The sequence below is a fragment of the Lactuca saligna genome, chromosome 6 (assembly GCF_052625555.1).
Source record: "Lactuca saligna cultivar CGN05327 chromosome 6, ASM5262555v1, whole genome shotgun sequence".
Classification (NCBI taxonomy): domain Eukaryota; kingdom Viridiplantae; phylum Streptophyta; class Magnoliopsida; order Asterales; family Asteraceae; genus Lactuca; species Lactuca saligna.
The window spans coordinates 40,724,909-40,796,997 of NC_136422.1; the positions used below are offsets into that span (position 1 = coordinate 40,724,909).

The 72,089-nt window shown below is 36.6% G+C and overlaps 5 protein-coding genes across 7 annotated transcripts in view; 2 read left to right on the forward strand and 3 right to left on the reverse strand.

The window, feature by feature from the left end:
- Positions 1-15,770: 15,770 nt before the first annotated feature.
- LOC145000187 (tubulin alpha-5 chain-like) lies at positions 15,771-31,506 on the forward strand. The gene is made up of 5 exons (XM_078959378.1): positions 15,771-16,052; positions 29,866-30,095; positions 30,188-30,387; positions 30,452-30,960; positions 31,044-31,506. Exons 1-5 carry the CDS (start codon positions 15,940-15,942, stop codon positions 31,351-31,353), a joined length of 1,362 nt encoding a protein of 453 aa, XP_078815504.1. The 5' UTR covers positions 15,771-15,939; the 3' UTR covers positions 31,354-31,506.
- Positions 31,507-33,564: 2,058 nt separating this feature from the next.
- On the reverse strand, positions 33,565-35,004 carry LOC145003273 (small ribosomal subunit protein uS7-like). Its single transcript, XM_078962406.1, has 5 exons — positions 34,891-35,004; positions 34,701-34,788; positions 34,130-34,401; positions 33,847-34,050; positions 33,565-33,762 (listed from the first exon to the last, which is right to left on the reverse strand). Exons 2-5 carry the CDS (start codon positions 34,785-34,787, stop codon positions 33,708-33,710), a joined length of 618 nt encoding a protein of 205 aa, XP_078818532.1. The 5' UTR covers position 34,788; positions 34,891-35,004; the 3' UTR covers positions 33,565-33,707.
- Positions 35,005-47,470: 12,466 nt separating this feature from the next.
- LOC144999840 (homogentisate prenyltransferase) lies at positions 47,471-50,049 on the forward strand. Its single transcript, XM_078959001.1, has 10 exons — positions 47,471-47,719; positions 48,114-48,235; positions 48,331-48,477; positions 48,560-48,785; positions 48,879-48,952; positions 49,098-49,190; positions 49,275-49,392; positions 49,596-49,658; positions 49,743-49,775; positions 49,898-50,049. Exons 1-10 carry the CDS (start codon positions 47,516-47,518, stop codon positions 49,970-49,972), a joined length of 1,155 nt encoding a protein of 384 aa, XP_078815127.1. The 5' UTR covers positions 47,471-47,515; the 3' UTR covers positions 49,973-50,049.
- A 136-nt stretch (positions 50,050-50,185) lies between these two features.
- Positions 50,186-52,903, reverse strand: LOC144999838 (IQ domain-containing protein IQM6-like). The gene is made up of 8 exons (XM_078959000.1): positions 52,576-52,903; positions 52,370-52,484; positions 52,208-52,273; positions 52,028-52,116; positions 51,829-51,916; positions 51,516-51,752; positions 51,277-51,378; positions 50,186-51,043 (listed from the first exon to the last, which is right to left on the reverse strand). Exons 1-8 carry the CDS (start codon positions 52,809-52,811, stop codon positions 50,345-50,347), a joined length of 1,632 nt encoding a protein of 543 aa, XP_078815126.1. The 5' UTR covers positions 52,812-52,903; the 3' UTR covers positions 50,186-50,344.
- A 16,056-nt stretch (positions 52,904-68,959) lies between these two features.
- The window catches only part of LOC145003278 (uncharacterized), a 3,243-nt gene continuing 113 nt past the window's right edge, over positions 68,960-72,089 (reverse strand). Inside the window, exons 1-5 of one of the 3 annotated variants that reach the window (XM_078962413.1) lie at positions 71,949-72,089; positions 71,581-71,655; positions 69,914-71,187; positions 69,710-69,833; positions 68,960-69,495 (exon numbers count right to left, since the gene is read on the reverse strand). The exon at positions 71,949-72,089 is cut by the window's right edge and continues 113 nt beyond it. In XM_078962413.1, coding sequence (XP_078818539.1) covers positions 70,096-71,175 — 1,080 coding nt within the window. In that variant the 5' untranslated portion in view covers positions 71,176-71,187; positions 71,581-71,655; positions 71,949-72,089 and the 3' untranslated portion in view covers positions 68,960-69,495; positions 69,710-69,833; positions 69,914-70,095. Of the gene's footprint in view, positions 69,499-69,709; positions 69,834-69,913; positions 71,188-71,580; positions 71,656-71,948 lie in introns of all 3 variants that reach the window. The other 2 variants (XM_078962412.1, XM_078962414.1) reach the window with 2 other exon arrangements.

Below are 72,089 nucleotides of genomic sequence, written 5' to 3' on the forward strand. Positions count from 1 at the left end.
AATGGAATCTTTGGCCTTGAATTTTGGGATGTTACATGTTGGTATCAGAGCCTTGGTTTGAGGGAATCGGGCACACTCTTTGATATGTATGGACTCAAACTAAGGACTTGGTATGAAAATTTTCAAAAGCAAAATCATTTTATAAAAAGAAGTTTGAAAAGAGAAAAGGACTTTGAAAAGAACAAGGTGTGTGATGTGTGCAATCAACCGAGCTCAAGTATGTGGTTCCCAAAATACCAATACATGTTTGTTATGTGATATGATATGATTATGTGATTTGCATGCTAGAACTGATTAGCCAGTAGTAGGATGGTCTGTTTAGGTTAATCCTGATTGTATGAGCCTTTGAATTGCATGCTAGTACAAATTCCTGATAAGACGATATAATGGCTTGTTTGGTTAGATTTTCCATTGTCTGAATGTTGCTTGCTTTGTGCTTTGTGGGACTCTTAGTGATATGAGTTAGCTACTAAGTGAATATGCTAAGTTACACGGTACACATGCCGGATAATCTCAGAGTGATGGACTTGACCCTATTACGCATCTCTTGTCTGAGTCCAACCTTTCTAGGGATGAGTCTTTTACTCGAAGGATTATTTGATCTCTGTTGCATGTGGCTATGTTCATGAGGTAGCTAGTTAACATTACTGGGAATCTTTCATCAATTGAGGATGGGGTGGGTTCGGGAACCTAGGAAAGCCTAGGACATGATTCAAAAGTTTATTAGTATGGTCCAGTGATTACTGGCATAATGGTTTAAGAAAGTGACTTGGAGGACTCAGGATGATTAGTGAGGAAAATATGGATAAGTGTGGAAGGTAGTATTGGAACCGTACTACTGAAAGCACAGGATCCATACTCGAATCGGTGAGAAGTCTTGGAGAATCTAAGAAGCTTATGAGGAAAGGACCCTTGGTTATGTTTGATAGTTGGAATGTTGTATTTTAGATTGGAGATGAGCTCTCAAGGAGATTGTACAGGTTCGGGTTCTGGCTCAGGTGCAGATGCTGAGCCGATTAGCGAGCGGTTGCGAGAGTTTATTTCATTAGAGGTTTCTCGATATGTATCAAAGATAGTGGATGAGCGCTTGGACGTGTTTCATACAGAGGTTATGGCTATCATTGGAGCTCTCACACTGACTTTCCGGGAGTTCTGTGCTTGTAGATCTCCTGCGTTCCATGGGGAGAGGGACCCCATTGTCAGTTGGAGGTGGTTATGCTTCCTGCCTGTTGAAGGATCAGGCATGTGATTGGTGGGAAGAGACTAGTAGTGAGCTGGATGATGATGCATTCGATGTCATGTCATGGGATAACTTCTCGACCAGATTTCGAGCTGATTTTGCACCAACGATTGAGGTATAATAGTCGGAACGAGAGTTTCTGGATCTCCACCAAACCACGGAGATTGTGATAGAGATCACTGCCAAATTTCAGAAGAGGGCTTTATTAGTACCGCAATATGTGGCAGATGAGGAGATAAAGAAAGTGAGGTATCACGACATGCTGCAGGATGACATTAGGAAGTTTTTAAGTATTTCAGGGTGCGAGACCCTGAACGATGTGATCTCTAGAGCTCGAGAGCATGAGATTGATTTGGAGCACATTGAGAAGAGGAGGTTAGGTCAAGTGTATACTTTGGAGGGTCCCAGGAAGAGGACCAATACTACAGATCAATGATTGGTAGGCTGGTAGGGCCGAAATTAGTAAAGCACATGTGGAAAACTGCATGGGGGAGTTTGTCATTCCAGGGGTTCAGGCTGCTACATGTGTGGCAGGGATGGTCACGTTAGCAGGGATTGACCACAGGCATCAAGCCAATTATGTTTTCACTGTGATCAGGTGGGCCACAAGAAGGCCGAATGTCCGACGATAAGGGGAGGGATAGCAAGTACGCTTGCTCCGAACACATTGAGGATTACTGATGGACGAGAGGGAAAGACAGGAGCCCTAGCAGATAGGAGTTGGACTTTGCAGTGACATGCAGGAGGGATCCGGATTACAACAGGCAATGTTACAGGTATGTATCAATTGCTCTTTTTGATTCTATCTGTATTATGGTTGTTCTTACCTCGGTCTTAGGTAAGAGTATGTATGAGTTATCTCTTTGCTTGTATTCATATTGTATTTGCAAAAAATGTCATATGCCAATTGCATATCGGGAATTATTAGTAGCTAGTGTAAGGTCATTTCCCTTTTCTGGTTCGATGTGTTCAGTGTTATCTTGGTTATGGTCGAGATTAGTTTAGGAGCATCATGTGAAAGTCTTCGGTCAGGGTCCGTAGGGTTAGTATTCGGTGGTTTCAGTCTTGGTGTTTGGGATGGATTTTGGAAGAATCAGGGGAAGTGGTCTATCACTGAAAGGGTTCCTCAGAGCATTGATTAATTGGACCTTAAGATTTGAATGGGATGTCAGATCGAGCATATGGGATCATCGCTAGAAAGATTCAGAAGGCGTTCATGCAGTTTTCAATAATTGTGCGAACTTTGGAAATGGGCTAGTAATCGATCACTAGCCAGGATAAGTATTGGTAACCTGGGCGTCTAGCCCGTAAGAGAGAAGGAATGGGAATCCTTCAGTTATCGAGTACTATGAAGACTTAGTAGAATCCAAGTGGGGGAGAATCATCTAGGGATTCAGAAGCAGAAGCGGTTGTGAAACTAGGATTAGTTTTACATCCTTGTCAGGGGGGAGAATGGATCAAGGAGTTGTATGGATTGGGTGTAGTGTGAACTGGAAGTTGGAAAACTTGTTAATGATCTGTTCACGTCCTCGGAATGTTTGATGAATAGTTTCATGATATCCGGTTGAGAATCTCAGTCAGGACAGGAGTTCAGCTGGATTATTAGGTCGTGTGTGCTTCCCGACTTTAGGAAGGTGCTGTAAGACTGCAGGTCAGCCATATCATTCACTAGCAGCCAGTCAGTGTGGAAAGTGTTGTAAGAATGTGGGTCAACCATAGCATTCACTAGCAGCCAGTCGATGTGGAAAGTGTTGTCAGATTACGGGATAATCGTAGCATTCACCAATGGTTAGATAGTATGAGAAATGTGGTAAGACTGTGGGGTTGCCCGTAGCATTAGTTGGCAGGTAGTATAAAAGTGTTGTAAGACTATGGGGTGGCCCGTAGCCTTCACGAGTTGCCAGGAAGGGTATAGTAAGACTGCGGGGTGGCCCGTAGCTTTTGATAATTAGCAATTAGTAAGACTGTGGGGTGGCTCATAGCATTTGTTGGTTAGCTATTGGCATATGGGTATAGTAAGACTGCGGGGTGGTCCATCGCATTTTTTGGTCAGCCATTGGTATATGGGTATAGTAAGACTGTGGGGTGGCTCGTAGCATTCATTAGCTGTCAATTAGTATGAGAGCATAAGACTGCGGGGTGGCCTGTAGCATTCGTTGGCCCCTATTCGGCGGTGAGAATGCAACAGATGTATGATTCTCTCCTAGAATTCTTCAGATGGATTAAGATAGGGGCAGCCGTACGGATGTGAGTAGTCCACAGTATGTTTGGTTTTGGAAATTGGTAGGTCGTTGGAGACCAGGTATGATGTAAGACTACAACAGTTCGGGTAGCCTTCACCTTTTGTAGTATATTATGCTGACAAGGAGTGGTCAGACAGTGTGATCACGAGGATCAGTAAGAATGTTGAAGCCATGAGTGGCAATGAGGATAGAATAGTTTCGATAGCTAAAGCTCTCTTCAGAATTCGTTGGAAGCGACTGAGAGATTGTGCTTGGGTTCAGTAACCGATGGGAGTCGGGTAACCCAGATTAATATAGATTAGTGGGGACTAGGATGGTCTCTGTTTATCCGGAAAGCAGATAAGAGATAATGGGATCTTCAATTAGGAGTAGTGAAAAGAGATTATTGCGTGTAGCAACCAGTTGATCGGGAGGTGCCAAGTCACTCACAACAGGATTGAATAATCTTAGGGGGAATGATTTGACTTTGTTGCGCAGCTCTCATATGAGTCTAACCGTTACAGGAATGAATCTTTTACTCGAAGGATTATCTGATCCATTCGATGAGAGGGGTGTTTGGCACCGTGATATAGTAGGAGGAAGCATTCAGTTGGTAACAGTGAAGTGACCGGCACTAGGAGTGGCTAGAGATACTGTAACATCCTGGAATAGCAAGAATAGAATTGAAGGGCTAAAAGTGTAAGTTTTGGAGGGCAACTCGGCGAGTCCATGGATGGACTCGGCGAGTAGGGTCGCGACTTTGGTCGCGTATCAAGTGGCCTACTCGGCGAGTCCAAAGATGGACTCGACATTCTTTGAAGGTAATATCTCGTTCTTGAGCTGCTATTGTCTAGATTCTTCATTTTTGGGGGTGTTGAGATCACATCTATTGGTGTTTTGGAGTCTAGAGGTTAGATCTGAGGTTGCTACCTTAGATCTGGAATAGAAAAGGGTTGGAATGCCTGAAAGTCCCTGTGATTGAGCATGTAGTGAAGCTATCTTGTCCCAAACCTTAGCCCTAGTGTGTATAATGCCTAGATCTTCATGGATTCACGTAAAGTTTGCCACTTTACGTGATGGATGGGTTGTAGGAGGCTAGATCTATGTTTTAGATCAATTGCATGGCCTGGGATGCTTCTGTATGGATTCAGACCGGTGGTACTCGGCGAGTCACAAGGGTGGACTCGACGAGTTGCTTGAAGATGAGCTGGAACTCGGCGAGTTGGATGAACAACTCGGCGAGTAGGTTGAAGATAGCCTTAGACTCGGCGAGTCTGTTCTTGGACTCGGCGAGTCTTGTCGAAGAGTCCCAATATTTTCTGGTTGAGTCGAGAATCGGTGAGTCAAGGGATGACTCGGTGAGTTGGGTGCGAGTAGACTCAGAGTGGTTGGACTCGGCGAGTCTCGGGGTGACTCGGTGAGTCAGGTCGCAAATTGAGGGAAGTTCTGAACTTGGGGACTCGGCGAGTCATCGGGTTGACTCGGCGAGTAGAGTCAGTCAGGGGTTGACTTTAACCTTATCCAAGGGTTGACCAGTTGTCTTCCTGGGGTATTTTGGTAAATAAGGGTATATATTGAGTTGAGTGTGTTTGGTGTTCAGTGGAGGAGTTCGTGTCGGAGTTCGGAGCAGCGGGATCTTATCCTTTCAGCCGGCAGTTTCGAGGTGAGTTATCCTCACTATATCAACAGGGTCTAAGGCACCAAGGTCGGCCCTTTATTGGATAGAGATTCGGATATGGTTATTATGTTATTGTTTGATATGCCTGCATCCTGGTAGCTAGGATGGTATATGCTGGAGACCTAGTTAAGGTCAGTTTCCCGATATGAAGAGTGATTCTATGCTAGTGACCGGTTAGGTCGGTAACCTGGTTAGGGTAATGATATGCTATGTGATCTGCTTGCTCGGTTTGTTGACTATGATTGTTATATGATTGTATGTTATGTGCACATGGTTGTTTGGACTGGAGATGGGTTGAGGCGGGTCCTGCTTTGTGCTGTAGGCCAAGATACCCAGGGCGGACCGGTTATTCCGAAGGCCCAGCGAGCGGTCCGGATAGGCTGTAGGCCCCACGAGGGCAGACCAGATGTGCCGAGGCTCGGAGAGTGGACCAGGCCGACTGAAGGCCCGATGCGGCGGACCAGTCACACTGTAGACGCAGAGAGTGGACCAGGTGGGTTGAAGTCCCGGTGCGGGCAGACCAACCACACTGTAGACTCGAAGGACATGAATAGACTCGGAGGGTGGATCCGGTGGACTGAAGGCCCAATACGGCGAACCAGTCACACAGTAGACCCGATATGCATGGCTGTACTATGTTCTGTTATGTTATGTATGCTTTTTATGCTATGGGCCGGAAGGCAATATGTTATGGGCCGGAAGGCAATATGTTTTGGACCGGAAGGTCGTAGCCTGGAAGGGCGTATATGTGGTTGGTATTTTGGGGGTATCTCACTAAGCTCTCGGGCTTACAGTTGTGGTTTAATGTTTTTCAGGTTCTTCGGGAGACTATGGCAAGGCAAAGGCGTGATCGTACCGTCCCTCGCGTTTATGTTTTATGAAATCGACCTGGGAATATTCTGATAAATAATGTATTGAAAACCTTTTTGTAATAATTTAATGAAATCTTATTGTTTTTGAAAAATTTAAATTAGTTGGACTTTTCGGTCGTTACAAGTTGGTATCAAAGCCTTGGTTTGAGTGAATTGGAGAAACACTTGTGTGACTCCAGTCTCAAATCGAGGAGGGTTTTCAAAAGAGAATTTAAAATGGTTTTCAAACTAAGTAAAGGAGGACACGGAGGCACGATCAGCCGGAGCCAGTAAGTAACCCCAAATTACCATTCATGACATTTGTTTATTTGAGCTTTAATAGAACAGCATGCTAGTGATAGGCTAGGGATCTTCAGGATTTCATGATAATGTTGCCTGTTATGTGACGCTTGTTAGCATAGGGTTCCTCTATTGAGGGTTCCAGTGTTCCTCTAGGAGTGAGGATCGGGCGCTTGCTATGTATATTTGTCACTAGGGTGTTGTGGTAGTACTTCATACAAATATGGGTAGGTGTGGAAGGTAGTATGGGCCCGTACTACTGAAAGCACAGGACCCATACGCGTATAAGGGAAACCATGACCTCTAGGGTTGGGTTGAGAGTTGGTTCCCGGGTTAGTGGGAGGTGTCTGAGATTTTGGTGTTTTATTTTTAGTATGGAGATTTCAGGGCGTGCTGGGAGTGGATCCGGGTCAGGAGAGGGAGTTCCGGGTGGGTCCGTACCGCCCGAGGTTGTCGGTCAGATGAGTACGCGCGAGTTGGGTGTGAGGATTCGTGAGATCCTGCATGATGAGGTTGCTGCATTGTTCCGGGCTGAGCTGCCGGAACTGTTTGGGTCGATCAAGACCGCCATGGTGGAGTATTTTGATGAGCGCTATGCGGCTCTCACGGAGACGACTGCCGCAGCGGCTACAGCGGCTGTAGCAGCGGCAGGGGGAGGAGCTAGTAGAGGTTTTCAGTATCGGGACTTCGATAATACGAAGCCTCCCACCTTCGATGGAGTTTAGGATCCGATCGTTGCTATGAGATGGTTATCAGACGTGGAGGGGTGTTTCTTCATGTGTTCATGCCCTGCTGATCAGAGGGTGAGGTATGCTCTGAACCTGTTAAGGCTCGGGGCAAAGGATTGGTGGAGATTGACCATGGCGTCATACTCGGATGCGCAGAGGACTGCGATTTCATGGGATCAGTTCAGAGAGATGTTCAGCACTCGCTATGTTCCGCAGGTCGAGAGGGAGAGGTTGGCTCAGGAGTTCCTTGAGCTGAAGCAGGATACGGAGTCGGTGATGGAAATCACCAGGATGTTTACTGAGAGGGTGATGTTCTGCCCTGAGTTCGCTTCGGAGCAGGCTCAGATGTCCCGATATCTGAGTATGCTAAAGAGGGACATCAGGAAGTTTGTGTCCGCGCAGAGGTGCGAGACCTTGTTGGAGTTGCAGGAGGCCACCAGACAGCGTGAGTTAGAGATTGAGTTACAGATGCGTGAGCTGAGGCAAGCTCCGGTTCAGTCGCAGCCGGCGACGAAACGGTCTAAGACCGTTGATTCCAGGAAGGGAGATCAGGGCAGCCACGTTTGTGGAATGTGTGGGAGGGTTCACGCCAGAGTTTGTCGGTCCGGTGGAACATGCCGCAAGTACGGAAAGGAGGGACACTATGCGAGGGATTGTTGGTAGTCAGTGCCGCTTCGGGATTTGAGGATATGTTATCATTGTCATCAGGTTGGACACTTGAGGGTCAACTATCCACAGCTTGCTGCAGGACCGGTGCAGGCTCCAGCACCGGCCACGTTGAGGATCACAGGTGGAGGTCAGAGTGGAGCGGAGCCCCCAAGGGCTTAGGGTCGTGCTTTTCAGCTTGCTACTGCGGGTATGTTTCTTTCCTGTTGTTTTGATTATTTATGATTATTGTGGAGTATCGTTATCTGCTAGTCTCGTTGGATGGTTATGGAATTGCGTTTTGGGTTTTCGTGTGGTATCAGTTGTTCCTTGAGGGTTTGGCGAGTTGTGTTCGGGATTTTGTTTTGGTATCCTTTGTTCCCTGAAGGATCGATATGGTTATGGATTAGTGCTTCGAGCTATCGTTGATTATCTTTGTGAGGATTAGTGGCAGATGCGGCGTTGGTTTGAATGTCGGGTAGCGTCTGCAGTCTGAAGAATGGATATTTGAAGATTGGGTTCCTTTCGAGCGGGTTGTTCAGTGTGGAAATATGATTTTTATGAAAGTTGTTAGCGCTGGTGAGAAACGATTTGCGTATAAGTGTTGGTTTTTCTGCAAGGTTGTTTTGGGAGATCGGTGATGGCGACCGGTGGTTAATTGTTAGTGTCTTAAGTGGGGGAGAATTGGAAATTCTCCGGATGGTCGTTAGGCTCGAGAGGTTGTTTAGCTGCTTGGGGAATTCAGCGGTATTTCTATCAGCCGAGAGCAGGCTCGTATGGGTGAGTAACAGGCGTGCTGGGCGGAATACAGACCTAGGGCATTTGATTGTGGAAGGCCTGGGAGCAGGCCGAGATCGAGTATGTATGATAGAGATAGAGTTCGGAACCCCTAGAGGGCTAGAACGGTATGCACAGGAGGATTTCCCGAAGAGATAGCTCGGAATGATGAATGCTAGTTGAGCGGTCCGGATAGACTGAAGGCCGGTAGGCGTACCAGTCAGGCCGAAGGCCCGAAGGACGGTCCAGCCAGACTGAAGGCATTGAGAGTGGTCCAGATTGGCTGAAGGTTCTGAGAGTGGTCCAGATTGGCTGAAGGCCTGGTGAGGCGGTCCAGTCATGCTGAAGACTCTGCGAGTATTGTTGGATCGGTTCGAAGTTATGTATTGCGTATGTTGCAATGTGATTGCATTGGAAGGTCTGGCCCCGGGTAGTGATCTTGATCAATGAAGATAGTGCATGGGCTTGAGGGTCCCTGCGATGAGAGTCAGAGTAGTTGTGTTGAATGGATATCGGGTGCGCTTTAAAGAGGTGGTGTAGCGTGGGGTGAGCACTATAGTACTTGTCGTGGTGACAAGGCGGTCGGGTGGTTTCCTTGGTAAGGAAAGAGGGAGGAATGAAATTCCGAAAGGGAGTGCAAATTCACAGAAGTGAAAGCGGCAGTGTAGAGTTATGATCGGAGTGGTCCGACGGTGGTCATTGAGCAGTGTGTGCGTCGGCGGTTTGGGATGACATCATGAGGGGATGCCTGCCGGGGTTGCAGAAGGGATTTTCGAGGCTGTAAAGTCAAGAGGCTCGTAAGGGATGTAGATATTGAGTTTTGGGTTCCCAGTTTGATTTCGGTAAAGGATTTGTGTATCAGTGGTTCATCCTGAGGGATGTTTTGAGGATTGTTTGAGAGATGGATTTCCTGACCCGAGGGTGCTAGAGCTAGTTCAGCATGTGCATGCGATGGCAAGAAGAGAAATCATGGGAGTTGCTCTGAAGAGTGTGTCTTTCTGTCAGCCTGGAATGGATAGAGTTGGACTCGGATCGGGAATCGGGTGGTGCAAAGTTAATTATAGCTCATATGGGTCGAGTAATGGTTGTGATTTGGAGCAGTAATGGATTACGGGTAATTCTCGGTTGTTGAGTGCGGTTATCGGAGGGTACAGCTGGTGCCCGGCTTAAGACGGTGGTCAGGACACCGTATGGAAAGAGAAAGTGAGTTTGAGATTCGTTGGGTATGCCTTGAGGGACCTGGTCCGGTTAAGGCCAGGTGGCGTGTTGTGTGAGTATTTTTGGAGATGAGTTGCCGTGGGCTTCGAGGACGAAGCCTAATTTAAGTGGGGGAGAATTGTAACATCCCGGAATAGCAAGAGTAGAGTTGAAGGGCTAAAAGTGTAAGTTTTGGAGGGAAACTCGGCGAGTCCATGGATGGACTCGGCGAGTAGGGTCGCGACTTTGGTCGCGTGTCAAGTGGCCTACTCGGCGAGTCCAAAGATGGACTCGGCGAGTAGGTGCTGAGTGGAGAAAAACCCTAATTCTCGGGGTTAAGCTCTATATAAAGAACATTATGTTTCCTCCCCAGCCTCTTTGATTCCCCTTGAGCCCCAGAAACCCTAATTTCATGGAGGAACACCATTGTTGGGCAAATTGGAGTTTGGAGAAGTGCTAGTTGAAGAAATCTTGAAGGAGAAAAGGCTTGGATCAAGGGGTTTTGCTTGGATTCGAGTTTCATTGTTGTTGGGGCATTCTTTGAAGGTAATATCTCGTTCTTGAGCTGCTATTGTCTAGATTCTTCATTTTTTGGGGTGTTGAGATCACATCTATTGGTGTTTTCGAGTCTAGAGGTTAGATCCGAGGTTGCTACCTCAGATCTGGAATAGAGAAGGGTTGGAATGCCTGAAAGTCCCTGTGATTGAGCATGTAGTGAAGCTATCTTGTCCCAAACCTTAGCCATAATGTGTATAATGCCTAGATCTTCATGGATTTGCGTAAAGTTTGCCACTTTACGTGATGGATGGGTTGTAGGAGGCTAGATCTATGTTTTGGATCAATTGCATGGCCTAGGATGCTTCTGTATAGATTCAGACCGGTGGTACTCGGCGAGTCACAAGGGTGGACTCGACGAGTTGCTTGAAGATGAGCTGGAACTCGGCGAGTTGGATGAACAAATCGGCGAGTAGGTTGAAGATAGCCTTAGACTCGGCGAGTCTGTTCTTGGACTCAGCGAGTCTTGTCGAAGAGTCCCAATATTTTTTGGTTGAGTCGAGAATCGGTGAGTCAAGGGATGACTCGGTGAGTTGGGTGCGAGTAGACTCAGAGTGGTTGGACTCGGCGAGTCTCGGGGTGACTCGGTGAGTCAGGTCGCAAATTGAGGGAAGTTCTGAACTTGGGGACTCGGCGAGTCATCGAGTTGACTCGACGAGTAGAGTCAGTCAGGGGTTGACTTTAACCTTGTCCAAGGGTTGACCAGTTGTCTTCCTGGGGTATTTTGGTAAATAAGGGTATATATTGAGTTGAGTGTGTTTGGTGTTCAGTGGAGGAGTTCGTGTCGGAGTTCGGAGCAGCGGGATCTTATCCTTTCAGCCGGCAGTTTCGAGGTGAGTTATCCTCACTATATCAACAGGGTCTAAGGCACCAAGGTCGGCCCTTTATTGGATAGAGATTCGGATATGGTTATTATGTTATTGTTTGATATGCCTGCATCCTGGTAGCTAGGATGGTATATGCTGGAGACCTAGTTAAGGTCAGTTTCCCGATATGAAGAGTGATTCTATGCTAGTGACCGGTTAGGTCGGTAACCTGGTTAGGGTAATGATATGCTATGTGATCTGCTTGCTCGGTTTATTGACTATGATTGTTATATGATTGTATGTTATGTGCACATGGTTGTTTGGACTGGAGATGGGTTGAGGCGGGTCCTGCTTTGTGCTGTAGGCCAAGATACCCAGGGCGGACCGGTTATTCCGAAGGCCCAGCGAGCGGTCCGGATAGGCTGTAGGCCCCACGAGGGCGGACCAGATGTGCCGAGGCTCGGAGAGTGGACCAGGCCGACTGAAGGCCCGATGCGGCGGACCAGTCACACTGTAGACGCAGAGAGTGGACCAGGTGGGTTGAAGTCCCGGTGCGGGCGGACCAACCACACTGTAGACTCGAAGGACATGAATAGACTCGGAGGGTGGATCCGGTGGACTGAAGGCCCAATACGGCGAACTAGTCACACAGTAGACCCGATATGCATGGCTGTACTATGTTCTGTTATGTTATGTATGCTTTTTATGCTATGGGCCGGAAGGCAATATGTTATGGGCCGGAAGGCAATATGTTTTGGACCGGAAGATCGTAGCCTGGAAGGGCGTATATGTGGTTGGTATTTGGGGGGTATCTCACTAAGCTTTTGGGCTTACAATTTTGGTTTAATGTTTTCAGTTTCTTCAGGAGACTGTGGCAAGTCAAAGGCGTGATCGTACCATCCCTCGCGTTTATGTTTTATGAAATGGACCTGGGAATATTCTGATAAATAATGTATTGAAAACCTTTTTGTAATAATTTAATGAAATCTGATTGTTTTTGAAAAATTTAAATTAGTTGGACTTTTCGGTCGTTACAGATACATATGTTCTCTTCTTCTCGTCCCATTATTTTTTCTTCCTACAGTCTCCATTGTCATTTTTTTCTATCGCCTCTATCATCAACAAAATGTTCATGAACGAGATGTAAATAAAAAATACACCAAAACTTCAACATTGATAGTTATAGCTAATATGGATCGAAAAAACAAAGAAGTGAAAAAAAAAACACTTAGCATAATTGGAGATCTTTCAGGATCACTTTCTTCATTCAGTTTGGGAGAAATCATATTTTAACCCAACAAAGATTACATATATTCCAAGCATTGTTATTTCCAAGCATACTAAAACCCACCAAAATAATCAATATTCTAAGCATCGAGTTCTACCAGTTGAGGATTTGATGGTGTTTTGTTCAATGGTGCTTAAGGTAGAGTTTTCGTCGATTTAAAAACCCAGATTCGAAAAGTTAAAATCGATTTTAGTTTGTCTCCACCAAGTTATAAAAATCTAGAAACCTAACAAAAATAAAGTTACAATTGACAAGTCTTCATTGTCTTTTAATCAATTAAACTCTAATTTCCTTCTACCAGTTAAACTTTTAGGTAATTCGTAAGTCCTCATATTCAGAATAACATAAATCCACAAGCAATTTCTATATGACTTAGTTATCCTAAAGCAATTTCAAAAATTACAAATAGATTTAGAGTGTTACCTTCAATTATGTTAACTTAGAGTAATTAAATTGCTTGGATTTGTCCAATTTAAGAAATCAATGAAATAGGGCCACCTCTGATCACCATTGTCAAGTGGTGTAGTCATGATTTTATTTTAGCCAAATAATTTTCAAAATATAAACTAGTGGTAAAATTCTTCAAACGATAACAAAATATAACTATGTATGCGTTCTAAACTAAATTTTTTATTTAAGTTGTATATAATGTTATCTTATATCATTAAAATAATCTAAAATGGAGTCTAATCGACATAAACAACAATGTTTTCCCTTCTACTAAATTCCAAGTTTTGAATGGGATATGTCATATAACAACCTTAATTCCTTCTATAAATCCTTTTATTTAACATATATATCATAACCTCAAATTTCTTCGCTGCTACAGCTAGCCAAACATGACATACTCATAGAAACTGCATAAGATTTGCTCTTTCCAAAGAAGTATCATCAAAACGCAGTGAAAAAATCAAGTAAGAAATGTGCATCAAGTATGAACGGGCCTTCATGTAGTGGGAAAAAGACATAGGATTTCCAAACTTGTGATTTATATACCTTTTCTTAAGAACATGCATCACATTTTTATTTATTGGAAAAACTTCTAATCGTGGCTTTTGCATTATGTTCTTCTTTATTTGCATTTACTAAAGCGATAAGTTTTACGTATTTAAAAATTTTTAACGGAACCAAAGAACGTTACCATATATAATCCTTGCATAAAATACTTGATTCCTGTGTTTAAGAGTCACATTGTCAACACCATTATTGAATGAAATGCAGAAAAGATGAACGCCTAACATGTATTCATTTAGGGTTTTGTGGGTTTTAGAGAGGGTTTACTAGAGTAGAGGATGGAAGAGGAACTGCAAATAAGAGGTGATTAATGTGATGTGGGGTAAGGATGAAAGTGGGTCCAAACCCGGACCGAATGGACCCGGACCCAGAAAACTCGGAACCGGTTAATGGAATTTTGTATAACCGGAAACCGGATCGGTATATAGGAACCGGTTCCGGGTACGTTACTGGGTAAAGTGGGTCTAGAACCGAAAAACCCACAAACATCAAAGTGGGTAGGTTGGAACCAGTGAAAGTGGGTTTAGAATTGGAAAAGTTGAAAACATCAGAATTTTTTGGCAATTACTTACTACTTACTGGGTTGAACTTTAAAAATTTTCATATTGATATCCCAACTTCGGGAGACTATAAGTCATTGAATATAAAACCAAAATTGACAAAGTTATAGTCTAAAATCATGAAAAAACTCTAAACTACACTCCAGAAAAAAAAAAACATGTCAATCCGAATTTAAACGAAAGAGATATGCATGTGTTAACGTTTTCACAAAATACAAAGTACAAAAACAAATAGCTGAAAAGTTTAAAATTTTCAACTTTGATATCCCGACTTCGGAGGACTGTAAGTCATTGAATATTAAACCAAAAATAACAAAATTATAGTCTAAAACCATGTACAAACTCTAAACTATAAGTTGGAAAAAACCATATGTCAATCTGACTCCAAACGAAATAGATATGCATGTTTTAAAACTCACAGAATACAAAAAAAACTAAAAAACTTTCAGCTTTGATATATTGACTTTAGGGGACTGTAAATCAATAAATATAAAACTAAAAATGATAAATTTATAGTCGAAAATTATGTACAAACTCTAAACTACACGTTGGAAAAAACCGTATGTCAATGCGAGTTAAAACAAATGAGATATGCATGTTTTAAATGTTTCACAGAAACCGGTTCCGACCCCTAAAAGTGGTTTCGATTCCTAACATCGATTCCGGTTCTTAGACTCGGTTTACCCAGACCCGATGGACCCAAACCGAGATTACCCGAAACCCAGATAAAGCCAATTTTTAAACTCGAAACCGAAAGCGGTTTTATATATTCCGGTTCTGGTCCGATTGTGGTTCTGGTCTGTTTTCCAGTTTTAAATCTCATCCCTAATGTGGGGTAGTTAGCTTTTGAATTGGTTGTAACATACTTAAAGATAGATGGAAGAATGAAAAGACAGAGATGCCCTTAATGATGGCACGTGGTCAGGGATTTTTAAACGACACTTACTAGGTTGAGGGACTAAAACCACTAGAATATACTATTTTGGACGGCATATATAAGTTAAAAAATCAGATCGAATAAAAAGAAAGAAAGAAAAAAAGACATATAGATTACTTTTCCTGTTTTTTCTTGTTCAAAACCAACAACTTATGTAATTGTATTAAATAAATACATAAAAATCGTATTATGTAAAGCAATGCAAAATAGGTCCCCATCAATAACCAAATAAAAGCAGATAGCTCTAGTCAAAATCTGAATTGATCTAGTTTGTTTTGAGGTGATAAAGACTTCTAATTTTATAAACATTCAAGCCATGTTTTAAAAAACGGTTTGAACCGGGATTCGGATAGATGAACGGTTCAACTATCATCGGTTTTATTTCAATTTCTAGACCAGATCGAACCGGACGGTTTTTCAAAAACCAAGTTGAACCGGTGTAGAGAAAATCCGTTTGAACAAGTTTATTGAACTTGGATAATGAGATTTTACTTAGCCCGTTAAAAACATATCATTTCAAAAACAAATTGAATAACTCGGACGATATAAACTTATGATTATATGTTTTCTTAATGTACGTAAAAATCCTCATAACCGAGTTGAACATGTTAAATCATGAACCGATCACCAAACAGTTCAACTAAAAATCGATTTTTAAAATGTTGCATTCAAAGTCAACAAGATAAATATATAAATATGAAAAATATGTAAACATGTCATTCCATGCTCCATCTGTGTTTCATTATATAAATATTAGAAACTCCAAATTCTTACCACGTTTATAAATAATTAAATATGGAAATCTGTCATTACATATTCCTAATGTGTTTCATCGTATAAATTTAGAAAGATTCTTACCACACATATTTTGTGGAGTAACAAGAAATACTCTTTTTATATCCAAATATAACAAGATATAACCGACAACACTCGTTTTCCCACACAAATCCTCAATTAAATTAAACTTGTATAAATACCAACTCCCTTTCATTATCAAAACATAAATCAAATTAACAATAAACAATCCTCGCTTTCTTTTCCATCTCTCTTACGAAACGATATCATACAACATATCGTTTCGTAGAGAGAACACAAAAGATATAGAGGAAAAGACAAAAATAAAATAATAAAAAGAAGAAATATGAGAGAAATCGTAAGCATTCATGTTGGGCAAGCAGGAATTCAAGTTGGGAATTCATGTTGGGAGCTTTATTGCCTCGAACATGGCATTCAATCTAATGGTTATATGCCTACGTAAGTATATTCTATTCTAAATTTTTATTTTCTAATTGTTGGAATATTGAAACCCCGTTAATTAGGGTAGCAATAGATTAATCAATATATGATTATACAAGTTACATTAGGTCCCTATACTACACATTCGTATATATAACAAACATAACTATCTAAAACACATTCGTAGTTGGAAACATGAGGTTCTCGAAAGTTCAAACTATTTCTGAAATCAAGAAAAAATTGTATAGGTAGACCATTGATAAAAATATATGCATATTGATTTGCGGATGGAACATGTAAAACACACATATGACCAAGCGCAACATGCCCCCTGACGAAATGCAAGTCAATTTCCATATGCTTGGCACGTTGGTGTTAAAATGGGTTAGAGGCAAGATACATGACACTAACATTGTCATAAAAGACAATAGTGGTACGTGATAACGGACAATATAACTCAAAAAGGAGATTGTGAATCCTTATAGTTTCAAAAACTACATTGGCTACCCCCAATACTTGGCCTCGACACAACATGTTGTTTCTGAGGACTAGAGGGTGATATTGTCGCCAAGTTACACACAAAACCCCGAGGTAGAATGGTGTGTGGAAGAACACCCAACCTAGATAACATTAGAATAGGAAACCAAGTGATTAATGGTTGAAGGAAAAATATGAATGTCATGAGTTAAGGTATCTTTGAGGATCGTAGGATTCTTTTAAGAGCTAGAAAATGTAGAGTTTATGGTTCATGCATAAAAAGACAGACATGTTGAATAGCATAGACAATATCAAGACAAGTAAATGTCAGGTATTACAAAGCTCATGTGAGGCTACGATATAACGTAAGATCAAAAACCAACTCACCATCAGCGGAGAGCTTAGGTTTAGTATCAACTGGAGTGCTACATGTATTACATGTAGCCATATGAACACATGCAAGACTCTCATGAGTAAAGGCGGTATGAGAGAGAAAGAGACATAAGGAATTGTGAGTAGCAACAATTCCAAGAAGAAGGATAAGAACCTAAGAACAGACATAGGAAACTTAGAGGATAACTGAAAGATGGTGGTGGTTATAAGAAAAGGATAATAATCAATAAGAATGATATCATCAATGTAAAGATGGGGATATTTAACATCATACCCATGATGAAAGGTGAAAAGAGAACTATCAAATTTGTAGTTGAGCAAACCTAATGAGGAAAGGTAGACAATAAAGTGTTGGTATCATGCTCTAGGATCTTTCTTAAGGTCGTATAACGCCTTGCACATAAGATGCACATGATAGGGAAATTAAGGGTGAACATAACCAGGAGGTTGACACACACACAGGGGCGGCTCAACCACTTTAGGGGCTCTAAGCGAACCAAAAATTTGAGACCCTTTGACTTGTACTATACTAAAATAATTAGTATACACATGATACGGCATGAATCAATGTAGGGAATGCACATTATGGATGTGATATTTGGATAAAGTTCATTATGTATGTGAAAAAATTAAGTCTAGTCCAACTAGAATCAAGAAATAACACTTATCATATTGAGATAAAGTGTATTATTGATGTGACGATGAACCAATGTTTTTTTTTTTATTCCTAGTAAAGGGACAATCATTTCAATTCTAACACACATTAATCACATACTAACCTAATTCAACAATTTAAGTTTACACTAAAACAATAAAAATACCATGTGAAGCTGAACTAATGTTCTCTTATTGCTCATTTTATTCGTGATCTTTCTCATTGTATTTGTTCACCAATGTCAAACTAGATGGGGGCAACAACGAATTCATTTTTTCATCAACGGAAAACCATTTCAATAATCCTTTTTTTGGGGCAGCAAGGTGTTTAACACAAACACGTGTTTATTATGAATACAATAAACTTGAACCATATTTTTCGAAAATATGGTCTTTAGTGGTATCTATTATGTTAGAAATCAGAAAATCAATATATTGAAGAACTATAAAGTAGAGAAACAAAAATTGAGATTCCTAGTGAAACCATAAAGCTTGTGTATGGATACATTCTGCACTTCATACAATCTTCTTTTGGGATTATTATTGCAAAAATAATGTGCGGATAATACTACTATCATTAAAACCCTAATGAAACGGGAAAATCAATATCTGATAATGGAAAAATCAAGTGAAAACAGTCAAACACTGCACATACCTTGAATCATCATAAAATTTTGAACAATGGAGAATCAAAGAAATTCATCAAGAAGCCGAGAATGGAGAAGGAAGAAGAATAATGAATGTATTTCAGCAATCAGCGGTTCAGGCAACCTTTCAATGTTCAAGAATCAAGATTGGAGAAGCCTAAATCAATCAGCGATGGTGGCAAAGGAAGGAAGAAGAACAGAAGTCGTCGCTGTTGATTTTTGATGAGGCGTGCATATCAGTAATTATTGATGGAGTTCGGAGAAGAGAAGTATCAACATTGAAGTATTTTGGTTAAGTGGGGCCCTTTAGGAAATGGGGCCCTAAACCTTAACTTAATTCAACAACACATAAGGCTGGCCCTGCGCGCGCACGCACACACACACACACACACACACACACATATATATATATATATATATATATATAGTTTAAGCAAAATCGCCATGAAGGAACGTATTTTTAACATCAAGTTGATCGATGGGTAGTGACGAGAGATTGTGATGTTATGGTTTCTAGTTTTAAATAGGATTGAACATGTCATTAAAATCCGACCAGGTCGTTGGGAGAAGCTCTAAGAAACGAGTCGTCCTTTGTAACGATGAAGGTGACCAAAACTGTTGAATTTATGACAACACAGCCAATGACAATCCAGTACTGTGTTGGCTGTGGGCGGTTTAGGAATCAGATCCTATATATGATTGAATTGAAGTGCAACCATCATTACATCCATAGCACCACAACAATGGTGGTCACACATTGCCTAAGTTGTGGATCGAGGGATTGGGAAACTTTAGTGGTGGTGAGGTGGTCGTAAGACTGAATATGTAACATCCATTCCTTTTTACAATAATTTTAATAATATTTCAAGTAATTTTCTAAAATCAGTTTAACATATTACAACATCCAAGTTTAACAAAAACCATGAATTTAGTTTTCAAAACATACGCCACATGTGTACAAACATATCAAACCCATATCATAAGCAACAAGAGCAAGATAAAACAAAATTACATCCAGTCCATGTCCTTCTTGTTGTTATCAACTCATATCTACCGCTAGGAACATGAACTTGGAATGCATGGCAAACATATATCAGAGAAACTATGATGAGTCATATAACAATTTCAGGCATCAATCAAACAAACATTTGTTAAGAAGTAAACCCTCTTTGACAACTTGCCCTATTAGAAAGTACATCCTCTTAACAAAGCCTTTGCTAGAGACTAAACCTTCCTTAACCCAATCCACATTTACAAGGATGTAAACCCTTCCTAAAAAGCCCTTTCCAAAAGTAACCCCTCCTAACAAGTCTTTATTTTTACGAAGTAACCCATTCCTAACAAGTCATCGAAATGGGAGGTACCACCCCATCTCTTACTTATTCGGCCACATTTCCATTTTCACACTCAACCAAATATTTAATGCTAGCATTTATCAATAACATAATCTCATATCAAAACACAAAATAATCATACTACAACAAGGTATACCACCAGACAATTACCTGTTGTGTATTCCTAACAATGAAATAGATATGAATCACTTGTCACCCTATTGGCTACTAAGTTCTAATTCTTCTTTTGGTAAAATCTCTTCCTCTATTTTCTATAACTTGTTTCATAAATTACTAAGTTTCCTATAATTTCCCACAGTTCATCAAAAGCTAAATTATCCAATCCAACAATATTGTACTATTTACTCAATCATACCCTGATCATGGTAACCACCCGCTACTAGAATAATCATTTTACATAATCTAGGGTTTACAACACTACGTATCATACTTAAGAAAAAAATATGAAATAAGAGGATACCTTGATTCGATTAGCTTTTGTACCCTTGTGTACTCTAACCACGGTTTACTCTGTCATATTACTAGTTCTTATCACAAGATTTCGATCTCATTTTCCATATTAAAAAAAATAAAAAAAATAAAAAAATAAAAAAAACTGACTGGCATGTTTTACCCAATTTATACATGGCTGAAACCCCATCTGACGCGTCGTGTAAAATCCCTAGATGTATCTCATGCAAGTGTTGATTTCAAACGTCACGACTTAACACGTGTTGTTTGTTTCACCACGTATCACTTTGCATCGCCACATGTCACTTTGCATCGCCACGTGCTATATGATGGAGATACATGTCTATTGCATCAACATGTCATGTCTTATTATCAAAGCGTCATGTTTCTTTCTTTTACGCATCGTGTTCATTATCCTACGCATCACGTTTCTTTACTTTTAGCATACATTTTATACAACAAAACTCTTTATTTCCACAATAACAAACTACTTTTTCATTATCTTTTGGAAAATACCTTTTTAGATAACACACATGGAATACATCAAGTATTACACTAAGTTCCATAGGCAACTCAAGTTTAAAGGCTTGAGATCCAATCTTTTTCAATATCTTGAATGGTCTAATATACCTTCGGCTTTATTTATCCTTTTTACCGAATCTCATCACCCATTTCCACAATGATATTTTTAACATCACCACAGTTTACTCCGTCGTTTTTACTAGTTCTTATCACACGATTTAGATCTCGTTTTCCATAAAAAAGTCACTGAATGACCTATTTTACCCTATTTATACATGGATGAAACCCAATCTGATGCACTGCGTAAAATCCCTAGACGTGTCGCATGTATGTGTCGATTTCAAAAGACACAACATGTGTCGTCTATTTAGCCACATATCACTTTGCATCGCCACATGTCATATGTTGGCAATACGTGTTTATTGCGTCGACATGTCATGTCTTTGTATCTATGTCGTGTTCATTATCCTATGTGTCATATTTCTTTATTTCTAGCATATATTTTACACAAATTAACTCTTTATTTTCATAATAAAAAAACTATTTTCATATCCATATTAATACTATTTCATTACATTACTTGATTCAAAATAATGATTTAGTCCCACAGAATGATTCCATTGGACCAATACTAGCTCGATTTCTTTATTTCTTAGTTTCTTGATCCTTGATTCAATGATTGCTTATGGTTCTTCAATCAACATGTTGGAAGACTCACCTTTCATATCATTTAATGGAATGGTCCAATATACCTTGGAATAATTTGCCTTTTTTTATTGAATCTCATCACCCCTTTCCATAATGATATTTTTAACATCGCCAACTTACTTAGGTTCAATTCAAAAGGTCTTTTCTTTTATGTTCGCATAACTCCTTTGCCTATCTTGAGCTGCTTTCATGTGAGTATGAATTAATATACTTTGTTCATTCGTGACCTTTAATATCTCTAAGTATGTAAGCTTCTTTTCACCACCAGTCTCTAGCCAACACGAGGGGTTCTACGTCTCCTCTCATATAAAGCCTCATAAGGAGGCATTCCAATACTTGAATGTTAAATATTATTCTAAGAAAATTCCACAAGTTGTAGATGCTCATCCCACTTGCCTGTAAATTCTATCACATAGGCGTACAACATATCCTCAATAGTTTGAATTGTTTGTTCACTTTAATCATCCGTCCGAGGATGATATGCATAACTTAAATGGATTTTTGTCCCTCACTCATCTTGTAACGCTTGCTAGAATTTGGATGTGAACCTCACATCTCGATCAAACACGATAGTCAATTGTACTCCATGTAATCTTACAGCTTCATCCGCATACAATTTAGCCAGCTTTTCCAATGACATCATTTCTCAGATTTCCAAGAACAATACGCTTTTGGTTAATCGATCCACCATTATCCAGATGGCATCAAGGATTGCACTAGTTCTTGGTAACCCCATGATGAAATCCATTGCCATCCCATCCTATTTTACAACCGGCACATGCAAAGATTTTGATTGTCCATAAGGTGCCTGATGTTCAAATTTTACTTGAGCGCATGTTGAACATTCTGAAATATACTTAGCTACATAGGGCTTCATACCCGGCCAACACTACATGCCTTTTAGATCTCGATAAGTCTTCCTACTCCTAGTATGAATGGAATACTCTGACTTATCTTATGGGTTTTATAGGTCACAAAAATCTTATTTTGGCGGAAAAACTTAAACCCTAAGTTCACATGCAACCTAAAAGATCTATGTTCTCGTTATGATTTACAAAAAATAATTGAATATCAAAAACCCTATTAGTACATTGCTATTTTCGAAATTAAGAAATGGTTTATAAAAATTACATACTTTTTGTTTATTATAGAAAATAAACAAGTATTCTTTCTTGATTGGTTTTTAGAAAGCAAGAACCAGAAGTCTCGTGCCTCTAATGGCTCAAGTCTCGTGCCTCTAATGGCTCACACCCAAATCCTAGCAATTTGAAGATAAAGAGGAGAGAAGAAGTGAAGGAAGAATTTCGAATTCAAGGCTCTTAGAATGATCATTTCGAAATTCTAAACCCTTAAGGGTTTATATAGGTGCTAGGGAGGTTGTATGTAAGGCAAGTTCCTTTTAGATAACCCTAACCATATTGTTTCCTCCCTAAGGCATTCTAAGCTTCCTTAAATCCCAAGCAAAGATCTAGAATCCTTTTCTACAAACCTTCCCCCGCTTGGAAGATTCTAGAATTAGTCAATATTCAACTTTTGAATATTGTCACCTTTAGTACTGCTTTTAATTAATTCAATTATTCGTAAAATTAGTTCCATTTAAATTCTGATTAATTCTTAATTAAACAATACTATTTCTAATTAATATATTATTCTCATAATATATTAATAAATCATTTATTTTGATTTATAATTAATTTATTAATCATATAATAAATTAATAAATCGGTCACTCTCTCTTCAAAAAATATTACAGTCAATTACTAGGTTTAAGGGTAACCCAAAAGGATTTTGTTAATAATTCAAGATTATACTAATTTAGTTATGGACTTAGACACCTAATCCAACAGTCTCCCACTTTGATAAGTCTAAAACTAAATTACAAGTATAACATTTAAATTAAACAGCAAATGATGCTTTCCAAAGCAACTCTCGAACTCTGATCCGATCAGATATTTGTCCTTTAGATAAGTGATCGGATATTCCTTCATTTACAAGATATTGTATGGATATGAGACATGGATTAGAATCAATCTCATTGTCCAAATTTTGTTTCCATATTTCTGATTTTTGATGATGGCATAAGACTTCCAATTGAACACATCAATTTAGTCTTGGTTGGGTCCAACAATATAAGTCCATCAAATCACCGAAGGGCCCAAATATATCGTTTTTTCCATCAGGGCAAAAGGAACGAATAAACTTTGACTCATATGCTTATATCATTCCTTTGTGAACAGATCAACTGGACATTATTCCAATGATGCTCATTTCACAATTCCAAATTTTTATCATTATCGAAGATGTGATAGAATTCCAACTTAACATGAATTAATCTCCTTTGATATCAAGATTCCAAAGTCTCAAAGACCAAGTCTTTGATATAATAAAATATCCTATTGGAACTTTGTTACTAGAAACAATTTCATGGTAATGAAGGTTCAAGATATACTCCTTGAACACTTCTCTTGCATTAAAGTTTTCAACTCACATGTAGACTTTCCAAGTATCTCCCATTATGGAAACATTTCCATAAGACTATCTATTATGATCAAGAATCATCTCAATCCAGAATCTTGTCATGGTCCGTCCAAATTAATATCACACTTCTAACTGTCCACAAGCAACCAGGCTTTGGTACAACCTTAGAATGTTCATGGCAGTTATTTAACAACTTTAGTCACACAAAATTCTAGTCTTTTTTTCTTAAAATGCTATGAGCATTTGAAATTAGAATAAGTGAATATTATAGCATATATAATCGATCCTATATTTGAAGCATATGAGACTCGACTCATTATATCTTACAAGGATCTGATATAGGTTCAACTAGACATAATATTATTCCTAAAATATTGGCAATGTAACTACCAAACATAATATCATCCTAACGTCCATGGCTTCATCTGTGTGTTGCCACATGTCACTCACTCGCTTAGCTATGTCATCCGCAATCTTCGCGAATCAGATGTGAGTGTGAGCGCATGGCACACACACATAAAAGATTTTGTAAATTTTATATTTTTTACGTGCGAGCTCCGATCTTAACCTTCTTTATACCCACGCGATGCTCCCGACTAGTACTACAACTCCCCTTTAGGTTGTGTTGGCAATTTTGAACTTTTTTTCTTTTGGCCTAACAGGGTATCCATAAATAATTTTATAAAAATCATAACTTCCTCGTACGGACTCCGATCTTGATGTTTTTTGTCTCAAAATTCTTATATTGAGGAGTACTACGACTTTTCTTTTTGTGGCATGGGGCGAAACTTAACCTATCTCTTCGTACTATTTTTACATCGTAAAAATTAACTACATGGTTGATTTTTATTTCTAGTAAATGTCATAAGTTCTTCACGTGAAGTCGGTTTCTCACGAAATTTATATTTTTTAAATCATGTTGTCGTGTACTTTGCGAATATATTAACGGGTTCCTAAGGTGACCCAACTTTTTGCGCACCTTTTTTTTAGCTTATTTGTTCCATTATTCGTATGTGTAAGGGTGTATTTAAATATATTTATCAATATAATGTAATACGCACATTGTTTCTCTATTACATTTGTTTGGCTAAACTAATTCCTAACGGCGGTCGTGACGTATTTTCCTCGTTGTCACAGTAACAAGAGCAATATAAAACAAAATTACGTCCGATCCATGTCCTTGTTGCAATCAGCTCACATCTACCACTTGGAACCTGAACCTAGAATACATGGAAAAGATATATATCATAGAAACTAGTCTAGTGAGTCATATAACAATTTCAAACATAGAATCAAACAAACATTTGTCAAGAAGTAAACCCTCCTTGATAACTTGCCCTATTAGAAAGTACATCCACCTAACATAGTCTTTGCTAGAGAGTAAACCCAACCCAAGGTTACAAGTAAAACCTTACTGAAACCCCATTTGCTTAAGTAACCCCTCCTGACAAGTCTTTCTTTTTAGGAAATTACACTTCCTAACAAGTCATTGAGACCCCTGCTTCACGATGGGAGTTACTACCCCCAACAGATCTGCTGCCACATTCCCATTTTCACAACCAATTAAATATTCAATGATAGCTTTTATCAATGACATAATCTCATGTCAAAACACAAAAAAAAAAAAATCATACTAACAATCGGGTATACCACTCGTCGATTACCTACCATATATCCTAACAATTAAATATATATTACTCACCCGTCACACTAGTGGACACTAGGTTCCAGTTTCTTTTTTTAGTAAACTCCTCTTTCCTCTACTACTATAACCTGTTTCATTAGTTCTCAAGTTTCTCAAAAACTAAATTATCCAATCCAACAATATTGATCGTTAATCGATCACTCCTTGACCATGGTAACTATCAGTTACCAGATCAATAAGTTTTACATAATCTAGGGTTCATAACCCTTCATACTTATTTTACGAATCATACTAACGCAAAAATATGAAATAAGAGGATACCTCGACTCATTCAACTTATGTACCCTCGTGTATTCTAACCGCAGTTTACTTTATCATATTACCGGTTGTTATCACAAGCTTTCGATCTAGTTTTCCATAAAAACAATCACCAAATAACATGTTTACCCTATTTACATACTGAATATCGTGTAAAATCCTTGGACGCATTACATCCAGGTGTCAGTTTCAAAAGATGCCACAACTTAACACATGTTGTCTGTTTATCTACGTATCACTTTGTACATGTCGCCATGTGTCACACGCTGCCAAAACTTGTCTACTACATCGAAGCGTCGCATCATTGTATCCGTGTTTCACATTTGTTTCTTTAACGTGGCGTGTCTGTTATCCTACGCATCAGGTTTCTTTATTATAGCATACATTTTACATAACATAACTCTTTATTTTCATAATAAAAACCTATTTTCATATCCATATTAATATTATTTTATTACATTATTTCATTCAAAATTATGGGTCATTACAATGCGAGATCTGATGACCATATATGATGATTGTTTGTAGGAAGAGGGAATAAGTGGGGGGATGGAGACATTAAGGTTGAGGATGCTCCAGAAGATTGAGGTTCGGTAGAGAGGAAGTTGGGTCCGATGATGGAGAAAAAGCATCGGGAATACTAGAGAATGGAGATGGATCATCATCATTGGGAATGAATGATTCACAGACACTAGGAGTAGGAGAATGAAAATCAGATAGGGAAAATGGTTTTTATCAAAGATAACATGTGAGATGAGTATATTCTGAGTGATGAGATCAAGGCATCGATATCCACAGTGATCAAGGGAAGGGTCAATATAGACACAAACTGAAGAGTAAGGAACAAGCTTGTGTGTTGCAGTGGAGGTGGTGTTAGGTCATCCATAATGGGAGTTGTATAAGGGTTTAATGGAATAAATGTCAATATAATATAGAGGAGAGAGAGTATAGTTGAATGGCCATTGAACGGTGGAATGAAGTTGTAATTGAAAATTTATTAATTTTTTAAAAATTAAAGGGAATCTGTATATTCTCTTTCCTATCTGACAATCCATACAACTCTCCATAGGTTTAATCCATTAGAGATGGCCTTAGGGTAATAAAGGCAACCAAAACATGTAAGTGAGAGAGAGACCAAAAAGGATCTTAAACGGAGTTTAGAACTTTAAAGCAGTGGTAAGGAGAAGGTTGAAGGTGTGTGCAGCGGAAAGAAGGGCTTACACCCAAAATGTCGGTGGGAAGGAAGCTTGAATTAGAAAAGTATGAATAACGTTTTTTATAGTGTGAATGGTTCATTCATCCTTTTCCAAATTTGTTGAGACGTGTAAGGGCAGGAAAAACGAATTTTGATGCCATTAATATTGAAAAAATCGAAGAGGAATTGATTATTAAATTCACGATCATTATCACACTGAAAAAGTTGTATGTCAGTTTTAAACTAGTTTATGCCATAGGCATGCAAGTTTTTAAAAACAAAAAACATCATATTTCATACGCAAAAGAAACACCTAGAAAAATGAGAGAAAATGTCAAAAAATAAAATATAATATAGGTCTGAGTTAATTAGTTCAAACACACAAGACGTTCTAGTAGAAGATAAATTAAATGGTAAATGATAATGGTTTCCTAATTGGAAAACATGACATAAAAAGGAGCTATGACTACAACAAGAGACAAATGTTCGATGATGCCACATATCATATGATGTGGAAAGAAGATCAGAACCAGAGTCGGACCATGGTGATGAAGCAAGGATTGGATAGAGATCAAAGTGAGTACTATCACAGCCTTGTAACTCAGCGTCTGTGATAAGATCATTCACTATGAAACCAAAAGGATCAAACTCAACAGAATTCCAATTATCAGTACAAAAACGATGAACATAAATAATATTTTTAACTATTTTATAGGAAACAAGGACATTGGAAAGTACTAGATGCTTATTGGAAAAAGGAAAAAAAGATTGATCGACATAATTGACAGGAAACACAGCATCATTACCAACCATTATGTGTTGAGATTTACATAGAGTTAAGAGTGTACATGTTACCTTGACTAAAGGTCATGTAAGAGCTTGCTATAAAGTCCATGTAGTAGTTGTTTTCTAGAGGAGGTTGAACTAGCATAGAGTGAAACATAGAGGTGAGGTCAGTTTGGAGGTTGTACTTGAGTTGCATGCCCTCCAAAAGTTGGTGCTTCTTTTTTAAGATGTTGCGTAGGTTGGTAAGGGAAAAAGTATTGTTTTGGAATGGATGAAAGAGGCTAATGAGGATGCCCAAAGTAGTGCATTAGTTGTTACGGTTGTTGGTGTGGGGGATGTTGATATGTTTTATAGCTTACAAAAAAATATATGGTAGAAAAACTTAACCCTAAGTTCACATGAAACCTATTGGATCTAAGTTTTCTCTTCTAATTTGCAACAGATAATTGAACATCAAGAACCATGGGAGTGCTCTACTATTTCTAAAATTCATAAAGGGTTTTAGGTTTTACATACCTTTTGATTATTGTAATAAATAATCAACAATTCCTTCTTCAACAAGCTTTAGAAAGCAAGCTTCAAAAATCTCGTGCCTCTAATGGTTTGTACCCAAACCCTAGCAATAGAAGACTTTAGACAAGAAAGGAGAGGGGAAAGAATTTTCGGCTCCAAGGCTCTTAGAAGGGGAGTGTCGAAATTATGAACCCCATGAAGGGTTTATATAGGTGAGTAAGGAGTCTAGGATAAAGCATGTTTCCTTATATAACTCTTATCCTTTTCTTGCTCCCTAAGGCTTCTAAGAAGCTCTAGGAACCTCCAAAACCGTCCCCTCAAGTGGGAGGGTTCTGGAATCCTTCAATGCTCAACTTTTGAACATTATCACCTTTAGTCCTTATATTTTTAATTAATCCAATTACCTTCTAATTAATTATTAATCAATATATTATTCTCACAACATATTAATAAATTATTTATTTCTATTTATTAATCTTATAATAAATCAATAAATCATTGGAAAATTGTCCTGGGTCGTTGCCTCCAACCGTGGCTCAATTTTCCAATGATGACGAATGGAGACGGTGTTCCAGATCTTTGATGATGATCCCACTGGAGAAAGAATTTGCAAATCTGAGAGAGAGGGAAAGAGGCGCCTCCGACAAACCTACCCCTAAAGTCATTGTGTTTGTATCTCGAAGCTTAAAGCCGTCGTCGGAGAAAGCGAATACGATGTAAAATCGAGCCACATACTTCACCCTTTTAACGTAGTTCTTGTGGAACCCTTCCCATTGATGGTGAACAGACGTCATCGTCGTTTTGGCTTCACCATTTGAGCTTCATTCTCGCTTCACCGATGGTGTTGGAGACACGAGATGGTGTTGGAAACACTAGTACACCCTCACCTTCGTCACTGCTACACCCCATCACCATGCTCGTCGCCTTCAGATATGTTCAGTCTGTAGCTAGAGGATCTGGCGGTGGTGTGGAGATGTAACCCAAATCGATGACCCCTTTGATCGATGAAAACCACCTCGTCGGAGGCTTAACAGCTGAGGAAAATCGATCCGAGGTGTCTTCCCCTCTATTTCCAATCACGAAACCCTCCATCTGAAAACCCTAGCCGCCAAGAAACCCTAATCGTCAAGAAACCCAAACTTCAAATCTCGATCTCCTTTCTCTCGTTGGCATCTGTCTAGGTTCAAAGGGAGGGTAGCAACGATCGAATCGGGTGTTTGGGTTGGTGCTACCTGACCGGAGGGAGGTGGAGGGGCAGCCTAGGCCGGCGACAACCACTCGTTCTTCTTCTTTGGATAGTGGTAAGCAAGAAACGAGAGAGAGAGAGAGAGAGAGAGAGAGAGAGAGAGAGAGAGGATATTTTATTTTATTTTGTTTTATTTTTAATTATTTTTAATTGTTGGTAATAAAAAAAAATAAAAAAATTAAATAATAAGGGCAAAATCATCTTTCCAAAAAAATTCAAACCAAATTGGACCAAACTTGCAAAAAAATGAAACTTTTGGACCATTGATGCAAGCCAAAACCGTTTTGGGCCAAACATGCTAGTTTTGACAAACCCCAGGATCATTTTTGCAATTTTGTCAAATACATTCATACTATACTTTCGTATTTATAACAGACATAACTATCTAACACTAATTCTTTATATGCTTTGAAAGTATAAAAATCATCTTTAACAAAATTGTAGGCTGGGATCCAGAAATATTACCTCATCAAGCGAAGAGAGCAATTCCTTTGACACCTTCTTCAGGGAAGGGATCTCCGGGAAATATGTCCCAAGAGCTGTATTTGTCGACCTTGAACCAACAGTCATTGATGAAGTAAGAACCGGAAGCTACAAGAAACTATTCAATCCCAAAAATCTCATCGCCGGTAAGGAGGATGCCGCCAATAACTTCGCCAGAGGACATTACACCGGTAATTTGACTTCAATTTTTTGACTTTTTACATCACTTTTCATCATCTCGATTGATCATTGATATGAACATAATCATATAATGTATTTACAGTCGGAAAAGAAGTTGTGGATCAGTGTTTAGATCGAGTGAGAATCTTAGCAGACAATTGCAGTAATTTGCAAGGGTTTATGATCTTCAATTCTGTGGGTGGTGGAACTGGCTCTGGTTTGGGATCATTGCTCTTACAACGCTTGTCTAACGAATATGGAAAAACTCAGAAAATTGGGTTCACGATCTATCCATCTCCCAAGGTAACGAATTTCCAAATTAACTTGTCCTAATTTTCGTGTTCTGAATTTCATTGTGAAATTGTAGGTATCGACTTCAGTTGTGGAGCCTTATAATGCTGTGTTATCGACTCATTCATTGATTGAACACACAGACATTGTCGTGCAACTAGACAACGAAGCTATATATGGGATCTGTAAGAGAGCGTTGGCTATGGAAAAGCCAACTTACAGGAACTTGAATCGATTGATATCTCAAACGATTTCATCTTTAACAACTTCCTTGAGGTTTCCTGGATCCATGAATGTTGACATTTCCGAATTCCAAACGAATTTAGTCCCGTTCCCGCGGATTCACTTCATGCTTTCATCATACGCACCAGTGGTTTCATCGGTGAAAGCCTACCACGAGATGATTTCAGTTCCAGAAATCACTAACGCCGTGTTTGATCCGTCGAATATGATGGCGAAGTGCGATCCACGGCGGGGGAAATACATGGCTTGTTGCTTAATGTATAGTGGAGACATTGCTCCAAAAGACGTTAACACAGCCGTCGGAGCGATCAAAACCAAAAAAACGATTCGATTTGTCGATTGGTGAGTTTAATCGCGTTGCATTTTATCTAGATCTGAAGAACGATGGAATGTTAAAAATGTTGATTTACCTCTACATTTTTTAGGTGTCCGACGGGATTCAAGTGCGGGATCAACAACCAGGCTCCATCGGTGGTTCCTGACGGAGATCTGGCGAAGGTGAAACGAGCAGTGAGTATGATCAGCAACAACACGGCGGTGTCGGAGGTTTTCAGTATGATCAATCATAAATTCGATGTTATGTTCGCGAAACGAGCATTCGTTCATTGGTATGTCGGCGAAGGGATGGAAGAAGGTGAGTTCTCGGAGGCGCGTGAAGATCTTGCAGCTCTGGAGAAAGATTACGAGGAAGTGTTGCAAGATGGCATGGAAGAAGATGAGGACCAAGGATATTAGTACTAACTTCCATGGCGGCAAATCTCACGTAAATGACTAATATGTCCTTGGATATGGGCGTCAATAGTATATACTTTATATACCTGCTCAAAGATGACATTATGTAACCTCTATATCTTTCTTTATATTAATTTGGGTTTATAATTTTTTTTATTTGATGCATACGTTATAGTTATAATAATAATAATAATAATAATAATAATAAAGATAGGATAATACATTATTATAAATTTATAAATTTGTTGTATATACATAACTTGGGTTATCCATGCCACTGCAATTCTACTGCTTTTTTAACTGGCATATTAGTTTTGCAGTTACATATGCATCAGTATTAGTATAAGACCCTCATTCTTATCTTCACTCTACATCAACAAATAAATTAAAATGTTACTCTCCATATTTTTCTTACTCATACAAATTGTCAAATTATGAGAGTACACAAATTATACTCACAAGAAGTTACACAAAGCAATTTGAGGGGATATATATATAGAATTTCCCATAATTTATACTTCTAATGATTGGTTTTATTTGTATAGTAGTAAATTAAAATGATTATGATTATTTATTATTTAAAATATGATCATTGTAATAATACAAACTAATCAAATAATAATAAATATTTAACTAAAAAAATATCAAATAAAACGTTCAGTAAAGAAATTATATTATGAGAAAATAATAAATATAGCCATTAATCAACATTTTTTGCCAAAAAATAACAAAGTATTCAGGATTTCCGAGAATGAACATTGAATTCGAAAAAGACCTTCTACGGACTAACATATATTTAAAGGGTTAGATTTCAAATTTTGTTTTACGGTCCGAAAAAAAACGGATCTAAAAAAATTTCTCTATGAACTCGCTCTTAAAGAATTCGGTCTGCATAAGTCAATGTTAAAAAACGAGTTTGTAGAGATTTGAGTTGACCTCTACAAACTCAGTATATCTGTTGTGAACTCGCTAAAATTGTAAGAATTTGAATACGTACTACAGATTAAAAAAAAGTATTGAAAACTCTGAATCTATATTATAGTAATTTTGACTATTTATTCTCATATAAAATGGTATAAATTATATATAAATAAGTTTTTTCTCATAAAATTTTGAAAAATTTTAAAAACAATTTCATTTTTTTTCTTATAAAATGGTTTTTCTTCCTAAAAAAAACCATTATTTTTAATTCGTTGTTAGTTAAGACCCAACCTAACAAAAAGTAAAAAGCAAAAAAAAATCAACCCAACCCAAAATTAACTAGTTGGGTTGGAATTTTCAAATTGTTTAAATTGAACATATATTTAGTATTTAGTATTTTTAATTCTTTTTGTTTATTTAATTTACCAATTGGCTTGGTTTCATTTTTTATTCTCATTTTGTTGATTCATATAGTAGAATCCTAACTCACGACCTCAGCCTTAGCCTTACAACAGTATTAATTTTTTCGAACAATTGAATATTTACAATCCATTAGCCTTACCACAGAATTAATTTTTTCGAACAATTGAAAATTTACAATCCAGATTCCATTGTCGGCCACCAATAGACCAACTAGTCAATCCAATTGAATATTTACAATCCACATTCACAACATCAATTTTTTCAAAACTTCTTCAACATGAAATTTTTGATTCTTTATAGCAGGAACTTTTTCAAATGGAGTTTTTCAACATGACTTGTTAATGAACAAGTTATAAGGGAGAGTTTTTTCATTTTCTTAGTGGAGTCCATAGACTTCAAACAATACCAAGAGTTTGTTTAACCACTTTGGTTAGACCCATATCACCATTTGTAATATTTAGCATTTTTTAATTATAAAAAAGTTTCTTATTGTAAATATATTTTGAGACTTTTATTTGATTGATGTGGCAAGATAATTTGTTTAAGTGGGCATGAAAGAACATAGCCAAATAGCTTTAGTGTTGTGGATGTTTTTATATATGAAGACACTTTTAATATTGGACTTTTTAACCTATGTAACTAGGTGCAATCTTTTTTCTATTTTAGTAAAACTTTAAAACTTAGGTAGGTCATTTAGCTTCAACCTACTTATTAAACATGTTAAGTTTATAAAATAATAAATAAGTCCGGTAAACATTAATTCAGAAAATCTCATCCATTTCATTAAAAGAGTGCCAAAACAAAAGACAAACTCTCAAGTCTCAACAGATATTTGATTAATAACAAAAAAATAAAAGCAAAAAAAAGGTATATCAAAACAAATGCAGATACTTTCTCTGTAACTCAAAATCCATAACAAAACAACCAATAGTTTTGATAATTAATTGTTTTTCATGATAAACAAAAACATTCCAACAACCAAAATCGACTTCTCTAACATTATCAAATCTTCTTTAACGATTGGCCTTTGCAACCCTCTCAATCTCATCTTTCTTCTTAATAGCATAACTACATAAACATCAAAAACAAAATCAATACATCATAAACAGTAACTATAAACATATAATTAAACAATGAAATACAAGTCTTTACCTGTTTGAAGATCCCTTTGCAGCATTAATAAGCTCATCAGCAAGACATTCAGCAATGGTCTTAACATTCCTAAATGCACTCTCACGTGCACCAGTTGTAAGAAGATAAATAGCCTGATTCACACGTCTTAATGGAGAAATATCAACAGCTTGACGCCTAACAACACCAGCTGAACCAATTCTAGTTGCATCTTCTCTTGGTCCACTAAAAAAAAGAAGAAGAAAGATGAGATTTGTAAAACTTCATGGAGCTTTTAGATGAGTAGGTTGATTCTGATTCCTACCTGTTAATGACAGCATCAACAATGATTTGAATTGGGTTGGCATCGGTTAACAGATGGATGATTTCCATGGCGTGTTTGACTATGCGAACAGCCATCAACTTTTTACCATTGTTTCTTCCGTGCATCATGAGGGAGTTTGTCAAACGCTCAACAATTGGGCATTGAGCCTTTCTGAATCTTCTGGCTTGGTATCTACCAGCAGTGTGAGGCATGTAGATTGGGTGCTTGGAAGCAGTTGCAGTGATGTAATCTTCGACAGAAAGATCAGAGACCTGTAAATGAATCCAATGAAGAACATTTATTCGATGATGGATAACAGATAAAAACTGTGTTGTCGATTGTGAAAAATGTCAAGGAAATCAACCTATCGAAAGTCAATAATCATCTGGTTTAATAGCTAACATACAAACTATATGAACAATAACGAGCAGAGTTTACTAAACAAAATGTACTAAATTGACTTTCAAATGAAGGAATCAGGCAAAAACAACTAACTAAAAGAATGTCGAAGAAAACCAGATTGTAGGAATGTGTATTGATAACTGTAGTATAGATCTGTTAAGAAATGAACCTGAACGTCATCGTAAGTCCACCGATTGAAAAGCAATACTTCGCAGTGAGCCTTATCGTCTTCAGCAATAGGTGGTATGGTCGCCATTCTTACAGAGACGAAATTGAGATTAAATTCAGTACATCAAACAAACTATAGAAAGATATAAAGAGAATTTGGGTGATTAATATACAGTAACTAGTAAGCAAACCTTGGATTGAGGATTGGGGAAGGGGTGAATGGCGAGGGAAAGCCGCTGATGTTGTAGTTTCGCCGAGATCTTTCGGACGTTGATGACGATGACAAAACCCTAACTAGGTTTATATGAGATAAGTGGACTCCTTATTGGGCTTATTTCTGGCCCATTTAATTTAGTCTAGATATTTAATAAGATAAGATGTGATAAGGGCTAATCACATAAAAACAATAAAATTTTATGAAGTTGATAGATTTGTGAAAGTTTAATTTTATGTTTTGTCTCAAACTTTCATTAAATGGGTCATTTTTGGAGAAAATTCCAAGTCTGTTACAGATGTTAAATTGTCGCATCCTCATCCTCTATGGTTCTTTCTATATCCCGATCACTTTTCACCTTTCCTATTTCGTCGATTGAAATTATGTATACATGGAGAAAGGCTTTACAAAAGAGAGATTTTTAGGTTAAAATTATTCTTCGCAAGGTAAAGTTTTTACATGCCATGATCTTGTTGTGTTTACATTCAACATTTCTTGAAATTGGTTCCTAAACTTGTTCTGGTCATACAGGAGGGTGTGATGGCTTCATCAGACGAAGGGTACGCTGACCCTTTTGTTGGCATACATGAGCCATTTTTTGGCTTGAGTGAAATGGATTTTAAACTCCATGGCATTTACATCAACCACGAACCAGAGGAAGAGTTTGTGTCCTCACTTGATAAAGGTAAGGATATCCTCCTAAATGTTCTATTAAGTGATGAAAACCTACAAAATTCTAGTATGTCAACTGAAATTAGAGCAAAAGTGTACCATGCTACTGATTGGCAGAGTGATGAAGATGAACATGAGGTATTGAAAAACAACTATAGAACTCATGGCCCAACCATCAATTGGGATAAGATGGTACCAAAGCTTGGTGACATCTTTGAATCCCCTGCCAAGCTGAAGTTTTGTGTCACCAATTTAACGGGTTTTATGTACTTTAACATCCCTATGGTGCACATACAACCCTAATGTTTTGGATCTAAGTTTTCTCTAAGTATACATGCAATATTCATTTTCCAAAGCATGAAGCCTAACTAGCATGCAAAGGTGATATTTGAATCATAAAACTAGTTAGAAGATTACATTGTGTATTAGCTTGTAGAATCTTGGCCTTAAAAGAGCTTAGCACGTCAAGTGTGATGCCTCAAACACGTCACAAACACCAATAAACAATTAGATGAATATGAGAGTGGTTTATGAGACTCTACAATCAGTTGTCTCTTCTTATAAAACAAGGGTGTCCGATTTTAGGGCTTAGGGTATACATTTATAGTGTAGAATTCCAATAGTCATATGTTTAACCCTAATTCTTGCACTTAAGCTTATGATCCAACAATTGATTTGGACTAACACTTCATGGACTAACACAAAAGCTTAACCCATCACAAATCAATCATGGATCATTAGCCCAAACCATATGCATCACTGATTTACATAATCAACCACCATTAATTTAATTAGTCTCTTTTGATCATTAAATTAATTCTTGATCAATACTAATTAAATAATATGATTTCTTAATTCTCTTTTGATAATTAAATTAATTCCAAATTAATTATTGATTAATACTAATTAATTATTATGATTTCTCAATTAATATATTATTCATCTTATTAAATTGTTATGATGAAGGCAACCAAAAATGGACCATATTACTATCGGGTCAAGTACATACCAATTATAGTTATGGGCTTAGACACCTAATCCTATAGTCTCCCACTTGGGAAAAGTCTAATAACTTTACTGCCAATGTAACTTCAAAATCCGATTAGCAATCGTAGCTCTCAAAAAGGTGTTTTCGAACTCTGATGCATCCATTAGACAAGGGATCATATAATCCTATGTTCTTCAAGATTTGTGTGGACAAAGACATGGAATGAAGTCATACTCACTGTCCAACAACTTGTTTCCCGATTTCTGATTTGTTTGATATCGAACTTAATTGAATACATCAATTGAGTCCTGACCGGTCCGTCACATAAGTCAAAACAAAATCATCGAGGGGCCCAATATATCGCTTTTAATCCTCCAATGATTAAAAGAAACAAATAAACTTCGACTTATATGCTTGTACTAACTACTCGTTAAATCATACACAACAACACGTTTTATAAGATCAAGTTATTGAGGCATTTTCGTACTATCAATGTGTAACACCTGATTCTCGGTACGCATTTAATCTAAGCATTTCTGTATTTCCTCTGGGACTCGACGAGTTGGTGGCCCAACTCGTCGAGTAGGGTCGCGATCCGCAGGCATTTTAAGTGACCTACTTGACGATTCGGGAGACTAACTCAGCGAGTAGGTGCTGATTGCGGGAAACCCTAAATCTGAGGGTTTGCACCCTATTTAAACGTCTTATTGCAGCCTCCATTGTCCCTTATCCTCCTAGAACACTTCTTATCGAAACCCTAGCCGTTTTGAGTGATCTAAGGCCATTTTTGGTGCTTTTGGGTGGTTGTGAAGCTTGGAAGGAAGGAGGATGTAACACCCAGTTTCCCAGGTATATTGATTTATGTGTATTTCTTTAAGTTATGTAAGGTGACTCGACGAGTTGGTGCTTAGAATCATAAAGTCTGGCCGCGACTGGATGACGTGGTTAATGAAGGGAGTGACTCACCGAGTCAGAGCTGGCGAAAGAAACCCTAATTTCGCGGGTTTGGGACATATTTAAAGGCCCTTATGGCCTTCATTTGCGGCTACCAGTCTACAAAGGGAAACCCTAGAGTGATTGAGCATTTTATGAGAGAAAGGGAGCCATTCTTGACCTTTGTGGTATTGTTTAGCAAGAAGAAGAGGTCCTAGCCAAGAGGAAGCAAAGGACGTTGCTATTCTGTAGATTTGAAGCTAAGATCATCGCATTGAGGTAGTAATTCGAATCTTCTTCTGTTTTATGATTAATATATGGATTTAGGGTTTCTTGGGCCCTTTGTTAGGTTGATTTAATGTCCAAATAGTCCCTTTCTGGCGATGAGGCTTTGGATCTGGATCCATAGAGGTCCAGAGAGCCTTACTCATTAAGCCTTATGAAGAACAATGGAGGTTATGACCTTGGGTTATGGTATTTGGGGCTAGATCATCATATATGGTCATTTAGATGTTGCATGTGCATCAAGTTAGACACTTTACGTGATTAATGAGCTTGGGAATGTTAGATCTAAGGATTAAAGGAATAGATATGACGTCAGAAGCTTGTTTGAGGTTGTGCGTGAAACGAACTTGCCGAGTCCATGAGCAGACTCAACGAGTCGGCGCGGGTTGTCCTGTGACTCAGATCAGTGGATGACTCGCCGAGTTGGGTGAGTGACTCGGTAAGTCAGAAAGGATTCAAAGGACTCGAGTTCACGTATGGATTCGACGAGTCTATGCAAGACTCGACGAGTCGGGTTAAAGGTTGACCGTTGACCAGCGTTGACCAGGGTTGACTAGTGTTGACTTAATAGTGATTAGTCAAACTAAGTCAGCAAAGTATTAATTAGAGATGTAATTATGATATAGGAGGACTATAGGTCGGGGAATCGAGCACGAGTGATTATCCGACATCAGCGAGGTGAGTCTTCTCACTATGTCATACCCGATAGGGTAATTATGTGTGACCGGAAGGTCTTATGCGTATGATGTTTATGTGATTCATGTTATATATGTGATATGTTATGATATGAGTATGATGACATGGACCGGAAGGTCAACAGAGTATGGGCCGGAAGGTCAACAGATTTATGGGATGGAAATCCCCTGAGACACTTGGATCGGAAGATCTTATAGAGTTATGGTCTGGAAATGTGTATGTGTTGTATGTGGTATTTTGGGGAACTCACTAAGCATTTATGCTTACCATTTGTGTGTTATGTGTTTCAGGTACCAGTGATGATCGCGGGAAGGCACTAACATGATCAGTACACACTTACAAATGATATGTTTTTGAGATCTTGGGATATGGATTATGTATTGTGTTTTGTGGAAATATTGGATACATGATTTTGTAATGATTTGAAAATGAAATGTTTTTATTAAAAATTAAATGAAAAAAAAATTGTTTGAAATTTAACGGTGTTACAGAGGAAGCTTGGGAATTTGATTTGGGGCTTGTAGATCCAGAGATCTTATTCCATTTTCAGATCAACCAAGGTAAATGCCTCCTGTTTTGGTCTTTCTTGTGGTTGTTCATCATTAGGGCTTAGATGTTGGGTACATTTAGGGCTTTCTAAGCCATTTTCGGATTGTGATGGGATTCATGGAGTTCTACTTTCAGATCTGAGTCATTGGATGGGTCTCATGGCATAAAGGTGCCACCTTTATGGCCATAAGAGCCCCGTGCACATTGTAGAGCACCTTTTATGGATCTTTGAGCTAAAAACCCCATGCATGTGCACCAATTTGGAACTTTACATATAAAATGGACATTAGGAGGCTAGATCAATGGTTTTGAGGTGTTAAGATCCATTTAAATCGACTATATAGTATTGGTCAAGGATGGACTCGCCGAGTTGTTTTTGGGACTCGACGAGTTGAGGCGTAATGATCACCGAATCCATTATGTGAATGGAACATTTGTTAGGGAGGGGAGTCTCGTAGATGTTTAGATGCGAAAAAGGACCTTATAACCATGTGACTCGATGAGTGTATGAACAGACTCGACGAGTTGTTCATACAACTCGACGAGTCAAGGGAAGGACTTGTTTATAGGATGGTAATGAGCTCGATGAGTTGTTCATACAACTCGATGAGTCGGATGAAGGCTCATTCAGAGTTATTTTAGAAGGAGAACTCGTTGAGTCGTTTCCAAACGCGACGAGTTGAGGCGTGAAGAAGGCCAGATGAAAGGATAGGTACTCGACGAGTTGGGTCAACTAGATGTTGACTTTGACTTGGTCAGGGGTGAAATAATCATTTTACCCTAAGAGTAGTTATCAATGTCTGATTAAGTGTTTTATGGATTTACAGTCGGAGGACCGCCGAAGCAGCTTTGGGATTGGAGCCTCTTGAGGTAGGTTGTTGACTTCAGATTCGGAGTTAGAACCATCAGAAAAGCCTCCAGCGTGGTGATCATCCAAAGGGATCGGATGATCCTCTTCTGGCTCTACTTCAAGCCATCCATCATTGCCTTCGTTTGGGAAGTACGGGTCGCCAGTAGGATGGAATCCATCCATGATATCTATGCGAGAAAAGGGGTATAAGAATCTAATATAAATAGACGTACTACTTAATATTACTATAAGATGATCCTTATCAGTTACTTCAATACTTGCATAGTGCATACTAGCTATATGAAATCAAAACAGGATAGACATTCGAATAAGTAACCCTAACTCCATATCCACAACCAAACAAGGAACAGGAAGTAGAGCAAAGATCACCGATTCTAAGTCTATGACACCTTAATCACATATAACCTTAGCGTACCCACTTAGCAACTATTGACCTACTAGTAAATACCTTTTTAGTTCTCAAATAAGTAATTATAGTAACACAAAATACTCATATAGTATTTTAGGTTTATGTTCTGTTCTAATGTTCTCATTGTAGTAGTGTTGGTAAGTTTTTAGACTTGTTGCAACCTCACAACCATTCTTAGGCATATGCTAATCACTTCTCGGACCAACATAATTGATCAGGCTATGTCATTCCCAGAACTAACAATACATCCCCTAATCTACTTGTGATGTTCAACAATGGTAATACTTTTGTTCTGTTCTAGTGACACTGATTTTAGTAGGAATGCATGTATGTATACTTAGTTAAATATTTTATTATTTAAAAGTATAAAGTCTTGGTCAGAGTATTTAATCACGTTGTGTTTATAGTTTGTATATCTTTTATGGGTTGATATACTCGATTCACTATAAACAATGCTCTCATACCAATCTGTCACACCCCAAAACTGGAATGGCGAGCGGAGGACATCATGTACAGTATCACAACAAAGAATAGTAGTAAACAAGCAACAACATCATCTATTGCATTAAATAATATAATTTGATACATGTGTGTTCTGTAAAGTTTATAAGACACCAAAAATGTAAATCAAAATAAGAGATGAGTCTTGAACGAGCTCCATCTTCTCAAAATCTGGCATATGTACCTATCTACTAATGATATGAGAATACAAATTATTTTGAAAGAGTTGATCAGCTTTAAAGCTGGTGAGTTCATAAGCATTTTAGTGTCATTGTTTGTATGAAAATATTTGGAAGTGTTTGATATATAAGTTTGTAGTAAATATTTATATCTCCTAAAAAATCTTATATTTTGTACTAAAAGTAGCCTTCTACCAAGGCATCAAATGTTTTGTATGTTTGTTTCTTGTAAGAGTGTGTAATTTCCCCAAGTGTGACTATCATTAACCAAAAATATACTTTTCACATTACCGTTTATGTGAGAAGATCACAATGTGAATGCAATGGGAAAATAAAAAAAATATTGTAGTGTTGTATTATAGTAACTACTGTTGTACTAACTACCTTAAACCGGTTGTTAGTTAAGGTATAATGTGATATGATTGCAACATACTATCGACTAAAAACACGACGATGAAAGACGTCAGGAGAAATGACATTTGGCACCTGTAGACTTGCAAGTCCCACTGTAGCGAACAACAAGGTGTAGGATAGTCAATCCAGTATAGATCTATACAAAAATTCACGCTCTCCCTCCAGGAGACTCTGGATACAAAACGAGCCATGACAGTGATGCCATGCCTCGAAACAGTAGCTCACATTTATGTTATTGTATTCTTGTATATGTATTGTATGTACTAGTGTATTGTATGTTCTCTCTGTCTAGTATGTAGTATGTTCTCTTTGTTTCTCATTATAGTATGTTCTCTTGTATAGTGTATAGTATGTTCTCATAGTTTCTCATTATAGTATATTCATTATGTTTCTCATAATAGTATATCCTCTTAGTTTCTCATAATAGTATATCTTCTTAGTTTCTCATAATAGTAAGTGTGTATTGACTCATGAATGAACTGACTCTTGTATGTTTCGTTGTACTATAAGTAATGAGTAATGTCTTCCTAAACTATACTTATTATAGTTTACTAGTAGAGTTGTTTGTATGACTGAGTGTGTTGAACTGAGATAAAAGCTTTTATGTCTTATATATATACATAATATATAACTAAGGATCAAACGACACTTGGACAAACAACAAGGTACTCTAAGTCTAAAACCAAACGAGGAACATGAAATAAAGTGAGTTATCAATCCCAAGTCCTTCCAACCTTACTTATATAACTAAATATGCATTAGACATGGTTTTGATAATATATAAGTTTAAAATAGTTAAAAGAAAAGGTTTGACATGTAAGAAAAAGTTTGATAAAGAGTTTAACATGTAAAAGATTTTGATAAACATTTTGAAGTAACTTGTTTGAAAAAATAGTTAAAAGTATAGTAAATCTATTTGTTTGATAGTTATTAATCACATGTGATAGATATAATTGATGGGTTTTATGCATAAGAAACAATCCTACGTGCTCATACAAACCCTAATGCTTGGATCTAGGTTTCTCTATTGTAAATGATTTGAATCCAAGACTTACAAACATAGATCTATCATATATAACTCGAAATTATCATAAAGAAAACAGATCTAAGTGATTTACCTCTTTCAAGTAGCTTGAAATCCTTGTAATCTTCTTGATCTTGAGCTTAGAGTCATAATTGCAACTCCTCTAATGGTTCACAAACCCCACAAGCAAGAAGGCAACTGTATGAGAGGGATAAAAGGATGCTAAATTCGGCCTTAGGGTTCCCTTGGAAGCAAGTGGCCGAATTTGGGAGCTAGGGGTCCATATGTATACTTGCAGGCTGCTAGGGTTTCAGTCTAAACCCTAATGGACAGCTTAACCACCAAGCAGCCCAAGGAACCTTATGGAATAAGGCCTTGGATGAAAATATGATGGATCCCAAAATAATATCGTTCCCCCTTAAGTCCATAAGGTTTCCTTAGCCCAAAACTTAACTATCATACATTTGACAGTTTATACCCCTTTATATAACTAATCTCTTTTAGTCACCAAATTAATTCTTAATTATTTTATGACCAATACTAATTAAATAAATATGATTTATCCTTTAATATATTATTCTTATAATATATTAATAAACCACAATTTTCTCTTTCTTTCCTTAAATTACCCTGTCAAGTTGCTTTGGTGAAGGCAACCCAAAAGGACCATGCACAACTGGGTCAAGTACACACCAAATATAATTACGGGCTTAAACACTATTCCAACAATAATAACTATAATGTTTCAACTTGTATTCCCCCACCCCATAAAAGCATTTAAAATCATTTAAAAGGTAGATTAAGGGGTATGAACTCACCTGTAGTGAGTGGTTTGGATGAACGAGTGGTATAGGAAGCTAAGTGCCAAGTGAATACTTGAGCACACACACACAGATCCTATTTATCATATAATGATACATATAAGCATCTAATTAGTATTTAAACAACTAATTATACAAGTAAATACACCCTGGGACATGGAAAACACTTTGATTCAAGTGCTAGGAGTACAAAGGGTTGCATCTAAAGGTTGTAGGGCCTCACATATGAGTTTACGACCCAAATGGTAAACCCCCCATGAGTTTATGGCCCAATGAGTTTACGGCCGTAAAATCATGGTAACTTGTACTATTTTGTGTGTTAGGGTCCTATGGTCTTCCTTGAAGTGTTCTAGACTTAGTTCCAAGGCTTAGGAAGGAGTTGTGGCAATATTGCACCACTAATTAGGGTTTACGGCCCAAGGAGATTGCCTTGGCTGTAAACACCTTTTGTTCTTGAGTTCTTGATGTTTTCAAGTCCTTAATTCAACATCCTAACTAACTAACATGTATAGGAGGTAGCAACTTACAATTTGAAGGCAAAAGGAGGGTGTTTTCGGCCCAAAACACCTAAGTGTTATTGGCAAAATGAAGAACACTTGAAGATCTATCCAAAATAGAAATATTACTTACTAGATTGAAGATTTTAATGAAGGTTATTGATGATAGTTAAGAGAGAATTGGATTATAGCCTTGGAAAGATGAAGAATGAAGAAGAAGTGAAGGAATATCATGTATATAACATGAGTTTACGGCCACCATGTGTTTACGGCCATAAATTCACATGGTGTGGCCATAAACTCCACATAATGAAGATTAAAGCTTGTTTGTTAGGTTACAACTTCAACTGACACTTCCTTTCACTCATTCCTTTGGTGTACTTAGGCTCAAAATGCTCAAACAGACTCCAAACAGTGCTAAAAGTTAACAGAAATAGGTCTAACTTTGATTGAAGTGAGTGGTTTGTACAAGATAGAAATTTCAGGTTGTCACAGATTCGACATTTTGAGGTCGATTGAGAATTGGCATTTTAATAATTCGAGGAGTCGAGGAGAATTGCAGAATACGAGGAGACGAGAGCAATTTATCAACATCGGTAATTCTCTTTTGTTATTTCAGAATTTCTATTCTCTTTCTTCTTTAATTCGGTTACAGCTTTACCCTACGAACTAATATGGAATTTTTTTAAAATCCAAATCGATTCTAGAAACTCAGTAGTGAGCACCGAGCTTTATTTGTTCGAGAACTAGTGAAGCTTTTTTTGTCTGTCTGATTTGAGAACTAACGAGTGAAGGTTTTTTAGTTTTGTTTTGATTTCTTGCGATTGGATTATTCAAGTATTGTTTTATGTGTTGCTATATTATAATAGTTGTGTGGGTGTGTTACTAGAAGTATTCAAGTACTACTCTCAATTTTGGGATTTTTTTTGGCTTTTGGTTGGAATGATGAATCTGTCCATAAGATTGAAGTCTTAAAACATATACTCGTCTTTTATATTTACCTAATATTCTAATTTTTACCTTTGGCTTCAAAGTTGAATTTCTTTAAATCTTTCTCATCGATCGGATAGATAATTGATTTTCTATCTTTCCAGTTTATTATTATTAGTTTTAATTAAGTCTCGATAAATTACATCTTCTCAAACTTTTTTGATAATTTCATTAATGTTGGAGTTGTTTTTTAGTATTATTCGGCTATAAGTTTTTTGGAATTATTTTGTTAGTATCCAAGAAATTAATCTTTAATATGTAATTACTTTTTAGCATTATGGTTGTATAATTGTTTTGACCGTATGATTTTTTCGGCTGTATATGTTATTAACATGTTCAAGGAAAAACTATTACTTGTTGATTGTTGTTTCATTAAATTGGCTAGTTGTTGATTTTTTCTATTGTTGTTATCTATTATTGTTTTTATTTATTAAAGACTAAATTTTTAGGATCCAATAAGGATTGAAAGTATTTAAGAGAAAACTGAATCACGTAGCTATTAGGATTTAAAAGTATTTGAGAGAGAAATTAAATAGCCCCAGGTGTGAATCTTGATAACATATATGATATTTTTTTATTCAAATAATGTATAGAGTTATAGTTTGTATAAATGTGTTTTGAATAAAAAGGTTATGGAGCAATATTGCTTTACAAATTTATGTGTTGTATGAGTTTGATGCAGTTGTATCATTGTATGGTAAAAATAGGGCATTGCCAAGATTTTCCACCCTAAGCATAGAAAACCTTTGGACCGGCCCTGGCTAACAACTTCAAGATAATTTGAAAAAATATTACAACATTATTTTCCATAGTTTCAAAATGTTATACGGTTGGTCTATTTAGATAAATTCATTAAATCAGGTGTTAACTACTTGTAAAAATTATCAATTTACCTCTATTTATTTACTTTATAATATATTCATTTCTTTTATCATTTTCTGCATGGTTAACCTAAATTGTTCCCTTAAATGCAATGGTGCACCACATTCATTTTCTTATAACATTTTTGGTGATGATGTTATCCCTCAACAATTCCTATTATGCACGCCATTGCGGAAGCATCCCTCTCATGCTTTCCTCCTACAACTACAAGTTCGTGCCAATCATGGTCACATTCATTATTTCTTTTAGTGGCGGAAACAAAATGTTTTAGTAGGGGTAACATTATTTTTTTTTCCGAATAAATATAAATTAGTAGTGATAATGCACATAATAGAAAAAACATAAAAAAACATATTTTTTTTACCTAATCGAAAAAACATAACAAAACCATTGGATCATCTCACTGAAAAAGAGTTCGATATGATTTTGAGGGCTAGAACAGACATCATGAAAAAATATTACAAATAATGTTTTAATTTAATTGTCATTTTTATGTAGTGTTTTTATTTAATTGTCGTTTTTGTCTATGTAATCGGTTTTAATTAAATTAATAAAGTATGTTAATTTTATTAATTTTATATAATTAAAGAAATAAAAAAATAAAATAAAAATGTGCTATTACATCAACTAGCTTTGTAGAGTGAGAGAAATAATATGACGATCACATGACATTACAACAATGTTGTATACTACGATATGACATTCACCGGTATAAATGTAATGATATTATATTGGTGGGTGGGATGCGGGAAAGAAGAGCACGAAAGGGAACCGTAGGCAGCTACACAATACCACCACTGTGGTTTAGGGGGTGTGGAGGAAGGGTGAGGGGATGCTATCTCGGCCTCTTTTTCTCGTGTGATTGACCAACTTTTTTTTTAAGTTTATTTAATATTTATTAAATTATATGTATACTAAAAAAATTATAAAAAATATATTAAAATTTATGATTTTTAATTCGATATATATATATATATATATATATATATATATATATATATATATATATATATATATATATATATAATGAAAAGATAATAAAAGAATGAAAAGAATTTTCTGTATTTTAGTATAGGAATGGCAATGGGGGGGGGGGGGGGGGGGGGGGTTCGGGGTGGGCATGGATTCCCAAACCCGTCCCGATAACTTTCGGGTATCTTATCGGGGCGCCCCATTGAGTTTTGGGTTTCCCCGTCGGGTTTCGGGTATCTTATTGGGTTTACAACAACTAATAACGAAATCTTTATTCTCTTTTAGGGTACCCCAATATCTTATAAAATATACATTTTCTAGCAACTCTTTTAAATTAAAAACATGATGCATCACTTTAATAAAATAAACTGGACGTTATATAAAAAATTATTTGATTTAAGTTTTGTTTAATACGTCAAAACACATAAAAATGATCATTAACACCAGATTGTTAATAACTAAAAAAATTGTCCACGATAAGTATTTTATATTTGAACGTGTACAATATTATATATATATATATATATATATATATATATATATATATATATATATATATATATATATATAATCGGGGCGAGGATAACCCACTCCCTGCCCCGAACTCGATAAAAAACCCAATAACGACCCGTTACCCGACCCGAAATAATCGGGTTTCGGGTTTCCCGTCGGGTTTGGGTTTTTTTGCCATCCCTATTTTAGTAGGTGAGTGAAAAGCTAAAGTGAAATTGAAAAAGTGAGTGATAAAAGATAATAATATTAAATGTTAACTAGTTCTAAAAAAAAACCAACCGTGTGTGAAGAAATTGCACAGAAGAGCCAAGAAGAGGGTTCCGTTGAAACAAAAGGACAACCAATAAGGGTACCCCTAGCAAAATACTCAAACAAAAGGCACCACGAGTTCATTCTCCCCCTCACAATGGAGTTATCACTCTCATCTTCTTCCCTTCGAGTTTCTGGTTCATCTCCACATTTCAGAAAATTTACCACAAACACCAAATGCAAATTCTACAATACAGTTTTCAAGTTCCCTGACAACTCTACTCTTACAACCAACTTCTACAGTATCAAACGAAGCTCAAACGTAGTTTCGAACAAATTCCCAAAGCAATTCTCCATCACGGTATGTTCAATTCCATCGCCATCTTCATGGATTTCTCATATTTTGGTGAAATTCGTTTTTAGATTTTCGAAATTTATCAATTTCACGTGATCGCTACTGTGAAGTTCAAATTGTGTATCGCGTTTGAAGTTGAATGAAGTCCAATTGAGCTCATAAAATTTGGGAATGGTGGGAGTAACAATCAAAATTTGCTTAATTAATTTTGTTTTAATCATGTCCTATTAGCTCTTGCTAATTTTACTTTTCAGTTGCCAATTGCTACTTGATTGTAAGGTAGGATTGAATTCGATTTTGGATTCCCGTTGCCATTGCATTTCGAGCTTTCGAAATTAAGCATTAATCCATCTCAATTCTTCGAGAAGTTACTTGTTTATAATCTGATCTTCATCAACAGGCCTGCAGTCAAGTTGGTGCTGCTGAATCCGAACCACCATTAAAGAAAGTTGCAGATTTCAAAGACGCATTCTGGAGATTTCTAAGACCCCACACAATTCGCGGAACATCATTAGGATCAGTGTAAGCATTTATATCATCAAACAACTTTAATCACAAGCTTCATAACATCAAACCATCAAAACTAAAACCATCTTCTCTCTAATTTTTCTCCATAGGTCTTTAGTAACAAGAGCACTTCTCGAAAACCCAAATCTCATCAAATGGTCGCTTTTAATCAAGGCATTTTCCGGCCTAATCGCTCTGATATGTGGAAATGGTTACATAGTCGGCATCAATCAAATATATGATATCGGAATTGATAAGTAAGCATTGTATCATTTCATAATTATCAATTATTAACATAGTTTTGTGGTTTATTACTTGATTCTGGCTTTGATTTTTCAGGGTAAACAAACCCTATCTACCAATTGCTGCTGGAGATCTTTCTGTTCAATCAGCATGGTTTTTAGTGTTATCATTTGCAGCACTTGGTGTTCTTATTGTCGCCATGAATTTTGGCCCTTTTATCACTTCCCTTTATTGTCTTGGTCTTTTTCTGGGCACCATTTATTCTGTTCCACCATTTCGCATGAAAAGATTTCCTGTTGCAGCATTTCTCATCATTGCCACGGTTGTTTTTCTTACAATTCTGTTTTTTTTTCAATAAAAGTATATCAACCTACTTTATTGTCTAAATCTTGAATGAAATATGTAAACATTTCAGGTGAGAGGTTTTCTTCTAAATTTTGGTGTATATTATGCTGTGAGAGCTGCTTTAGGACTAACATTTCAATGGAGGTTATAAGTTCTTGCTTTTATGTAACACTTTTTCAATTGTTTTTTGTACAAAAAAAAGTTACATTAACTTTTTCCTTTTTGCAATATCTTTTTTTTTTTTTTTTTTTTTTTCTTGAAATGATTTCAAGATTCAATTTTTATGCAGTTCACCAGTGGCTTTTATCACAACATTTGTGACATTATTTGCATTAGTAATCGCCATTACTAAAGATCTTCCCGATGTAGAGGGTGACCGAAAGTAAGTTTTTAAAATTTAAAACTTTAATATTTTTTTTTTCCATTTCTTTTGTTTTTTTTAATTGATTATGATATCATTTTCCAGGTTTCAAATTTCCACTTTTGCAACAAAACTTGGAGTAAGAAACATTGCTTTATTAGGATCTGGGCTTCTTATGATGAATTATATTGGTTCAATAGTGGCAGCATTCTACTTGCCTCAGGTGAACACTTTATATCAAAATGTCTAAAATAACTGAAAAGGGCAAAAATGTCTTTTTACATGGTCCAAGGACCAATAAAGCATAAAGGTTTCCATAGTTGTCTAAGAAAAATGGGAGTTTAATAAAGTAACAGAAATTTAATATTTATTTTTTTATGAATTAGAATTTAAAATTTTAGAATAATGGCTTTATGAAAAATGCAGGCTTTCAGGAGCAGCTTGATGATACCATTACATACCATCTTGGCTTCCTGTTTGATTTTCCAGGTTTTTATTTAATCTATTTAATCAGTTTTTTTATTTTTTCACCTTTTAAAAAAATAAAAATTAAATATGGATAACTTTATTCAGGCATGGGTACTTGAGCGTGCGAATTACACCCAGGTAACACATACTTGTTGCAAAACTCCATAGATTCAGTGTTACTATGCTATAAGGACTTGTATTTCATGCATTAAAAGTTGTACCTTTTACTAGACTTTAATTTAAGCACTTTTCAATTGCAGGAGGCTATAGCAGGGTACTACCGTTTTATATGGAATTTATTTTATGCAGAGTACATCATATTTCCTTTCATCTGATCTTCTTCATGTAACATATATATTTCATTGATAAAATGTAATCATATGAGACTTCAACAAAAGTTGACTTTTTTTTTTTTTTTGCCTCAAAGAATGATGAAAGTTGACTTGTTAGTCTCAATAGGTTCTTGATCTTTTTTCAAGAAATGTTGTAATGGTATTTGACAAAGAGTTTATACAAGTATTTATATTTAATAAGAGTGTAAACAAGTATTTATATTTGACAAAGAGTTTATGTTTATACAAATGGGGCCCACAATCACGCATATGAAACATTAGATAAATACAAAGTAATGAAAACATATACAAAGACAAGTTAGAAAAAAGTAATGAAAACATATTATAACAAAATTTGATCCTAAAATGTGATTCCTAGTCTAAACTTTGATGACTTCTTGAAAATTCTTCTATATTTGCTAAAGAATAGCTTTTTTTCCTCCTATTACTTATTTCACAATTTTTAAACCCCAATCTCCAAAGAGAATTTTTGGGTGACAAGCACACCTCAAGAGCCCTAAACTGTAACTCTGTAGGGTAGTCTCGTACACAACCGATTCGTGGGCCCGCACCTGTTGTCCACCGACAGCTCAGCTGTTTAGCCAACTGAAAAGACTTTGTTTCTTTATGTGAATTAATCCTCTCCATAATCTTCTCCTCCGAAACCGGAAACTCATACCCTTCTTCTCCCGAATCAAAAAGATTCCGTTTGGATACCATGAGTTCGATACTTGACAACAGTTTTTCAGCTGTTTCATCATGATCATCCCCTTCATCTGAGGAGTGACTGGGTTCCGGTTCTGGTTCTGGTTCGGGTGTGGGGCCCGATTGGGATTCTGATGTTTGGAATGACAAAATGATGTCTTCTTTTGTTGGGATTTCAAGTGTGATAATCTTTGGGTTTGAAAATGGGGGACAAGTCCCCGACCTTTCCCTTTGTGGTTTGGAATCATTTCGGTATTTGGATTCGGTTTCTTCTGTAGCTCGAGAGAAATCCGGCTCTGATACACTATTCCGCATTTCGTATCCCGTCATTTTTTCATTGGGCACTTCTTCATCCTCATCTGGGCTTTTCTGTGAATTTTATATCATTAAATAGAATCTTATCTAACCCACATGTAAATCAGGTACACAATGACTCACTGATAGGTATAAGTTCAATTCATATTGAAAATTAAAACTCTCATACTATAACTGTTGAGACTCGAACCTTTTTAATATTATCTTGGTTTAAATTTTGGAAAAAAAGATTTTAACCCGGATATAAAGACATGATTTTTCGTAAGAATATTGAATTATTATTGTACCTTAATAGTTTGGATATTAATTTGGTGTTGCTCAAGAAACGAAATGAAAGCTTCAAAATTTTCTTTGGTTGGGAGGTAATGTCCACTATGAGGCCACACAGCCTATCAAAAGAAATTAACGGTTAATATACCAAATAACCGATTTCAGTCATCCGATATCTGATGATATCGGATGACTGTCACCGGTCATCAGATATATCTGATGACCGGTCGAAATTTAATTATATAGACAAACATGCCTTCAAGATACCGTCTACAACCACCAACCGTCCAGCAGACAATGTAGCACCACCAGCTAAAAAACTCGAATGTTGAAATTTGCCTTTAAGCTTCATCCCAACATATAATATATTTGAAGTACTAAGCACAAATATCCATTTCACACCCGTGGGTTCTCGAGTATCTATAAGCTTCCTACTCAATTTATATATAAACTTCCCGTCTTCCACTGTAGCTTCAAAATCCTCCCTTTCTATCTGAAAACAAAAAAAAAATCAAAATTTTTTGTATAAAGAAAGCAAACCCGTGTAAATTTTTTATCTAAAAACTTACAGGACTTAGATACTTGATGCATTGTTGTTGAAGCTTTGACCTCGGGCATCTTTCAAGATTGACCTCTTTACCCTCCCCTATGTCAAGCCTAACATTGTGTCATAAACTATGGAGTTTAGTTTAGTTTAGTCAACTTCATTTGTGTGTGTATGTGTGTGTGTGTTTTTTTTTTTTTTTAAATGATGAGATATGATCTTACCAATAGAAAAAGGGTTGTTTACTTTCGCAATGAAGCCATTTGACATAATAAAAATGAAGATTATGACCATAACGATGTCGTGGATCGATCTGTTTTTTACAAAAATGAAATTGAATCAATATATTTAATTATAAAAATAAAATAAAAAAAGATAAAATCCATCAAGATTGGAAAACTTACTGCCTCGAGCCAATGTTGTAAAGCTAGTTTACATGCCTTTGCATGGTGTGATAACCCTTTTCCAACCTGAAATTTCAGGATAATTTTATATACTTTACCCTAGAATTTACTAATATTTATAGAAGTGAAAAATTAAAGATAGTAAAAACTAAAAATATGTACCTTTGCAGCTCGTGTTCTTGCTCTTGACCAACGTGAAACAGCAGTCTCTGGTTTTTCAATTTCAAAGAATGATACAGAACTACACTTGAGCACAGCAAAATCCAAGAGCTTCCACCTACATAATCAAAGATTTTAACTTGTAATCTATGCATAAAGATTTGTACCCATTGCAAAAAAAAGTCAAAAATGAATAACTATAAACTAACCATCTATGTTCAACAAGTATTGCACAATCAGCTAACTGTCTTCTGGTTCTGAAGCTTTTGTATGTTTTCTGAAGCTTCAATGCTGCAAGATCACGATCCATTAGAGGCTCAGGCAATGGAGATTCAGGCCCCACCATGTTTGACTCTGTCATTTGACTTTCAAAGGTTTTTGCAGGAATGTGTTCTTCTTTTGTAGAGGAATAAGCTGGGAACCCGAGTTTCCATTTTCCTCCCATTAAAGCTTTAAAAACCCTCAAACGAACATCTTTCTAGAATAATCGATTTCATCAATATGTGAAAATGGGAATGAGATATATATATATATATATATATATATATATATATATATATATATATATATATATATTGTTGTTTGCATAAACAAATTGGGGTTTAGGTATGTTTGAGATCAGCAACCTGACACATAAAAGAAAGACATCATCAGAATAGATTTTTTTAAGTGATTTTAGAAGTCAACTTTGAAGGTAGCTGTGTAGCTCATGAGTTAATAATGTTAGGTGAAACATCCACTTCTGTCCCCCTACTGAATTCATATTAAAGTGCCACGTTAAATGCTGAATAACCATATGATTTGATGTGGTAGGGCGTTTGAATGTAATACTAACAATTCGGAGTGTTTGAAGTGTAAGATGAATGAGAATTGAATCTAGCAATGAATAAGAACCCTAATGGACTGGTACTTAATTCACAGTACAAGTAGCTCAATGCATGATCAAAAGGTGATAATGCCAATTGGTAGACAGCTTTATAATGACAATTAATAGATAACAGATCTCCATTAATGGAGGTGGCGCCATATGCTCCATACATTCATCTAAGTAAATTCACACACTTCATTCATGATCTGGTTCATAATTAATACACAAAGCCACTAATATCGAAAAGCAGGGGATAATTAAAGTAATTGTCACGATCCATGAGCTAAAACGCGTTTTGATCACCGAATTTTTTTTTTTTCAATTAAGAATCCGGCAAAATGCAATGTTTTGAAAACCTGTTTCAAAGAAATCATTATAAGCAACAATGAGAAGTAAAGGGTGGATGCATTATTATTACCTTGATGTGGCTATTATGGTGTAATCCTTTGATTACAAGGATTCTAAATCGAATGAGTCGGAAGAAGAAATGCAAATGAAAACGTTGAGGATGATCGTATTGGCTTTCTCTTACACACAGTTTTGGCTGAGGGCAATGTGTGTTACCTGCAAGTGGTATCTATGATCAGGAATGATTTAGGGCACACACAATTGAGACGATCTCAAATTGGAAGAGAGATGAAGGAAAAGAGTGGTTCCAACTTCCAACCACGTGGCTGTGATGATGGTGATTTGGTTCGGTTGCAAGAAATTCAAACGTTTGGTTATATATATTTTTGGCTTCTACATCCATATTGCGAACATTTCCTTGGGGAAAGAGTAATATGGTTTTTGATTTATACATATCATTGATTTTTTTTTTTGGTATATACTTACAATTTGTTAAATTTTTTGATTTGTATGAATTTTGTCATGTTATATATATATATATGAGAAGAGTGAATATACCCTTAAGGGTATATACGCTTAGGTACCCAAAGTCACCATACTATGCTGTTTATATCATATGTATACATTGTAATTGTCCAATGTTCTTATAATTCAACTTCTAACTTGATTTACTTCTAAGATTTTTATAAATTTCACATTTATCGTCATCTTACATAATTTTCATTTTTAACTCTAATATATATAACCTAATAGGTGTTCGGCAAAAATATGTGATATAAGAGGAAAACAATAGTGAAATTTCGAAAATCTTCAAAGTAAATCAAGTTAAGGTTGACGTTTAATAACATTATAATGAATATATCAAACAAAACAACTAATTATAGTGGGTGTGGATACCTAAGTTTATATATCCTTAAGGGTATATTCACTTTTCCCTATATATATATATATATATATATATATATATATATATATATATATATATATATATATATATATATATATATATATATATATATATATATATATATATATATATATATATATATATATAGGTTCAGGTTCATTTGAGACCATTCTAATTTTGTGAGACCGTGAGACCAAATCTAAAAATAATTTTAAAATGCAAAATAAATGGAAAAATCCAAAAATTCTTTTTTTTTTTTTAAATATTATTTTCGGAATTTTAATTAACAAAAAAAAATTAAAAAAAATCTGTTTTTTTTGAAAAATAAGTGAAATATTCTAATAGAATATTATACTGACATATTCTAAAAAATAATTTTAAAATGCAGAATAAATGGAAAAATCTTTTTTTTTTTTAATATTATTTTCGGAACTTGAATTAACTAAAAAAATAAAAATAAATTCCATTTTTTTTGAAAAATACATGAAATATTCTAATATAATATTACACTGACATATTCTAAAAAATAATTTTAAAATGCAAAATAAATGGAAAAATCCAAAAAAAAAAATTTTAAATATTATTTTCGGAACTTGAATTAACTAAAAAAAATAAAAAAATAAAAAAATGTGTCTTACGGTCTCACAAAATTAAACCGTCTCACACGAACCTAACCCATATATATATATATATATATATATATATATATATATATATATATATATATATATATATATATATATATATATATATATATATACATATAGGGAAAAGTGAATATACCCTTAAGGGTATATAAGCTTAGGTACCCAAACTCACCATACTACGTCGTTTTGTACCATATATATACATTGTAATTGTTTAATGTTCTTATAGTTAAACTTCTAACTTGATTTCATTCAAAGATTTTTATAAATTTCATATTTATTTTCCTTTTACATAATTTTCATTTTTCAACTATAATATATATAGCTTAATTGATGTTCGTCAAAAAGATGTGATGTAAGAGGAAGATAATAATGAAAATTTGAAAATGTTGAAAGTAAATCAAGTTAATGATTGAAGTTGAAGAACATTATAATAAATATATCAAACAAAACGATGTATTATGGTGAGTTTGGGTACCTAAGCTTATATATATATATATATATATATATATATATATATATATATATATATATATATATATATATATGAGGTTGAACCTTCCAATACTAGGCCATTTCTTTTTCTTTTGTTCTAAAAAATCATAAAAATCATAAAAATTGGACATCATCTCCTTGTGATATTCATTTTTTTATTTGACAAAATCTGATCATCATTATTCTTTGCTTCTCAAGATCACAATCATCGGATTTCATCATCCATTTCGTGTAGTTCGATTTATTATTATTATTATTATTATTATTATTATTATTATTATTATTATTATCCATGTATCCTTACAAAGCAAAATCCAACAATAATAAATATTTTTAGCAGTTAATTCATCAAAAAAATGGAACTCGTATTCACACACGAATGAAATCCTACAACATACGGTAAAGGTAAATTGGTTAGTGTATATTAAATTCAATTTATAATACATGTCTTCTTTGAAATAGCATGTTAACACGTGCCCTGTTACAATCAATTATTTTTGCAATTGAATTGTGGAAACAATAGACTTAGTTTCTAATTTATAAGGAAAAGAAGAAGAAAGTGATCAAAAACAACGAATTTCCAGAAGAATTATTGGCAAGAAATTTTGAAGGACAGGAGAAGAACAATATAATAAAAAATTAAAATGGGGAAAATTGATTAGCGATTTTGAAGTCATATTGGAGAAGATCCTTTGATACTAAAATTAAGGAAATCACAATACTAATTTGTTAGGATTTATATCAAAATTACGTAGTTTTCATTGGTTCCACATCTAAGTTTAGGTATATAACAACCTTATATTCATATATATATATATATATATATATATATATATATATATATATATATATATATATATATATATTGATGTTTATGTCCATCGCAATCTTGATTGTTTGCTTGTGTAGGTCTTGTGGTTTGGTTTAGGTCTTGTATTTTGAATGTCAGTAATTTCTTCATATGATATCAGATTTTAAAGATCTTTATATTCACGTGTTCGTTTTTTGAGTCTATACAACTTTCGTTAAGATTAATTCTGTTAAAATGTAATATATTTTTACTTACGATTTTATCAAAAATACATCCATACATGTATTCATAAAAAAGGTATAGATATAAAGATCGTAAGTAAAAATATATAACTTTTTAACGGGAGCAATCTAAATGAAAGTTGTAGTCAAGATTGCGATGAACATAAACATTAAAAGTCGCAAACATCTCATTAATGAATGTTTCACGTAAGATGTTGTGAGAAAAAACTTAAAGAAATCATTCAGAAGTACTGAATGAGTGCAAAAACAAAATTGACTTATTTTGTAACAAAAAAAATATTAATGACTAAATGTATATAAAAATATTAATGCCTAAATGTGTACGAAGTGAGAAATATATTACTCTATTCAGTCATTTTTACCGGCTAACTTAGAGTAGCCGGTCATAATGATTGAATGTGTACAGTTTAACAAGTTGAAGGGGTAAATGCGGACGAAAAAAAACCTCGTGACCAAATGTTTACAAATCGAAAAATATATTACCCTTTTAAGTCATTATCCATTTCTTTTATCCAATTTGGAATTCATTATTTTAAGACAAAATTAATTAAATAATCCATCCAAAAATGTATTACTACAAGTTCTTATAAATTTTTTTTGTGGACAACGATAACTTTTTTAGAGTTTTGTACCTGGTGGGATGTCAAATCCACTAAGCAAATTGCACCATTTGTTTGCAAATAAAACGTAATATAATGGTAAAAAGGGGTATTGGTCCTCGGGGAAATGGTTGTATTCAATCACCAGTGCAATCTAAAAGAACTATTGTAAAACTAAAAGACTTGAATAACTAAAAACTTACAATTAAGCAAGAAAGTGAGATGTTCAAATATTTGATAGAATTGGTAAACCAAGACAATTCAGCACAATGAACATTTGTGTGTTTATCATTAGGATTTAACATGAAGCTTATCATTCATCCCAAATTGATTATAGCAATCATGAAGCATGATATGCCAAGATTTCTCATAGGTAGTATGGAGGTTAGGGAAGCCCACAACACACCTTCTTAATCAAAATCAAAGATCCAATTGAAGCAATTGAACCCAAGAAGTTGATTAGCCTTAAGAATGAAGAAATCCCCAATTCCTAAAGGATGTCAATGCTTACACATCCATAAAGGAGTTATGATTCATAAGCTAGAGATGATTTGTACCATCCTAAATCCCTTGTTTTAAGTAAATCCAATGATTCAATGCTAAACCAAAGAAATAAACCAACAATTGCTTATTAAAGTACCAAGCTCATGATCAAAGTAGAGGAAATATGAACTAGAATCATATACATAAGATAAATTATAAATAAGCATAAATCCTTCAAAAACCTACAAACATTCAGAGGTTTTAGCCAAGGTCTACCAAAATAGAGAGTTTAGCCACTCATGGCAATAGAACAACAATCACAAAAGTCTAATTGCATAAAAAAAAACTACCAATATCTTGGAAAGATGAAAAGAAATGAGTATTGAGCTTTAAAATCGCATCCTCCAGGTCTCCAATGGTGTCAGATCCAAGTTATGGCTGATAGATCTGATCCCCCAAGGTAATGGTATGCCAAATGACCAAAATGCCCAAACTGGGCAGTTGCGCGGGTACCCACGCGATGGAGATTCCACCCGCGCAAGTGTTGTTGTAATGCTATTGACTCCTCATTCCTCCACTCCACCCTTCCACTACCAAAGATTCCTTTGGTCCCCTCCATATCCATGTGATTTAAACCAACCAATCATCATTTAGCTACAAAAATGGGTGCTCCAAGCCCAAAATAAAAAGTCCAAGATCCATCTTCACAAGCCCACTTCATCCAAGCCTTTAGCTTTCTAAGCCCAAACCTCCTTTGGTGGATCAGCCAAACCTAATAATGCATCGAAAAGCCCACTAAGCCTAACTCCAGTTAAACCGTAACCACAATGAGGTCTAAAACCCTGTAAAATTCCTCATGCAAAATAAAAAGTCCCCGAAACGATCCATATTAAAGAAAATAAATAAAATACAATGCAATACTAATTAAAAGAGCTAAAAATACCAAAATAAACTAATAAAAATAAGGAAATAAAATAAGTTATAAGTACCAAAGATTTGTGTTTTTAAAAAATATTTACCAAACAGTGGTGGTTTGAAACTTATTTACCATTTAATTGATCTTTTACGCATTATTCCCGAGTTCTACTTAAGGAGGGATATTGATGGAAATAGAGAGAACGTGAGGGATGTCGAAGGAATATCATGTTCCCGAGTTTCATTAATCGAAGGAAAGTGAGTGGAAGGAAAGGATTTTGAAGCCATATTTTCCTTCCAAAATTGGGTGGATTTGGGAAGAAAGTGAGAGAAAGTAAAATCTTTAAGTTTATTTTCTTTTCCCTCTTAACTTGTGAATACAAAAACTTAAAATTTTCCTCTTATTTTCTCCGAACCCGGGAACACGGAATAAAGAAAATTTTCCATCCCCTCCCTTTGTTGACAACTTCTCTTGACATTTTTTCGTGACAGAAGGTTCCTAGAAATTTACGAGAAACAAGACAGCTATGAAAAACAATAACAACAACAACAACAACAAAATTCAGCCTAAAATGCTGAAAGAATAACTAATACAAATAATAAAATTATGTTATAAATTCATACATAAAAACAATAAACATAAATCTAAAAGTCATACAAACATTTTCACTTTTGAACATAAGTTTTAACGATTGTGTAAACCAAAAACATAATATAGAAGTCTTAAAAACGTACACACGTTTACAACAAATAAACTAAGGAGCATTCGATGGATTGGGTGGATTGTTGGGACGGTTATTACAATCCTATCATTTCATAAATTTGACCATTTCCACCATTTGTTTTTCCATTTATGCTTGTCTTTCGGCCATTTCGCTATTTTTTCGGGCCATTTTGGCATGAGTAGGTCCAACTCCCGGACCTAAAAAAAATGTTAAAAGAAACATACATACATTAGTAACATAAAAAAATAGTAAAAACAAAGTATATATTAACGTTTTCATCTATTATAGCAACATACATTTCACTAATAAATGGAATGAACTTAAATTTTCTTATTCACAATAACAACATACTTTTATTTTCTATCCATTATAGCATTTTACCTTTTTTTTTTCATAATACCAACATACTTTAATTGTTATTTATTACAAAAGACAATATACTTTTATGCTTTTTAAATAATAACAACAAACTTTATTTTATCCATTATAGCATTGTATTTTTTCATAATAGCAAAAAACTTGAATTTTTATCAATAATAACAACATACTTTACATTTTAATTTATCTATCATAGAAACATATACGTTGTTGTTAGGGTTGTGTGACATCTTTATTTTCACAGCTAGAAAAGACCGATTTTTTTATGTTTTATTTTCAAATTGAAGTAACCTTTTAAAGAAAAGTGTTGCGGAATTTGTTCCTAGAAAAACATGATAAGTAGGTTATCAATGCATTTCCGAAGAAATGTATTTTATTCATTTTAAAACATTGGGATGACATCGTAAATACAAAAATATAAGCATAAGCAGAACTTACATTCATTTAAACTAGTGATCTACATCTCTTTAATCTCTCAGTATAGTGTAGCTTTATATCGACACCTGTTATACAAATAAATTGAGTGGGTCAGGTTGGAAAACCTGGTGAGTACATAGGGATTACAATTGCACAATGTTATATTATAATATATATATATATATATATATATATATATATATATATATATATATATATATTAGAACTCACAAAGTATATAATTTCACCATATATAAACAGCTCTTACCCCACCCCGTCGATCCTCACAACGATTCTATTCATACTCTCGGACCTGAAAATTTATCTCTTTACTTAATCCATACTCCCGGATCTAATCCATGCTCTCAGATCAATAACTATGCCCATTTCGTACTCTCGGACTAGGGATAATTGTCTATGTCTAAATCCATACTCCCGGATTAAGGACGGCTAACTGTGTCTTAATCCATGCTCCTGGATTAATGACAAATGACTGTACCCAATCTATACTCTCGGACTAGGGACAAAGGACTATGTCTAATCCATGCTCCTGGATCAATGACATAATTTAAAGTTCTATTCTCTGTGTATATCTAACTCGTACTCATAAAAAGATACTACCCAATATTCCTCATAATTAATTTAGGTTTATTCTTTATCCTAAATCATCATATATTATCAAGTATGCTCTTTAACACGTATTTCAGGTAAAATCAAATATTTCACACATAAACATACATTGAATACTTCAATCAATACTTGTATTAAAATCATGTTCATGAAAGGGACTATGCACTTACTTGTAAAGATGGTGATTCCGAACACAGACAACGCTTCTCTTCATAAAAATAATTTCCTTCGACTAAACCTAGTATTATTACCGCTAGATTTTAGTCTAATATTTATTGCGAATAATTATTAGTCTAGATTCATCATTAACTCAGAGTCTACTTGTAACGACCCAAATTTTCACGTCCGAAAATTTCGTTTTAAAACATTACTTTAGAAAACATTAATAATTAAAACATTGTTTGATCAAACCACAAAACAACACAAATCATGTTTAAAATCCAAACCATACAACCCATCAAAATATCAGAGTACAAATCCCAGTGAATCTCGTAAATGCGGAAACCAGAGTGTGTGCATGATGTGCCGCTACCACGCCAGCTCCTTCCCCTTCGGTGAAGAGGTACCTGAACACAAAACTGTAAAACGTAAGCACAAAGCTTAGTGAGTTCCCCCACTGTACCACATACCACATAATCACATAACATACATAAATTTGTCAAGCATATATGGGTGCCCGACCTACCCCTTCGGTCCTCTCGACCGGATACTGCCTAGCATATCTGGGTGCTGGCCTCCCCTTCGGTCCTTTCTACCGGATACTGCCTAGCATATCTGGGTGCTGGCCTCCCCTTCGGTCCTTTAGACCGGATACTGGGGACTATTTCACCCCTACTACTACCACATAACACATATATCACATAGTCTAGCAACCCTAGATGAATATCACAAAGACAATCATCTAATCACACATCTCCTACTGGTAGGCCGACATTGTGGCCTTAGACCCACCGCTATTGGAAGGTAACTCACCTCAAAGTAGCTGCTGAACTGATCGGGAACTGACTGACCGCTGCTGCTGCCCCGGAACTCCTCCGACTGCACTTCCCACAACATACTCAATCACACACTGCTAACTGTCCTTTGGGTAAAATAACCATTTTACCCCTGGTCTAGCCCTAAGTCAAAGTCAGAGTCAACTTTCAGTTGACTCGACTCACCGAGTTAGCTCACCAACTCGCCGAGTTCCTATCCAGACGATTGTCCTGAGTCCCTGATTCTACTCGTCGAGTTAGGCTAAGACTCGACGAGTTCTTCTTCTAAACTGACATTGAAGTTCTTCGTCCTACTTGCCGAGTTGTATGAACAACTCGTCGAGTTCATCTTCATCCAATGAACACTCATGCTTAGACTCGCCAAGTTGTATGAACAACTCGCCGAGTCTGTTCTTGATCTATGAAGATTGCCTTGGACTCGCCGAGTCAGGGAATTGACTCGCCGAGTCCTAACATGGGTGAGTTCAGCTTCCAACTCACCGAGTCACCCCCTGTGACTCACGGCTCAAACTCGATACATCATAAAGGGACCAATTCGGTGACTCGCCGAGTCACATAAACGACTCGCCGAGTCGTCGCCATGCATCCATCAAATACACCAATTTGCTCGATTCCAGTCCATGCCATTCACAGATCTGGGCTTCTAGGACACGAATCACATGTAAAGTTTCCAACTTTACGTGTAGATATTCACCAATATGGATTTTAGGGCTCAAAGTGCACCAAAAGAGGTAGATCTAGGGCTTTCATGCAATATGACCCCATAAAGGCATTAGATCCAAGCTCCAGGGACTAAATCATGCCTAGATCTAAAGGCTAACAACTTATTACAACCCACAATGCACAAACAAGCTTGGGGAAAAGCTCAAGAAGGACTTCCATGAAGCTAAAAGAGACTACAAGCTTGAAAACAGAGGGGAAACGAGCTATACCTCAAGGAAAACGTTGAGATGACACAAAGATGCCTGGCCGCCTTCTCCTCTTCTTGATCTACTATTCTTTCTCCTCAAAATCTTCAAGAACACACCAAAACACTTCAATCTCTCAAGGAAATAAGGGTATAAACGATGTTGGGAGCTTTGAGGGTGAATGGGGGCGAGTTTGGGGCGGAAATGAGGGTTTAAATAGGGTGCAAACCCTTGAAATTTAGGGTTTCATCCAGCAGCGGTGACTCGCCGAGTCCAGGATATGGACTCGCCGAGTCGCCAACTTAAACGTGTCCCGAGTCTCGTCCCTACTCGGCGAGTCGGACCTATGAATCGCCGAGTCCAGGGCTAAAATGGGAAATACTCAAATAAGATTTACATACTGTGAACCAGGTGCTACACTACTTCATGATCTATCAAGTAAGGATCAGCCAGGAAGGACAGTTGGGAGGCAGGACCATTTCGGCATATAGCTTTTCTGAAATCCAACAACCAAACCCAACGTGACCATTCTAGACACCTCTCCTGTAAGTAGTTCAATTAGTATAACGACTTTGAATCACTGATAAATCTTATTTATGTAACGCCCGTAGATCCAGGCTAGTCAATTAGAGATGTTAAGCGTCAAAAAATGACTTTTTGATGGAAGATTATTTTGAAGGAATAATCTTAATTAAGTTATAGTATATGTTTTAAGGTTTCCGTGCATATAAAGAACGCCGAAATCCGAGTTATAACGAAGAAGTTATGACCTATCGAAGTTTCACGACAGAACCGGCACGACACAACGCGACGTAAAAAGTGAATTTACGTTAGAGCGATATTTAGCCTTAGAAATCTAAATGAAAGTCGTAGAATACGTTAAACAATGAGCGTGCATAAAAAGAACGCTCAAATCTGACTTCGTATGAGGAAGTTATGATTTTTCGAAGTTTCGACTTAGCGGTATGTAGCCCGAATGCTCGATATGAGACCGAGCAGTTTTTAGCCAAAACAATCTAAATGAGAATCGAAGGTCTCGTTAATAGGAGTAAAACGATAAAAAGATAGGCGAAAACGGACATCGGATAAAGAAGTTATGATTTTATAACGGAGTTTTCCTGTCCCGGCCTACTAAAAATAAATAATAAAAATAAAGTCAAAATTAGCCGACAAAATCTAAATGAAAGTTGTAGATCATAGTCTCACCTACGCGGGGATATAATGAAGGTCGAAAACGGAGTTCGTTCGAGGAAGATATGAATTTTTGAAGTTTATTAAATATGTTCGATATTTTATTTAAATATAAATTTTCGATATTATCCAAGGGGGGAGTCACCGGGCTTATCCAGGTTACGCCCCGTGTAACCTAAGATTACGCTGCGTGTAAATCGGCCTTCCAGACCCTATAAAAGGGTGTCGAGGGCAGCCGAGTAGTTTGCTCATTTCTTCCCGTTTTCTCGCGTTTTTGCATCGTTTTTCGTGCAAGAAATATCCCGAAGCCCCGGTATCATTCCCGAGCCCCGAAGCAAGTCCCGAGGCCCCGAAGATCCCGAGAAGTGCGATTCCTGAGCCTCTGCCCGCGAGGAGTCTTGTTTTTGTAAAGATCTTCCAGATCTGCCAAAGAATACTACTTCTACAAGTCGAAGTGCTGTCCGATCATCTTCTAATCAAGTGAGTGTGTGGTTACTTTCTTCTAACGCATAATTATTAAGTATTTAGTATAAAATACGTGTTATGTGTATATTTTGTTGTTATATGCGTAAATGTATATTCACTTTCTTCTATCTCATAGATCTGATTTATTCTCTATGAAATACGTGTTATGTGAGTATGCCTCATCTGTTATGTGGAGTAGGTATTGAATGAGAATGTTATACAGGTTTTAAACTATGTATAAAAATATATATTTTTATCTACTAATATGTTGGGTAGAACATGGGTAGATAGTTGATGTATGATAAACATATGAGAGGCCCCGATGTTGTTGTTGTTGATCTAGTTATTCAGCGAGTATAGATTAGACCAAGAGGTTAGTTTTAGATCCGGGAGTATGGATCAGGTAAAGAGATAAAACTTGTTATTAGTCCGGGAGTATGGATTAAGACTAAGTTAATTGTCCCTAGTCCGGGAGTATGGATTGGGTACAGTTATTGATCCGGGAGTATGGATCAGATCAGGATTAGGGTATAGTTAATTGTCCTTATTCTGGGAGTATGGATTGGGTACAATTATTGATCCGAGAGTATGGATCAGATCAAGAGGTTAGTTTTAGATCCGTGAGTATGGATCAGGTAGTTTTAGATCCGTGAGTATGGATCAGGTGAAAAAGGTTAGTTTTAGATCCGTGAGTAGGGATCAGATAAAGAGGAAAATTTTAGATACGAGAGTTTAGATCATGTCGTTGTGAGGATCAATGGGGTGGGATAAGAGTTGCCTTTATATGGTGAAATTGTAAAAGTTTGAATGTTCTATATTTATAAATATATGATATAACATTGTGGGATGAAAATCCTATATGCTCACCACGCTCCCAAGCCTGACCCACTCAGTTTTCTTTGTATCACAAGTATTAATACGAAGATATATTTCACAGAGAGATTTAAAGGAGATATAAATCAATTGTGTAATTAAATGTAAGTTCTGTTTATGCTTATATGTTGTGACATCCCCATTTTCACGGCCAGAAAAGACCGATTTTGTTTATGCTTTATAAAAATAAGAGTACTTCTTTTAATAGAAATGTTGCGGAATTCGTTCCCAGAAAAACACGATAAATACGTTATTAAAACATTTTCGAAGAAACGTATTTTATTCATTTTAAAACATTTGGGATGGCATCGTCAATACAGGAACATAAGCATAAACAGAACTTACATTTATTTACACTAGTGATATACATCTCTTTAAGTCTCTCAGTGTAAAGTGACTTCATATCAACACCTGTGATATAAATAAACTGAGTGGGTCAGGTTGGGAAACCTGGTGAGTACATAGGGTTTTCAACCCACAATAATATAATTATTATGTTTAAACAATCAAGCAATTAAACCCAATTACCCATCCCCATTATCTTCTTTACTCTTAAGGATCTACCCCAAGAATCAACTATTTCTCGTTCATTCATTCCTAAGGATTATCCTAAGCAATCGACACAAAGTCCATCATAGCCACGGTTTACACAATAGGCACTAAGTCTGCATAGTCGCCAGGGTTTAGGCATCAAGTCTGCATGATCACTAGGGTTTAGGCATCAAGTCTGCATGATCACCAAGGTTTAGGCATCAAGTCTGCATGATCACCAAGGTTTAGGCATCAAGTCTGCATGTCACCAGGGTTTAGGCATCAAGTCTGCATGATCACCAGGGTTTAGAGTACACCGGGTGAACACGTCGTTCACAACACCTACAGGTTGCGAGCCTGCTAATGTTCCACTGGACTGTCTAGAATAGTCCGTGGCTGTCATCCATACTCTGCTGAATAACGGGGCCATCATTTAGGAGAAAGGCTTCTCACATCGTCCACCTCTCATCTTCACCTCACGGTATATTTCACCTCTTAACTCATCATCCAACTCATACTCCATCTACCCATGTTTTACCCCAACATTATCGTAGATATAAAATACATATACAGTTTAAATCATTTAAAACATGTATAAAATCTTTCATCAGCATAGACAACAAGTATTCAGACAATATGCACACATAGCACGTAATTTATAATAAAATACTTCATATCTATGTGTAAGATGAAAGGGAACTATGCACTCACCTGAAAGGTGGTGACTCAACATTTGGACAGCACTTCGATACTCTCAAAACAACTTTCCTTCGATAAAACTTAGTATCAACACCACTAGGGTTTAGTCTACCGATATCCGCGAAAAATTAATAGTCTGAATATTATTATTGTTATATAAGAGTTAAATAACACTCAATATAACTCATAATAATAGCCCAAATAATTATTTTAAGGTCCTAATAATGTTACTATAATTAATTAGAAGCTATATTAAAACTAGCGTAGGTGTAGCTCACTTACAGCGGGTTTTTTGCAAAACCGGGCTTCGCTGGAGCAGCGTTTACCGAGCTGAAAGGCTCTTTTCACGGAGCCGTAGGGCGCTCCGGGGCTTCCGCCTCGTGCTAGGGAGTTACCCTAGGCTTTGGGGGGTTAGGGAGGCTTAGAGAGAGAGTTTAGAGAGAGAAAAAAAGGGTTTGAAGGTGTGAGAATGAATGGAACCCGACACCTCTATTTATAGTGAAAAAAATCTGATGGACTCGCCGAGTAGGGGGGACCTACTCGCCAAGTTGGTCCATGTGGTGGCCTTCTGGTGGTGCCACGTGTCCAATTCTGGTGGTGCCACGTCACCCCTATCACGTATCAGCCCTCAAACTTAGAAAAATTATAACTTTCGCATACGAGCTCCGTTTTCGACGTTCTTTATATCCACGCGTAGGTAAAATCAAGATCTACAACTTTCGTTTAGACTCCGTCGGCTAATTCTCGACCGATCTCAAATTTAACAGTAGGAGGCGTTTAGACTGTTAAATGACCGCAAAGAATTCATAACTCCTTCATACGGACTCCGTTTTCGTCTGTCTTTTTACCATTGAGTTCCTATTAATGAGATCTTCAACTCTCATTTAGTTCGCGTAAGCCAAAAACCGCTCGAACTAAAATTCGAGTTCCGGGCCGTGCACTGCTAAGCCGAATCTTAGGAAAATCATAACTTCCTCATACGAAGTCAGATTTGGGCATTCTTTTTATCGACGCTCTTAGTTTAACATATTCTACGACTTTCATTTAGATTGCTAAGGATAAATTTCGCTCTATCGTAAATTCACTATTTACGCTTCCCGGTACCGTGCCGGTTTTGCCGTAAAACTTCGACGGGCCATAACTTCTTCGTTATAACTCGGATTTCGGCGTTCTTTATATGTACGGAAACCTTGTGACATATTCTACAACTTGGTTAAGATTATTTATTCTAAATAATCTTTTGTCTAAAAGTCATTTTCGACCCTTATTGCCTCTAAATTGACTAGCCCGGATCTACGGGCGTTACATATGTCTGTATCGGGACATGACATCCCGAGGTTTTATTATTAAATGAAAATACATTCTCTTTGAGAAATGTTTTGATAAGTTATTATCTTATCTTGTTTTGAGAACAAATTCCGCAACCATTTTCTTTAAAAGATTACTCTGATTTTATAAAACAAAGCATAAACAAATCGGTCTTTTCTGGCCGTAAAAATGGGATGTCACAATTTATAGGTTCATAATAACAATATTATATTTAAATATAAGTTATATTTAAAGTAGGGTAGGCGTACCTCACTTACAGTGGGTTTTGCTAAAATCCGGGCTCCGTTGGAGCAGAGTTTCTGAGCCGAAAAGCTCTTTATCTCGGAGTCTTCGGGCGCTGCAGGGCTTTCATCTAGCATCTTGAGGTTACTAGGGATTTAGAAGGGTTTTGGGAGTCTAGATAGAAGTTAGAAAGAGAAAGAAAGGCTTATGGTGTGAAGAAAATATGAAGAATTCATCCTTTATTTATAGGGGTTTGATCATAGAGTAGGCCTTAAGTTTCGTCAGTAGCTTTCGTGTATGAGATCCTTTTTCTACGTTCTTTATATCCATGCATTGGTATTTACGAGTACTAAAACTTTCATTTAGACCCCGTCGACTAATTCTCATTCTATCTCCGATTTACAAAATTGTATCGAATTTATCGCGTTCGAAGAGTAGGGACTAAGTTTCGTCAATTTCTTTAACATACGAGCTCTATTATCAATGTTCTTTATATCCACACGTTGGTATTTATGAGTATTACAACTTTTATTTAGACCCCGTCGGCTAATTCACATTCTATATGTATAGAACCCTTGTGACATATACTATAACTTGGTTGAGATTATATATTATAAATAACTTCCATCAAAAAGTCATTTTTGATACTCATTGTCTCTAAATTGACTAGCCCGAATCTACGGGCATTACAGGTTGTACATGGGTCGGTTTTGGACCCAAACCCAACTCAACCCATAAATGGTATGTTTTTGGTTTTTAGAACCTAATAGGGGGTTTCTGACCGGTTCATTTTTTCGGGGTCTGAGATCGGTTTGAACGGTTTTTCGGTTTCTTGGGTTCAACCCATACACTCACGGTTTCTGGGTTTAAACCCATTTTCCAGAATTGAAGCAAAAAGTAAAATACTTCAAAAAAAAAAACCAAATTGAAGTTAAATACTTCAAAGAACATGAGTATTACAACCAAATAGTCTGTTACAAGTTACAATCAAAGCCCAAAATATTTTATTACAACCAAAACACAATCAAGTATGGGTAGGTTTCTCGGGGTTGGATGGGGCGATTTTTTGGGGCGGTTTGTCGGTTTTAATATGGGTCGGTTTCTGGGTAAAAACCGAAACAAAACTTGATTTTTCGATTTTTAAAAAAAATCAAACCCTAATTGTCAGTTTTGCTTCAGTTTTGGTTTATTCGATTTCATTGGTTTTAGTCGATTTCTCAGTTTGGGTTTCCTCACCCTAGCTGTTTTGACTACCGATAGTCAGAAGAGGTCGGTTTGTTCTCGTTGGATGATGTACCTGTGACAACGAAGTGCAGATCTGAACATCCTACCCCGTAAATATGTTTGCAGTTGCCTCTCCCTTCCTGTGCTTGCACCTACAAGTCAACATCACCCTCCGGATGTTGAGTTATATCCTGTGCCTACTTTTCAACTATGACACTAGTGTATCTCTGCTACAATTTATCCAAAGAAAACGATTGTTATTATTATACTATTTGAAGTTGGAGCTCTAATTATCTAAAAAGGAAAAGATAAATTACACATATTGCTTTAACAATATGTGTACAAAATTCCAAATCTTGAATCATATCATAATCTTCAGCCTTGAAGGTAAACATAAAACAAATCAACTTAAGGTATACAAATTATTAATTGATATATTACCCCAAAAGCACGGAATATCTGTTGAAATACTGTTGGGGAAGCTTAGTATATGTGGGTCGCACTCCATCCAAAAAATTGATCAAATATAAGTCTGATTTGATGATGTACCTGATAGGATGCAAACCTAAAACATTGATATATAATCAAATAAGTATTTATATAATATGAATAAACAACATAAATTTAGCTGTTAAAATGACATACTTTTTCCCGAACTTCTCAAGATATGGCTTGTTATCGCCATATGTATTCTGTGATATTCGAGTTGTTCTGCCAGCGTATCCATGACCTAAGTTATCAGCATCACGAACATTCAACGGTGTAAGCCATGTACATCCCTGTCGCTCATATTAGGATTGGAGTCATGAGGCCGACTACAAGTATTGTCAAGGATCATGAGTAGAGTCACGCGATTGACTATGAGTATGAGTATTTTTAGGACCACGAGTAGAGTCATGCGGTCGACTTTTAGGACCAGTGGTAGAGTCATACGATCGACTTTTAGGACCAAGAGTAGAGTCATGTGGTCGACTTTTAGGACCAGGAGTAGAGTTATGTGGTCGACTTTCAGGACCACGAGTAGAGTCATGCGGTCGACTTTGAGGACCGGGAGTAGAGTCATACGACCGAATTTTAGGACCGGGAGTAGAGTCATGCGGTCGACTTTTAGGACCGGGAGTAGAGTCATGCGGTCGACTTTTAGGGCCAGGAGTAGAGTCATACGGTCGACTTTGAGGACCAGGAGTAAAGTCATGCGGTCGACTTTTAGGACCAAGAGTAGAGTCATACGGTCGACTTTCAGGAACAGGAGTAGAGTCATGCGGTCGACTTTTAGGACCAGGAGTAGAGTCATACGGTCGACTTTCAAGACCAGGAGTAGAGTCATGCGGTCGACTTTCAGGACCACGAGTAAAGTCATACGGTCGACTTTTAGGACCAGGAGTAGAGTCATGCAGTCGACTTTTAGGACCATGAGTAGAGTCATACGGTCGACTTTCAGGACCAGGAGTAGAGTCATGCGGTCGACTTTCAGGACCAGGAGTAGAGTCATGCGGTCGACTTTCAGGACCATGAGTAGAGTCATACGGTCGACTTTCAGGACCAGGAGTAGAGTCATACGGTCGACTTTTAGGACCAGGAGTAGAGTCATGCGGTCGACTTTCAAGACCACGAGTAGAGTCATGCGGTTGACTTTGAGGACCACGAGTAAAGTCATGTGGTCGACTTATAGCACCGAGAGTAGAGACAAGCGATCGACTTTTAGGACCAGGAGTAGAGTCGTATGGCCGACTTTGAGGACCAGGAGTAGAGTCAAGCGGTCGACTTTCAGGACCACAAGTAGAGTCATGCGATCGACTTTCAGGACCACAAGTAGAGTCATGCGGTCGACCACCAGTACTGTCACGGCCAAGAGCAGAGTCATGTTGTCGACTACCAGTACTATCACGGCCACGACAACCCGACATAATGTGTGTATCCTACATTTGATCGAACAAGAACAATTAGATACCAATATGATAAATCTCATAGAATTTAAAGTGAACATACAAATATGATAAATCACACATAATTTAAACCGGAAAACAACAAACAATGTTCCTAACAATCAAGTTTGTTTTCGTTTGAATCATGGCCAAAAAAATCCATTCGCTTGTATATTCTTCATCTTTAAATCGTGGTCAGAAAAATCCATTAAAACAAGTTTTTTCCACTAAGACAATCTTTTTATAGCATATGGTTAAACCATAACTTTAAAATATTAATAAAACGAACAATTCAATAAACTAATATAAACCATAAATTTAAAATATTATTAAAATTAACAAACATTAATATGCCAGTGAAAATTAAGAGGTAGAGGTAGATGTTACAGATTCAGTTATCGGAGTTATGATGCTAATGCCCCTCCATGCGCTTCAACGATACTTTTCCTTTTTAAATTCCACCTATTAGGAAACCAAAAGAGATATTTGTATACGAAAAAAAAATCCACAACAATATTTGACACAAGTCAAATTCGTAGCCTTGGGAATTCGACAACTTGGATACTGTGACACATCATACAAGTATGAACCTTAAAAAAATTCGCAAGCAACTGTAATCAACATAATCACGTGACAAAATTCAACCTAAAATCTAAGAAATAACACTTAAACTCATAAAAACATAAACCTAAACCTAATATTCAACATATAACCACTTGAATTTAAAAGTTTCAAAAAAAGAAAAAGAGTTTTACCTTCAAAAAACAATTTGGCGAAGAAGAGGTACCCTAAAAGGCGTTGGGTATAGCTCCGGTCGACCCAGCGGCGGCAGCACTAGCTGTGGTGGCGACGAAGGTAGGATTTGCCGCCGAAATGGTGGGGAACTCCGGCTTCTA

Excerpts from the sequence above, each read along its gene's own strand:
- LOC145000187 (XM_078959378.1), top strand. The coding sequence starts at position 15,940 with ATGAGAGAAATCGTAAGCATTCATGTTGGGCAAGCAGGAATTCAAGTT. Across the intron at positions 30,388-30,451 it reads CGATCTATCCATCTCCCAAG|GTATCGACTTCAGTTGTGGA; the intron begins GTAACGAATTTC and ends GTGAAATTGTAG. Across the intron at positions 30,961-31,043 it reads ACGATTCGATTTGTCGATTG|GTGTCCGACGGGATTCAAGT; the intron begins GTGAGTTTAATC and ends TACATTTTTTAG.
- LOC145003273 (XM_078962406.1), bottom strand. The coding sequence starts at position 34,787 with ATGGCGACCATACCACCTATTGCTGAAGACGATAAGGCTCACTGCGAA. Across the intron at positions 34,402-34,700 it reads GGACTTACGATGACGTTCAG|GTCTCTGATCTTTCTGTCGA; the intron begins GTTCATTTCTTA and ends ATTCATTTACAG. Across the intron at positions 33,763-33,846 it reads GCAAAGGGATCTTCAAACAG|TTATGCTATTAAGAAGAAAG; the intron begins GTAAAGACTTGT and ends ATGTTTATGTAG.
- LOC144999840 (XM_078959001.1), top strand. The coding sequence starts at position 47,516 with ATGGAGTTATCACTCTCATCTTCTTCCCTTCGAGTTTCTGGTTCATCT. Across the intron at positions 48,478-48,559 it reads TATGATATCGGAATTGATAA|GGTAAACAAACCCTATCTAC; the intron begins GTAAGCATTGTA and ends TTGATTTTTCAG. Across the intron at positions 49,659-49,742 it reads CTTCCTGTTTGATTTTCCAG|GCATGGGTACTTGAGCGTGC; the intron begins GTTTTTATTTAA and ends AACTTTATTCAG.
- LOC144999838 (XM_078959000.1), bottom strand. The coding sequence starts at position 52,811 with ATGGGAGGAAAATGGAAACTCGGGTTCCCAGCTTATTCCTCTACAAAA. Across the intron at positions 52,274-52,369 it reads CAAGAACACGAGCTGCAAAG|GTTGGAAAAGGGTTATCACA; the intron begins GTACATATTTTT and ends CTGAAATTTCAG. Across the intron at positions 52,117-52,207 it reads TACAACATTGGCTCGAGGCA|ATCGATCCACGACATCGTTA; the intron begins GTAAGTTTTCCA and ends TGTAAAAAACAG.